This window comes from Bubalus kerabau, chromosome 6, assembly GCF_029407905.1.
Source record: "Bubalus kerabau isolate K-KA32 ecotype Philippines breed swamp buffalo chromosome 6, PCC_UOA_SB_1v2, whole genome shotgun sequence".
Lineage (NCBI taxonomy): Eukaryota > Metazoa > Chordata > Mammalia > Artiodactyla > Bovidae > Bubalus > Bubalus kerabau.
Genome location: NC_073629.1, coordinates 33369723 through 33441811, shown reverse-complemented (window position 1 = coordinate 33441811; position 72089 = coordinate 33369723). Strand labels below are relative to the sequence as shown.

The window sequence follows — 72089 nt, the reverse complement described above, 5'->3', positions numbered from 1 at the left end:
ACTTTTGAACTGTGGTGTTGGAGAAGACTCTTGAGAGTCCCTTGGACTACAAAGAGATCAAACCAGTCCATCCTAAAGGAAATCAGTTCTGAATATTCATTGGGAGGACTGCTGCTGAAGCTGAAACTCCAAAACTTTGGCCACTTGATGGGAAGAACTGACTCATTGGAAAAGACCCTGATGCTGGGAAAGAACGAAGGTGGGAGGAGAAGGGGATGACAGAGGATGAGATGGTTGGATGACAGCACCAACTCGATGGACTTGAGTTTGAGTAAGCTCCAGGAGTTGGTGATGGACAGGGAACCCTGGCGTGCTGTAGTCCATGGTGTTGCAAAAAGTCAGACATAACTGAGCGGCTAAACTGAACTGAATTGATGGTTGATTCATGCTATTGTATGGCAGAAACTAGCACAACAGTGTAAAGCAAGTACCCTCCAATTAAAAATAAAAGCTTTTTTAAAAGAATCATAATTAAAGTAGAAGTTTAACACAAAGCAATGGGAAAGAGATTTCCTCTGAGTTAACTTGGTTTCATGTAATTTTCAAAACAGCACCAATTCCCCACCAATGTTACTTGGGAAATGCCCATGAGCACCAATGTCAGGGGACATTATGGCTTTGCCCATGGAGGAAGTAAAGTTTACACAGAGTCAAGAAGTCAAAAGATGGAGTCCAACTTGACTGGCCTCTAAAGGTTCATATGGAAAGACAGCTCCAACTTTGGTTTTGTCAATTTCACAGGGAGGTGTATTTTTGTATAAAAGCAGGATTCCAAATGTCTATGCCAGTTCTATGAATCAAAGGGAGATGGACATTCATTGTGTCTGTAGCCTGGCTCCCCCAAAGTTGAGGTGGAACCCTCTCAGGCGCTGACTGGTAAGCTTATCTCTTCTACTGCTGTATACTTTAGTTTTCTCTGTTTTGAATCTGTCATTTGCTAGATGAAGTCAGAGATAATAATCATCTAGCATACTAAATCAGTTATCCCATCAAATTTTTGTCTGTCTGGTTGACCAACTGTTCATCTGAATTAATCAGTAGCTGGCAAGAGGCAACAGGTCTTATCAATAAACTAAATGTTGGCTGAATTGTTTGGTTAATTCATTGGCTACCAAATTCCCTTTCAGACAGTGCCTGAATCATTATGTCTTCCTTTGCTTTTTGGTTAGTGGAAACTACAGAACCTCTGATTATTTACTGAATATTTGTGTTTTTACTTTGGTTTGTGATAAGCCTCTTCTCTTTCCCACAAGCTTGTGTCATATATGTCCTGGGGGAATGGAATGCTTTCCAATTAGGAAAAATATTCAGTGATTTTAGTCTCCTTTAATTGTCTCTATAAGTTGTTTTCATTGAACGTCTCCAAATGAAGATGTCTTCCTAAGAGAGCACAGTAACTGGGCTGGAATAATTGAGAGGAAGGAGGGTGTGGAGGAGAAAGAGAGAAGAGGAGAGGAGGGAGAGAAAGTGTCACCATTTATTAAGCACTTACTTTGGACCCAGCTCTGGGCCAGTGTGAATTATAGACGTATTTTGTGAGTTGGGCTTGTGGCTCTCAGGTCCAGCAGCAAGCATGAGCAGAGTTAATGTAGGAGCATGTTAGCAGAGTCCACAATATTTCCAATAATATTCTTTTTAGATTTCTCCACTTCTGCTGAGGTGATAGAGGGAGAGATAGTAGTTGCATGTTAGGGTTGGGGGCAGGGATTTAGTATCATCTCTCTACTGCCCTTAACAGCCTCATCTGCACAGACCTGGAGGCAACAGGGTGGCTCTTTCCTGAAAGGTTATAAAGTGTTTTTGCTCACATATACCTGTAGTTGATATGTGGCTTCCCAGATGGCCCTAGTGGTAAAGAGCCTGCCTGCCAATGCAGGAGACATTAGAGACCCGGAAGAGGGCATGGCAATACATTCTGGTATTCTTGCCTGGAGAATCCCATGGACAGAGGAACCTGGTGGGCTATGGTCCATAGGGTCTCAAGGAGTTGGACATGACTGAAGCGACTTAACATGCACAGTGCATCTGTGGTTGAGCAGGAATTTGAATCCAGACCTGTTTAGTTCTAAAATCTGTGCTCTTAACCAGGGTTCATTCACTGCCTTTCTAGCCAATTCTCTCATATGTTTCACCTGCTTTCTGTTTTCTCTCAAGCCTTCCTGCAATGCAATAAGATATAGCAGCAGCCCTATAATTGCCTGGTAGTGGGAAAGTAGTAATTCCCTGTGCACATATCCAAAAAATGTTAATTTTTTAAAAGATAATAGGTTAACCTGATTTTTTAAAAAGATTATAAAGAAAAGACATAAAGGTAGCAATGCAAAAGCAAGTCCAGGAAACAGGTAGAGAAGGTTATCAGAGTCTGTGACCCCTTGAGGGATTGTTCCTTCACCAACCAAAAAAGCAAGCCTCACCTTCCCAGAAGTTAAAACTTGGATGGGAGGCTTCCTTGTAGGACTGTTTCTTTTCCCACCTCAGTGAGATAATGTAAACTTGCCTGTGTGCCCAAGCCCTGTGAGAGGCAGTGTTCATGGTTAGGAGTGGGGAATCCAGAGCAAGTCTGAATCTCATCTCTGCCATTTTCTAGCTGATGACCATGGTTAACTTATTTAATTTCCCTGTGATACCATCTGGAAAGTAAAGATAATATGAGTACTCACAACACAGGGTTGCTGTGATGATTAAGTGGGTTACATATTTTCAGCATTTAGGACAGTGTCTGGGATCAAGCCCTATCAACATCATTAGCAACAGCATTCAGGAGTTTGCCTGTATTCTCTCAGAGCCAAAGTCCTCTCTCTGAGATCTCAGGTTGTTATTTATGCTTTTCAGAGAGTCGAGTAGTTTTCTCTCATGCTCTACTCAGTGATTGGGCTCAGCCTGAGTTGCCAGTTACTGGGCATCCTCTGGGTACCAGGACTTTCTGTTGGTGCAGATTCCAAGTTAGTTCTATGAGCCCTTTGAAAAGCTGGAACCAGATCTTCAAAAAGTGGTGAAGACACCAAGACACCAAGACAGATCCTAGGACACTGGATCAATTTTAAAGTGGGATTCCCTGGTGGCTCAGAGGGTAAAGCATCTGCCTGCAATGTGGGAGACCTGGGTTCGATCCCTGGGTTGGGAAGATCCCCTGGAGAAGGAAATGGCAACCCACTCCAGTATTCTTGCCTGGAGAATCCCATAGGCAGAGAAGCCTGGTAGTCTACAGTCCATGGGGTCGCAAAGAGTCAGACACGACTGAGCAACTTCACTCACTCAAAGTATTGAAGGCTTTTGTATGATAAGAATTAGCAGGACGATCTTAACTACTCACACAATTACAGGCACACACACTGCAGGATGTGGCAAAAGAAATGGTTGTATTGTCAATGCTCCCTTCAAAGTAAGGGCAATTCTTTGGAATAGTTAAATAATGTTGAATTTATTGGGAAGTGTCTTTTGAATTTATTGGGAAGTCCTGAATACCAGACACTTCCCAATCTTTGTACAGGTATTCTTTTTGCACATTCTAGGCACATGTTAAGGGCTTCCCAGGTGGCCCAGGGGTAAACAATGTGCCTGCAAAGCAGGAGACATGGGTTTGATCCCTGGGTCAGGAAGATTCCCTGCAGAAGGAAATGGTGACCCACTCCAGTATTCCTGCCTGGAGAATTCCATGGACAGAGAAGCCTGGAGGGCTACAGTCCATGGGGTCACAAAATAGTCAGATACAACTTAGTGACTAAGCACAAACAAAATAGGCACGTGTTAAGTTATTCTACCACTCTGTATCCCTTTTTACAGATGCTAAACTAGGTCTCAGAGAAGTTTAACAGCTTGTTCAAAGTCTGACTCATAAAGCAGAGCTCCAGGCTTTGTTTAGGACTCTGGTTACTCATGATACCTACCTCATTATTAAGCTCACCCAGTGCTTTTTGTATTTGCATGCATGTTAAGAATAGTAAAGTGGCTTCAGTCTTAGACCTCGTCTGTGGACAGCAGTGCTTGGGGAGGGGGGCAGGTTCTGTGTCTGTCTTGAACTTTGTGGTGAAGTGTATTGTTTGGACAAAGACAGAAATGAGGAGCAAAATTAGGCTACTATCTCACTCAAAAGAACTTGAGGGTATTATATTGTTGGTTGGTTGCACAAAGTGCCTTAGGCTACCTGGTTCTGAAACTTCTTTTCCCATTTACTGCAGCCCCATATTTTTTTAAATGTCAGTGGTTTAATTTTTATTTTGTCTATTTAAAATTGTGAAAGAAAGCACTCTTGCCTTTGTGTTACATCAGCATCGGCATTAACCCCAGCATCAAAGAACCTGAAACCTCACATTCACATGCTTTTCTCTTCCTAGTACTGTGGAAATCAAAACAGAAATAAGAGATTTAACTTTCAATTCACTAAGAAGTTAAAAGGAGGGGAATATATGGTAGATATGATGAGTCTTCTCTCCCTAAAGATAAACAGTGCTTGAGGAGGAAGGAGAGGGTTCTTTATCCCAGGCTCTTGATTCTCTACATTCTGTCCAAGAGTTCACAGATCTGAAATGTACCCACCTTCCTTTTAAATCTTTCTTTTTTCCATAACTCTCCAGGCTAACATAGTATATTCAAGATAAGCACAGAGCAGGAAACTTTCCTTTCTTTCTTTCTTTTTTTTTCTCCCTCCTCTTTGTACTTTTCTTTCCCTTTCTCCTGGTTTCTGCTTTCATGAAAGCCTGAGGTTGCTCCTGATGAGGTAAAGATACAGGTAGGAGAAGGGGACACAAATTCTTATTGAAGATTCTTTTCTTTCCCATTTCAGGTCTTGGAAAAAAAAGAAAACACTCCTTCACCCAGATAAAAAAAAATCTTCCAAAAACCTGAGTGGCAAATGAAAAGCATCCACTGTCCATCCATGCTCTATGTGTAAGTTACAACTTTCTGCATTTTGAATGATTTATCACTCATTCAGGGAGGCCATGCCATGGTGACCCTCCTTTGGGAAAACCAAACTGTAGTGGAATTTGTGCTTAAAGGATTCTCTTCCATCCAAGAGCTAAATATTTTTCTCTTTATGATGTTTTTAGTTTTATATATCTTAATTATTTCTGGAAATACCCTCATTGTCCTGCTAGTTTTATTCAGCCATCCCCTCCACACCTTCATGTACTTCTTTGTGGTGAACTTGTCCTTTCTAGAGATGTGGTATACATCCAATATTGTCCCCAAGATGTTGCTGATTATCCTAGCCAGACAGAAGACTATCTCCGTGGCTGGCTGCCTGGCACAGTTCTACTTCTTTGGCTCCCTGGCTGCAACAGAGTGTCTCTTGCTTGCTGTGATGGCCTATGACCACTACCTGGCCATCTGCCAACCTCTCCACTATCCCATTCTCATGACTGGCCCCTTTTGCATTAGGCTGGCTGCCAGCTCTTGGCTTTGCTGCTTCCTTCTCACAACAATCACGATGGTTCTACTGTCTAGACTAACCTTCTGCAGACCCAACGAAATTGATCACTTCTTTTGTGACTTTGCCCCTCTGGCCCATCTCTCCTGCATGGACACCTCACTGACTGAGACAATTGCCTATGCCACCTCTTCTGCAGTGACTCTGATCCCATTTCTCTTCATCACAGCCTCCTACTCCTGCATTCTTGCTGCTATCCTAAGAATTCCATCTGGCACCGGCCGGCAAAAGGTCTTTTCCACTTGCTCCTCCCACCTCACCATGGTCATGGTGTTTTACTGGACACTGATTGCCACATACCTTTTACCCTCAGCCAACTCTTCCCAACTCTTGCACAAAGGATTTTCTCTGCTCTATACCATCTTAACACCAATGTTCAACCCCATCATCTATAGCCTGAGAAACAGAGACATCCATGAAGCCCTGAAGAAGTGCTTGAGGAAGAAGCCAGGTTTCCTTAGATGATGCAAAAAGGAAAATAGCTATATTTGTATAATGGTTTATTAACTGGACTGAGTAATTTGATTTCTACATGAACAGCAACAGTCTAAATCAATAACTACAAAAGACTAATAATCAGACACCTGTGAATATAGCTGAGGCCACTGCTAAATTCTGAAAGCCTCAGGTGAGCTGGTATCCTAGGAATGGTTTAAACAGGTCAGATTCTTCTTCATTATCTTCAGTAGACCTGGATCCTTGTGTAAAAACTTATCTCCAAGATGAGCTGATAAGACTGGTCACAATTCATTCAAATATTCACTGAGGGTCTACTATATTCAAGGTATTGTATGAAATGTAAGTACAAAATAAACAAAAATAGAATCAGTCCCTGCTCTAACTAAACTCACAGTCTCTAGGGGAAAGGCAAACATTAATCAAATAACCAATGTAAAACTACATATATAAATATAAAATTACACTTATGATTCAAAATTTTAAATAAAATAAATGATTTTTTATAAGGGACTTCTCTGTGCCTAAGACTCTGAGCTATCAATGCAGGGGGCCAAGATTTGATTCCTAGTTAGGGAACTATATCCTTCATGCCACAAATAAAGATTGAAGATCTCATGTACCACAATTCAGACCTGGGGCAGCCTAAATAAATAAAATCCTTAAAATAATAATAAAATGACTACTACTTATCTATTAGAATGACCAATGTCCAGAACATGGACAACACCAATGAAGATATGGAGCAATAAGAACTCTCATTCCTTGCTGGTGGGAATACAAAATAGTACAAATGCTTTGAAAGACAGTTTGGAAGTTTCTTACAAAACTGAACGTACATTTGATATGATTCAGCAATCATACTCCTTGGTATTTACCCAAATGAGTTGAAAGCTTGTATTCACACACAAAAAACTGCATGTTTATGGCAATTTTATTTATAATTGTCAAAACTTGGAAGCATCCAAGATGTCCTTCAACAGATGAATGGAAAAATGAACTGTGGTATATAGACAATGGAATATTATTTAGTGCTAAAAAGAAATGAGTTATCAAGCCATAAAAATATAATACATGGAGGAAACTTAAATGCATATTTCTAAGTAAAAGAAGTCAATCTGAAAAGGCTATATGGCATTTTATCCCAATTGTACAATGTTGTGAAAAAGGCACAACTTTGGATACAGTAAAAAAAAAAATCAGAGGCTGCCAGAGCTTAGGGTTTGAGGGAGGAATAAATAGGCACAGCACAGAGGATTTTTAGGGTAGTGGAACTGTTCTTTGTGCTACTTCAATGGTGGATATATGTCATTATATGTTTGTCAAAACCAGTAGAATGTACAATACCAAGAATGAATCCTAATGTAAATTATAGACCTTGAGTGATCGTGATGTACTGATGTATATTCATTGATTGTGGTACATGTACCACGCTGTTGTGGGATGTTGACAGTGGGGGTGGCTATGAAAGTGTGGGAGAAGGGGGTGAATGAGAAATCTCTTATTTTCCACTCAATTTTGCTCAGAACCTAAAATTACTCTAAAAATACACTTAATAAAAATAATAACAATAATAATTATAAGGTGTTAATTATATATCAAGAATATGGAACTTTAATTCCTTTCTCTGGAATAATTTGGCGTAAGCAAAGCATTTTCTAATCCTTTGCACTCAAGATTTAGAAGTGGGAAATAAAGATTTGGGGAAATGAGGGCTCTGTAGAAGACCCATGATGAATCTGTGGTGCTCCATCTCCTCTGCTATTATGGTGGCAGACTCAGTTGGAGCTGGAGCTTTGTATTTGAGTTCCAACTCTTCCTGTCATGCTCCTGTCTGTACTTGCTCCTCCTCTTGCTGACACATGTTCTCAGTAGTTAGAAACATAGGGTGTGGTGGGTATGTGTTCCTTGTCCTGTGCAACTCTAAAGAGCTGAGTTGACTTCAGAGTAGAAAAGCTGAGATCAGCGTTGCACGCTCAGTTGCTGCCTGCCTTCTTTTCTGGCTCCTGCAAATTAGGCTCCTCTAATTGAGGATTAGAGTACTGGAGTGGGTTGCCATTTCCTTCTCCAGGGTATCTTCTCAACCTAGGGATCAAACCCCGGTCTCCCACATTGTAGGCAGATGCTTTACCCTCTGAGCCACTAGGGAAGCCCAATTGAGGATAGGATTATCTCTTGTCTAAACTTTCTTTTTAAGAGTTCTTCTATTTTTAAGCAAAGAGATTATGTTCACTATGCATGGGAGTTACTCAAAACCATGGTTGGGAAACAACAGATACAAGACTGGGTATCTCCAAACATTCTCAAAACGTGATCCCCCAGTGGATTAAGTGGACTTTCCCTGGGCAACACAGACTAGAATCCAGACTAGAATCCATTCTATATCTGATTCCAGGCCTCTCTCCCCAGTACCATACTACCTACTGACTCAGTGACTTTTCTTCTTGCCTGGGGACACATAAGGAGCACTCCTGTATACGCCAGCATCACTGTTTAGTTATATTCAGCCAGAAGAGCATGTAGTGTATCACAGCACATGCCAGAGCCATGGAACTCCTCCAGCTCCCATGCACCTACCATAAGCCTGCAACTCCAATCAGGTAACAAAACCTCAGGATGTTTGTGGCCAGCACTATTGCCCTCGGCTGGGAGAAACTTCCCCACCATTCCTTCTGCAGGAAGCCATAGCTCCCAACCTCTCAGATGGGGAAGGGGAGATATTGACGGCAGAACTGGCTTCTTTTTTCCACTGAGACATGGCAATGAAACATGAAACCTGAGGAGTCTCCAAGTTAGTGAGGACTGCAGGACTCAAGCAGCCACAGTCCTGGTCCCTCAGCTGAAAATAAGCCCCTACACTGGTGAGGAACCCAGAGGTCTGATCTCACTTGGACCAGTGGTTTTCTGACCTTAGAGTTGGACAAAGGTGCCTGAGAAGCCACAATAGGAAGGAAGAAGATGAGCAGTCTCTGAGACCCACCCTTGTGCTTACTGAGCAGCTCTGTTTTTATGTATCTTATTTATTGCTGTTCCATTTAAAGCTTCATTTGAATAAAGGCCTCTGCTGCTAAATATGTGTTCACACATACACACACAATTTTTTTTTTTTAACAAGACCTTTCCTATCTTATAGCTTCCCTTATTTTCCCTGCTGGAAAAAATTTACAAAAAGATGAAGGTCATATTTGGATTAGTTTTATGTCCTGTAAAGTCAAGGACACTTGGTATGCACTGACTGAGAGGACAAGATGGAGAATATATTTAGAGGAGACTACACCTTCTAGGATGGTGGGCTTCTGCAGGAAATTTTATGTGTCAGTTACTTGCACTGTATTTTTAAGCCTCTGAATCTTCATAACTGCCTCTTACAAGGCTGAGTCTCAAAGCAACTCTTGCCAGTGACTTTCCTAGGTTTATGAGGGAGGCCCATATTTGTGGGACACTGGAAACCTCCAGGTAGCATGACCACACCCTGTCATATTTGTACCTTTAGACTCAGGAGTGGGCTGTTCTGCAAAAAGAGCCTCTTTCACCCGCAGACTTAGATTCCTTCTGAGAATAAATGAAGGGAAGGCTACACAATGAACTTTAAGTTTCTTATTCTTGTCCCAGGGCTGTGCAGGCCTTTACTGATGGATAGGAGGGATATAGATGTACAGCCAAGACCAGATGGAATTAGGAGAAGATAGCTACTCTTGCAATCACAGGGAATAACTGTTTTCACAGAGTCCTATCACCTTGCTCTCTCTGAGCTCAGGCAGGAGGACAAGTCCATCTAGCATGGTTTACAGTCATATAATCTTGGTGGTTTATCCCTGGTCCATATTTGCATGAGCTTAAAGAAGATGGGACCTTAATAAGAGAGAGTCACAACTTTCAGGCAGAAATCAAGAGTCTTTAGCACACATGGTCCACTTTTGTGCATCCTTCTGGGGTCTGACCATCCCCCTAATGACTAAAGGAGTGGATGATTGTGGTATCTGCTGAGCTCTTCCCTAGCTGAGAGACCTGAGGAAGTCTCTTCAGCACATTAGGTCTTATGCTCTAAATCTGAAATATCTGGAAGATAGACCAGGAGTGGTCTAAGGAATATGCTGAGGATAGCAACTAACATTCATATCATACTTTAAATTTTATAAAGCTCTTACACATTGTTTCTTATTTGGTTCTCAATTGGCCATGAAGTAGAAATGATCCCCACAGCATAGATGAAGAAAGTAAGATTCAAAGATGTTAAATGACTTAAAGTCTCTCTCTGAGTGCCTTCTAGTTTCCAACCCTATTATTTCCTTTACTGCTATAAACTGAAAGTGTTCCCCAAATTCATACATTGAAACATAATCCCCAATGTGATGGTATTAGTAGATGGGGACTTTGGGAAGTAATTAGGTCATGAGGGTGGGGCACTCATGAATGGGATTAGTGCCCTTATGAAAGAGACCCCAGGGCTCTCCATCTCTCCCTTGAGCCCTGTAAGGACACAGAGAGGAAATGAGCACCTATCAATCAGGAAGTAGGTTCTCACCAGACACCAAACCTACTAGTGCCTTGATCTTAGACTTCCCAGACTCTAGAATCATGAGAATTTAATTTCTGTTGCTAATAAGCTACTGAATCTATGGTATTTTTGTTATAGCATACTGAATGTACTAAGACAGTTTTTTTTTAATTTTTAAATTTATTTTTTATTGAGTTAACATTGGTTTATGTGCTAAGTCATTTTAGTCCTGTCTGACTCTTTGTAATCCTATGGACTATAGCCCACCAGGTTCCTCTGTCCCTGGGATTTTTCAGGTAGGAATAGTAGAGTGGGTTGCCATGCCCTCCTCCAGGGAATCTTCCTGACCCAGAGATCGAACCAGCATCTCATTATGTCTTCTGCATTGGCAGGCGGGTTCTTTATCACTAATGCCACCTAGGAAGCACCAACACTGGTTTATAATACTATATAATTTTTGTGTGTACAACAATGTATTTCTACTTCTACAGCCCCTATTTTTCTTAGGGCCTAAATCAAGTAGCCACAATATATCACAGACATTATGTTAAAAAGTGTCAAACTTTTTGGCAGTGTAGTATCTGGGACAATGATGCCAGTAGGGGGCTGCTGTAGATGAAAGTTTGCCAATCCAGGCCACAATGGATTAAGTCTCAAAGGAAAGGCATATAACTGTTGGTTATTGTAGCCATAAAAAAAAAAATACTGTCTACCCTCAGCTTGAGGATTCTATCTGTATTCACCTCATATCTCAATAGTATTTATTTTCTAATAATAAAAACAGACTAACTCATTTAAAAAAAAAGCCTAAATGACAACTTAATGATTTCTCCATGTTTATGTGAGGCTTTGTTCACTCAGGAGGCATTTTGACAGGCACTACTGCTTGATAACAAAGCATCCATATTTTGTATTCCAACTCCTTGTCTGGCCAACTGTAAATTGGCCTGGAAACTGTAAATTCCTGGATTCCATTATCACCTATGATACTTGATCAATATCATGCACTGAGAAAACCAAGCCATGAGTCTGACCTTCTGCCAAATCCCTTCTCTAATTTAGTGTTTTTTTTTGTTTTGTTTTAAGTTTTTGAGCATTATTTGGATTATTTAACAACATGGTCTGCCCTGACATTGTTTTGTTCTCCAATTTTTCCCGTGTTTCTCCAAATGGATAATAAACATCTAATGGTTGGAAACAACATTAGTTCTCAATGAAATCTTGTAGGTTTGGGTCTGAGTGGGTTTACAATTCTCTATCCTTTTCTGACTACCAGGGACAGTTGCCTCTGGTGGTGGAACACTTGGATCAGCCTTTCGCAGTAGGATAACAGAGAGGAGTACATTAAAGAAAATGTTTTCTCAATTAAAATGATCATTATTTCTGCTATGCAGAACTCTAGTCTTGACTAGACTCTATGTTCTAGTCTCCTGATATTCCTAAAGTTCTATCTTTTTTTCTGCTGCATAATCCTTTTTTATGGGGTATTTTTTTGGCTTCCCTCATTTCTCAGTGGTAAAGAATCCACCTGCAATGCAGGAGACATGGGTTCAGTTCCTGGGTTGGAAAGATCCCTGGGGGAAGGAAATGAAAACCCTTTCCTGTATTCTTGCCTGGGAAATCCCATGGACAGAGGAGCCTGGTGGGTTATAGTCCATGGAGTCACAAAAGAGTTGGATACAACTTAGTGACTAAACAACAAAAACAATAATTTAAAAGACTGAGTGGTTGATAATTCTGACATAGTTCTTAAAGCCCAGGATAGAGCTGCTCTTGCTCCAAGCACCACATCAGCACACTGAAGTTTTTTATAACTTTGTATTCTTGTAAATGCTTTGCTTGAGCAGTCAACACATCAACTGTAGGCACTATAATTATTTCCTTGTTCCTTCTCACTACAATCAAGTTGACTATGTGGCCACGGTCAATCAGACATTTTCTCTTTTTATCTTCCTTCCTTTTAATTTTCTGTTCTATAAAAACTTCCTGCCTTCTGTCCCACTTTGCAGTTCTCTGAATGGAGACAGTCTACTTTATGAAGTGTTAGGTAAAGTTTGTCCTTGTCACCGAAATTGTCTTCCTTAATCATTAACAATAACATGTGGCAGTATGTGACAGACAGTAACCTAAAAGGATGCCTTGTTTCTGACTTGGGCAACTGAGAGTTTAGTCAAGCTTTCCATGAGATGGTAATTGGGGTGGTGGGGGTGTAGAGCAGGCTGAGTGGGGAGGTTGCTGAGTTTACTAAGCTGAGTTTTGGATCTGTACTTGAGGTGCCTATGTGGCACTCAAATGAGAGACCAGGTTGTACATAGGGATGTGCATCTTTGACACAGAGAGGTACTAATGAAAGCCATCAAGAGGTCTTTCCTCAATTACTCCACTACAGTGGCCTGTCAGTATGACAGCAGTCCCAGGTGAGGGGCAGTGATTTCTCAGAGCGATGCCAGCTGAAGAGAGGAGAGTTTGTATCAGCATTCCCTGAAGTATAGTTACACTGAAAAACAGTTTCCTGAGAAATCTCTCTCTCCCTCTCTCTCTCTCCCACATACACACACACTGTTATATGATTAAGCAAATTTGGGGAAATCTACATATTTAGAGAATGTTAAGAGAATATTGGGCTTCCATGGTAGCTCAGCTGGTAAAGAATCTGCCTACAACGGAGGAGACCCCAGTTTGATTCCTGGGTCAGGGAGATCCCCTGGAGAATGGATAGGCTACCAACTCCAGCATTCTTGGGCTTCCCTGGTGGCTCAGATGGTAAAGAATCCACCTGCAGTGCAGGAGACCTGGGCTCAATCCCTGGATTGGGAAGATCCCCTGAAGGAGGGTATAGCAACCCAGTCCATTGTTCTTTCCTGGAGAATCCCTATGGACAGAGGAGGCTGGTGGGCTACAGTCCTTGGGGTCACAAAGAATCAGACACACGAGTCTAAGCACACGTACACACACAAGAGAATATTAAAGACTGACAAGACACAGTCTGCAGTAAAGAATCTTTTCTTCTTTTCTTCTAACTCAGTTTTCCCCATAAGCCAACCCCGCTCAGAGGTTATACTAGAATTTTAAAGTCTTAGGGTGAAGGAAGACAGTAATTATTGGATGTTACTGTTAATAAGCTGAAGTTGAGAGGTTAACTCACAGTTAACACAAATAAAGCTGGGACTGAAACCCAGATCTTGGGACTCTGAATCTGGGGCTCTCTCTACTAATCAAATCAATTCTACTAGTGCCCTTGGACTGTGCCTTGGAGTCTGCCCCTGACAATACACTTCCATAAGGGCAGTCTAGCTTCTGAGACATGGAAGTCTGAAAGTTGTGAATCAAACTGGAGACTACAAAGCTTCTGGAAGGTGGCCAGAGGGAGAATGGGGAGAAGGTGAAGTGGCTTAGGTGACATTCCTAATTTTCATTCCTAGAAACTTCTCAAAATATTGATTCTTGGGTTCCATTCCTGTCTATCTACCTAACTGGGACTGAATCAGTATGGTGGGGTCAGGTGTATTTATTCTTGATCAGATCCACAGGTAATTCTGAGATGTCATTTTGATTGAGAAACGCTGTCCTTTTCTAGACAAAAATCAATGTCAGATCACTCCAAAACCCACCAATTTTCACAGATTCCTGCCTGAATCAACTTGGTCTTCGAGTTTTCCTGTTTTTCATGGAAACTGGTGTAGATATTTGGGTGGGCTGTGAGATAGGCGTCTGAAAAGCCACAGGGGAAGGATTGCATTTCTGAGGTTAAAGAGGGTGGGCCCAGCCTCACTTCCTCCCTCTCCTTATCTGGGCTTCCTGTCGTAGAGGGTGGGCCCAGCCTCACTTCCTCCCTCTCCTTATCTGGGCTTCCTGTCGTAGAGGGTGGGCCCAGCCTCACTTCCTCCCTCTCCTTATCTGGGCTTCCTGTCATCACAGTGTGATCACATGTATTCCCCCTTCACTTCTCCTTTTACACAAATAGCCCTGATATCCGTGTTACCAGTCTTGTCTTGGGGCTTCATTGATAATCACCAGTTCTGTCTAAAGGAGAGAGGAAAAGTGCCTGTTTAAAGGTAAGATTGGTGACATTTTAATTTGGCTTGAAAGCAGAGAACTGAACCATATTATGTGGGCTAAGGTATCTTCTTAGGAGTCTCTGTGTATCTCTCTAGTAGACTGTAAACTTTCCTGAAGCTTTTGCAAATGTTTACTGCAGGTAGTAAAATTATCAGCAAGATCCTAGGGGCCCTCAAAAGGCAATCCGGCCAGAAAGAGTTTCAGTTAACTGGGTTCCAATTATTTGATGGGTCATGGTTTTCATGTGCTTAAATTGCTTCAGAACTTGAACTTCTCTGTCTGGCCATTACCAATGACCAGAGCCATTTATGTGAAATGAAACTGGAAGATTTCCTACTTGATCTGGTCTTTAGAAGATTGGTCTTGTAATTTTAAAGTGAGCAGAGAACCAACAGCTAGAACTATTCTAAAAGGCAACTGGGAGATGCAGATCTTCTTAATTTGAGAAATTTTCAAAAGTAAAGTTAGTGACTCCTCAGAGACACTAAACAGAAGGACTGTGATTAATCTTAACACCCAGCTCAGAGTCAAGGACAGAGGACATGTTCAGAACCTGTGTTTCAAGAGGTAAAAGATAGACATTGCTAAGAGCTGCTCAGATTAGTTGTTTTAAAAGAGCAGGAAGAGCACTGTGATCCTCAGGATTCCCCCAAATAAACTTATCCTTAGTATTCAATGGGCTTCCCTGGTGACTCAGACAGTAAAGAATCTACCTGCAGTGTGAGAAACCTGGGTTTGATCCCTTTGTCAGGAAGATCCCCTGGAGAAGGGAATGGCTACCAACTCCAGTATTCTTGCCTGGAGAATTCCATGGACAGAGGAGCCTGGCGGGCTACAATCCACAGGGTCACAAAGAGTCGGACACGACTGAGCAACTAACGCTTTCCCTTAGTATTTAAAACAAGAATATTGATAAATATAATATGACATGTACCAAATCTGGATGACTTGGAAAACAAAACAATATTGCAAGGATTTCTAATTCGGGGCCCATAACTAATGATTGCGGTATTATGGACTCAGAAAGTGATAGCCAAGCTTTGGTCCTGGCTTTCTGTAACGACTGTAGTCATTGGGGGTCAGATTACCACAAGGAACTCTAGATGAAAGCTTTCTCCTTCCAAGATCTGCAAGAATCATATAGGGAATGGAAAGGAAAGTTCTGTAGAACCACACTCATCCACCTAATAATGAGGCATGGGAATGGGGCAGAGGGCTATAGATTCTATAAGCATCTCAGGGGCTATTGACCTTTGAATTTCAAAATAAAGACCAGACTTTGTAATGAATTCATTTAATAATCAGATGTTAAGCACATCCTAGGGCCTGGAAAGTCCCATGGACGGAGGTAGGCTGCGGTCCATGGGGTCACGGAGTGTCGGACACGACTGAGCGACTTCACTTTCACTTTTTGTTTTCATGCATTGGAGAAGGAAATGGCAACCCACTCCAGTGTTCTTGCCTGGAGAATCCCAGGGACGGCAGAGCCTGGTGGGCTGCCGTCTATGGGGTTGCACAGAGTCGGACATGACTGAAGCGACTTAGCAGCAGCAGCAGGGCCAGGTACTATGCCTGGTAAGGGTGGGAGGTGGGGGCGTGGGGGGATAATAGAAGGAATGTATTTGTCCTGCAAACAGTCTTGCCCTTAAGGAACTCCCTTGGGAGATAAGAAATATCAGATATGCTTGCCACAGAACAGAACTGAACAAAACAGAATCTTAACCGCTGGCTAAAATAAGTTTTGTTTTCTCAATCTCCACTAGAATCTGCACTGTTTTGAAACTGTGGTTAAATTAGAGCAGAGGCTGAACTGTAGCATGATTTCCTGTGATGTTTCCTGTGTGGGCCAATTAAGAGTATTTAGCCTTGAAATAAGAGGATTCGACACCTTTAAACCAGCAAGGAATTAGTCAAAGTCCAGCCTTTCACCTTTCACATCTACTACTACCTAAGTGACCTCACACTTGGTAATGGACAAGAGGCACACACTGGAAACCTCAAACTCTGTTGGTCTTTAGCTTCTTACGACTTCAGATTGATTTTTGACTGTCCAGGGGCCTTCAGACTAGCATGTGAAGTCTGTTCACCTTCCTCAATCCTACCTTGCAACAGACCAGGAGCTAGGCATGTGCTAAGCACAGGAGACACAGGGATAACTGATGTGGTATTTGTAGAGTAGCATGAGGACAGTCACAGCAATATACACAGCAACACAATATAATCTTTTCTATAATGGAACAATCCTGTGCACAAAATGGAGGAGGAGTTTAGGAGCGTGCCCAACTCCCTGGGAGAGATGATTGCTCAGGTTCATTTTCAAGGAAGGATGAATTTGGTATGGGGACTAGGGGTAACAGCATTTCAAACAGAATATGCAAACTTAAAGAAATGTGAACACCCAGGCACGTTAGAAATGAGAGTAAGCAAATGAGACTGGAGTATAACAAGCCATGGTTGCAGGACCACAAGAAGTAGGAAATTTTTTCTACTTGGCTCTAGAACTCCAGAACCTAAAATGGAAGGCAAGCTCACTAACCAGGTGAGTTCCAAGCTAGCCATGGACAGAGCTATGCCTGAAATATCCACTTGACAGACTTGATGGAATATGGGTTGAAATGAGAATGAGAGGCAGATTTCTTTCTCCTTGACCTAGGTTTCCCCCTTAGATTTTAGTGAAGGCTGGAGCTTTTCTGCAAGGTTACAGCCATTTTCTTTCAGCTTGTTTCCGGAAATGCTGTGTTGATTTTCTTACAGTGGTTTGGTTTACTTTCCTAAATTAGTCAGCACACAGTACTTCCTGTACCGCATGAGCGTTCAGTGTGAGCAGATCACCTTGGGCCTAGAGGTTGGATACCTGGCTTCAGGAAGGTCCAGGACCCAGCTGCCACATCAGGTGCAGAGCACTGAAACAAATGCAGAGATATTAGACAGAATGGGCCTCCAGGGTGGTCTCTGGGGCACAGAATGAAAGGATTGCAACTGGAGGCTGGGTGGTCAGTTTGGGAAAGTTGTCTGGAAGTAGGCTTTCAGAAAGAGGAAGACAATGCATTTACAAAGTGAGTGTGTGGGCACTCAGAGGGGAGGCCATGCATCTCTGTGTTGGAATACAGAGGCAAGTCTTCTCTTCATTTCCTACTTCACGGTAGAGTTCCCACTGCAGCAGTAGCATCAGTACATCATAGCTATGGCCAAAAGTTGTTTCGCCACAGCGATACATTTCTATAACAATTTAAAATAAATGTGATATATTCTAAGTGTTAGAATGTTGATACTTAAAGGGAACTTAGAGATTATATAAATGTTCAAATAAAATGTCAAGTCATAGTGAGAGCCCAGTTTTGCTACCATAACACTCCAATCTGCATATTTTTTAGGTCAGGCAACTTGTTCAAAATCACAAAATTACTTAACTAGTTATCTAGAATGTTTCTTGATTCTCTAAGAAATGTTTTTTTCTCCATACTACATCCTTTTCTTTCAGACCTATTAAATAGGCATCACTGAACTGTGTTATTTGTTCACGTAAAGAAATTTCCAGTGTGTTTTAACATAAGCAGACATGAGAATACAACTTAACTATAAACCCTAAATATCTGAAATCAATAGGCTGCTGCTGCTACTGCTGCTAAGTTGCTTCAGTTGTGTCCGACTCTGTGCGACCCCATAGACGGCAGCCCACCAGGCTCCCCTGTCCCTGGGATTCTCCAGGCAAGAACACTGGAGTGGGTTGCCATTTCCTTCTCCAGTGCATGAAAGTGAAAAGTGAAAGTGAAGTTGCTCAGTCGTGTCCGACTCTTTGCAACCCCATGGACTGCAGCCTACCAGGCTCCTCCGTCCATGGGATTTTCCAGGCAAGAGTACTGGAGTGGGGTGCCATTGCCTTCTCCGAATCAATAGGCTAGCAAGTCAAATATTTAATTTGCCAAACTTTTTTGACATTTTATATTTCAGAACTTGATGGAGAAATAAAGGTGAGAAATGATTTTGATATTGTGTATGTTTTAAAATTTGCTCAGGTAAATTTGATCTCATAGCTTCATATTTATTCTATATAGGAACAACCCATGGTTTATTCTTCTGAAATTAACTATTGTAGAATCTCAATATTTATACCATGAGGGGCTTAAATTATAATGATTTCAAGATGAGAATTCCTTAGATCATTTACTTACATTCAATTTTTTTCACTTTTTATTTTGACAAAAATTTGTACTTACAGAAAGTTTACAAAAACAATACCCAAAATTTCTGAACCCCCTTCATTCAGATTTCTCAAATATTAACATTTTATCATATTTTCTTTATGTTTTCCCAGTTTTCTCATTTGAGAGCAATTGCTGACATGATATCTTTCCCCCTTAAGTGTTTAGGGTGTATAAGAACAAAATCCTTTTCTTATATATCCACTTTACAAAGATCAAAATCAGGATTTTAACACTGATATAATACTATTACCACTCCATAGATTTTATTAGATTCCCCCAATTGCCCCACTAATACTCTTTCTTTCTTTCTTCTTATTTTTTCCTGTTGGAGTTCAATTGTTTTACAATGATGTGTTAGCTTCTGCTGTACGATGAAGTGAATCAGCTATATGTATACATTTATCCTCTCCCTTTTGGCCCACTAATATTCTATATTGTTGTTTGGTTGCTAAGTTGTGTCCAACTCTTTATGAGAGTTGCAGCCTTAAGCTGCAGCACACCAGGCTTCCCTGTCCTTCACTATCTCCCAGAGTTTGCTCAAACTCATGTCCATTGAGCTGGTGATGCCATCCAACTATTTTATCCTCTGTCGCCCTCTTCTCCTCCTGCCCTCAATCTTTCCCAGCATCAGGGTCTTTTCCAATGAAAAAATATATAGTTATGGCCAAAAGTTGTTGGTCAAGGTTGGAACTTCAGCTTCAGCATCAGTCCTTCCAGTGAATATTCAGGGTTGATTTCCTGTAAGATTGACTGGTTCGATCTCCTTGCAGTCCAAAGCACTCTCCAGAGTCTTCTCCAGCAATGCAATTTGAAAGCATCAGTTCTTCTGTGCTCAACCTTCTTTATGATCCAACTCTCACATCTGTACATGACTATTAGAAAAACCATAGCTTTGACTATATGGAACTTTGTTGGCAAAGTGGTATCTCTGCTTCTTAATATGCTGTCTAGGTTTGTCACAGCTTTCCTTCCAAGGAGCAAGAGTCTTTTAATTTCATGGCTGCAATCACCATCCACAGTGATTTTGGAGTCTAAGAAAAAAATCTGTAACTGCTTCCACTTTTCCCCCATCTATTTGCCATTAAGTGATGGGGCTAGATACCGTGATCTTGGTTTTTTGAATGTTGAGTTTTAAGCTAGATTTTTTGCTCTCCTTTCACGTTCATAAAGAAGCTCTTTAGTTCCTCTTTGATTTCTGCCATAAGGGTGGTGTCATCTGCGTATCTGAGGTTATTGATATTTCTCCCGGCAATCTTGATTCCAGCATGTGCTTCATCCAGCTTGGCATTTTGCATGATTTACTCTGCACATAAGTTAAATAAGTAGGGTGACAATACACAGCCTTGACGTACTCCTTTCCCAATTTGGAACCAGTCTATTGTTCCATGTCCTGTTCTAACTGTTGCTTCTTGAGCTGCTTACAGATTTCTCAGGAGACAGGTCAGGTGGTCTTTAAGAATTTTCCACAGTTGGTTGTGATCCACACAGTCAAAGGCTTTAGCATAGTCAGGGAAGCAGAAGTAGAGCTTTTCTGGAATTCCTTTGCTTTCTCTATGATCCGATAAATGTGAGCAATTTGATCTCTGGTTCCTCTGCCTTTTCTAAATCCAGCTTGTACGTCTGGAAATTCTTGGTTCATGTACTGCTGAAGCTTAACTTGAAGAATTTTGAGCATTATCTTGCTAGCACATGAAATGAGTGCAATTGTGCAGTAGTTTGAACATTCTTTGGCATTGCTGTTCTTGGCTATTAGAATCTCTGACCATATATTGCTTTTAAGTGTTGTCTCTGTAATTTTCTCCTATCTGGAATGGTTCCTGAGTCTTTCTTTGTTTCATGACATTGATATTCTTGAAGACTGCTGCTGCTAAGTCACTTCAGTCATGTCCGACTCTGTGTGACCCCATAGATGGCAGCCCACCAGGCTCCCCCATCCCTGGGATTCTCCAGGCAAGAACACTGGAGTGGGTTACCATTTCCTTCTCCCATGCAGGAAAGTGAAAAGTAAAAGTGAAGTTGCTCAGTCGTGTCCGACTCTTAGTGACCCCATGGACTGCAGCCTACCAGGCTCCTCTGTCCATGGGATTTTCCAGGCAAGAGTAAAGACTACTGGCAAATATTTTCTAGATTGTCTCTCTATTTTGGTTTGTCTCATGTTTCCTCATGACTAGATTCAGGCTATTCCAACTTTTTACAGGAATACTTATAGAAATAGCTTTCATTATTTCACAGAGAGTCTTGCCCACTGTGGACATAGCTTGCTGAACACACCATGGACAAGTCTCTAGGACAGGGACCTTCTGCATCAAAATTCTACATATTTTATGCTAAGGAAAGAGAATTATTAGTCCATTGACTCTGGAGCAGTTGTAGCTGTTTTATGTAACTGTTCCGGTTTTGAGAGCCACCTTGTTATATAGGTCCCGTCTCAGCCCAGCCACTAGGATCATCTGTAGGTTTTCTGTTGAGTGATGACCTTGCTAAGCTCCCAAATGGAGGAAAATGAGACCCCAGGATCATCTGGATTTGTGTTCTTCATTTGTTTCTCTTCTCTTTGCTTCTTCCTTCTTTCTCTCTTTTATAAATCACTGATTCCTCTCCCTGGAGAGCAGCCTTGAAAGGAAATTTTCACCAGAACACGATTTAAGGAAAGAATAAACTGACAGACACATTCTTTTGATGAAGTGATGTAGACATGAGAAGAAATTAATGCATAAAGTTGATGGTTTTATTTGATTTTAGTAACACCCCTCCACCTATAACTGCTTATTACTCCATAAATAGATATACTTGCAAACCCACATCCTACCTCAGCCACTGTTCACAGGGGTTCAAACTGTGAAAAATGAAAAGAGTCCTCCTGGAGGTTCATCACATTGCAGGGAGGGAGTTGAATGATGAAGTGGGAGATGAGTACCCAGGCCGTGGGACAATGGAAGGAACGTAGGCTTGGGAGGATGAAAGACCTTGGCCTATGCCCTGTCTTTGTTGATTATTAGTTGGGTGATCTTATGCTGGTTACATAGGCTGTCTGAGCCTTGGACTTCCTGTTTGAAAAGTGGGGCTAAATTTATAGATAAAATTTATTTATGAAGAGCTCGGCTTTTTGCAGAGTTTGATGAGCTATATCATTTATCTAAATTTATTTTGTCATGAGGGCCATAATTTGGGAGCACTTATAGAGAACAGATTTCTTCTCTTATTTAGAAAAAAAAAAAAACTTGTGTTAGTTATGGCCCCAGTGATGAATCAAAGACCTCCACAGACTCTGTGTAGGAATAAATGGGAAACCAATAACTACTTGCTGGATACCATATTCTTCTATGTAAATTGTCAAATAGATCTGGATATTAAAAAATGTCTGGGAAGATGTTCACCAAAAATGTTAAAGGTGGTTATCTCTGGGATGTGGGGTTGCAGAGATTTTATGTTTCCTTTTTTGTATTCTCTATATTGTTTGAATTTTTTTTTTAACAAGAGCACACAAAACTTAAAGCTATTACAAAAAATGAAATGGGCAAAGGATTACTAAAAGGACTTCTGGCACCTAATGTATTTTATTCCTCAAGATCTAGCAGAATATACAATGGAGAAAAGACAATCTCTTTAACAAGTGGTGCTGGGAAAACTGGTCAACCACTTGTAAAAGAATGAAACTAGAACACTTTCTAACACCATACACAAAAATAAACCCAAAATGGATTAAATATCTAAATGTAACACCAAAAACTATTAAACTCCTAGAGGAGAACATAGGCAAAACACTCTCCGACATAAATCACAGCAGAATCCTCTATGACCCACCTCCCAGAATATTGGAAATAAAAGCAAGAAACCAACACAACATTGTAAAGCAATTATCCTCTAATTAAAAATAAATTAAAAAAATAAACAAATGGGACCTAATTAAAATTAAAAGCTTCTGCACAACAAAGGAAACTCTAAGCAAGGTGAAAAGACAGCCTTCAGAATGGGAGAAAATAATAGCAAATGAAGCAACAGACAAAGAATTAATCTCAAAAATATACAGGCAACTCCTGCAGTTGAATTCCAGAAAAATAAACAACCCAATCAAAAATTGGGCCAAAGAACTAAACAGACATTTCTCCAAAGAATACATACAGATGGCTAACAAACACATGAAAAGATGCTCAACATCACTCATTATCAGAGAGATGCAACTCAAAATCACAATGAGGTACCATTTCACACCAGTCAGAATGGCTGCGATCCAAAAGTCTACAAACAATAAATGCTGGAGAGGGTGTGGAGAAAAGGGAACCCCCTTACACTGTTGATGGGAATCCAAACTAGTACAGTCACTATGGAGAACAGTGTGGAGATTCCTTTAAAAACTAGAAATAGAACTGCCATATGACCCAGAAATCCCACTGTTGGGCATACACACTGAGGAAACCAGAAGGGAAAGAGATATGTGTACCTAAATGTTCATTGCAGCACTGTTTATAATAGCCAGGACATGGAAGCAACCTAGATGTCCATCAGCAGATGAATGGATAAGAAATCTGTGGTACATATCCACAATGGAATATTACTCAGCCATTAAAAAGAATACATTTGAATCAGTTCTAATGAGGTGGATGAAACTGGAGCCTATTATACAGAGTGAAGTAAGCCAGAAAGAAAAACACCAATACAATATACTAACGCATATATATGGAATTTAGGAAGAAGGTAATGATAACCCTGTATGTGGGACAGCAAAAGAGACACAGACGTATTGAACAGTCTTTTGGACTGTGTGGGAGAGGGCAAGGGTGGGATGATATGGGAGAATGGCATTGAAACATATAAAATATCATATGTGAAATGAATCACCAGTCCAGGTTTGATGCATGATACAGGGTGCTTTGGACTGGTGCACTGGGATGACCCAGAGGGATGGTATGGGGAGGGAGGTGGGAGGGGGTTCAGTATGGGGAACACATGTATACTCATGGTGGATTCATGTCAATGTATGGCAAAACCAATACAATATTGTAAAGTAAAATTAATTAATTAATTAATTTTTTAAAAAATTAAAATAAAAAAAAAAGATCTAGCAGAAATTTCAGAGTCACCCTTAAGAATAGACTGTTGGGGAAGTTCTAGATTTGATCTTTCAGTTTTTGCTGAACCCGGCAGTCTGATACTGAGCCACCCAGGAAATATTATGTCCTTTAGCTAAAAAGGTTTGAATTATTGTATCACCATTTTAAAGAAGAAGAAATTGGGAAAGTCAGAGAGGTTAAGGAAATTGCCCAGGGCCATACTTCTGGTAAGCACAAATGTTAGAATTCAAAACTAAACCTACCCAAGTCCAGTACTAGAGTTTGCCAAACTATGTTCCATGGAATGCAATATTCTCTGAGCTATGAAATACTATAAGCTGTTAATAAGTAATCTGTAATACATGAATAGGTTTGTAGTTATACAAGTAGACGTTTCTTTTAGAGACTCACAATGTACATTAGTATATAACAGTTTTCTCAGGAGTTGATCAGAAAAAAAAAACTTCATTGTTTATGTTTTATTTTATTTTATCTCACTTCTGAAATGATTAACCATAGATTCCTCTCACTCCCTATGGTTTTGCTAGTTTTTGTTTTAGGAATACTTACTAACATCTCATAAATATAGTAGTCTAACACCAAAGCTGTTTAGGGTGTATCCAAAGTTCTGATTGAACTTGAATCAGATAAGGCTGGAGAGCAAGAAGTGATACTTTCTTGGGACTCCTGTCTGACCTTAGCCACTTCTAGGCTTGATTAGATTCAAGACTATATTCGATGACCCATAAGTATGGGTCAGAGAAAAAGAGATTGAACTAGAAATTAATGGGACAGTTTATCAGCCCAAGAGCTCTTTTCTTGGAGAAAACTAAAGGGTGAACTTCCTTTCTGGCCTCCACAGTGGGGTGTGGGAGGTATCACACCTAATGGCAGTTCAGTCACAGAGGTTTCCTGGAAGCCGACGTCAGGGATTTTTTTCACAGGACCACAAGAGCCACAGATTTTGACTGCAGAAGGGTGTCAGTTTTTCCAGTGGTGTCGGCAGGGGTGGTAACTTCATAACTGACTAGCCACAGTGAAAAAAGGAAAGAGGGAAGAGGTGGCACTCTCTCTGTGAAAACTGGGATCATCATTGAATACAGTAAAAGTATTAAAAATCTTCACAAAATGGGCAGTTTTTCTCCTTTAATTCAGTGCAAGACTACGTGGAAAATCAGGGAAGGAGAAAGAGACTCTCTTTCCTGTCTGTGAAGGAAAGGATCAGTGGGGACATCCCCCGGTTTGTGGGCACCTCATTAGTGGGTGCTCTGTGGACAATTAGATTACAGGGCCTGAAGCAGTTGTCACAGGCTCTGAGGATATTGGACATGAGGTGACTCTAAGAGGCACCTGGCCCAACCTCCTTCTGGGTCAATTATTTTCTCACGTCCAGAAGATTAGTTTAGTGGCACAGTAAATCTCAAGTCCAAAGCTCCTCACTCTATAGTGTCATGTTCATTCCACTCCATCAGATTATTCAGAATTAACGAGCAAAGTTCCAGTCATTTGTTCTTTCAACAATCTCACTTTTTTAGTGTAATCAGTTACTGTGTTAAGACTCAAGGATTCAAGGATGAATAAACTGCCTCCTACCCTCAAGGAGCTGACATTCTAGTCACCCGAGTCTTGGAATGATGAGTAACTAATCAAATTATGGGGTCAGAGGAAAATAAAAGGACAAATTCCAGGGAAGTGCCACTGAACAATTGAAAGAAAGGAAGCACAGAGAAAAGTATCCAACATTACTTGCTAGCTTTTAAAGTATAAGCCTCGGAATGTTGCTATGAATTTGGAGAGATGGAGAGGAGAGAATTAGGAAGGGCCTTTTGACATGCGTATACACACAGAGGATGAGATGGCTGGATGGCATCACTGACTCAATGGACGTGAGTCTGGGTGAACTCCGGGAGTTGGTGATGGACAGGGAGGCCTGGCGTGCTGCAATTCATGGTGTCGCGAAGAGTCGGACACGACTTAGCGACTGAACTGAATTGAACTGAATACACACATAAGACCATGACTACAAACATTGTAAAGCAAATATATTTCAATAAAAAAAAAACCCAAACAGATAGAGAAAAATGAAGTTGTAAGTTTTCCTCAAAATTAAAAAAAAAACAAACCATCACTACAATCAAAGTAACAAATATGTTCACCACTCACAAAAGATTGTGCATGGTCTTTTGTGATCCCTGCCTCTTGTTCTTCCCTACTCTATTTACCCCCACTCTCATACTCCTCTACCCTAGGGAATCACTCATCTGCTTTCTGCTCTTATAGTTTTCATTTTCTAAAATTTTATATAGTCTAATCACACATTAGGTACTCTTTTTTGGCTAACTTCTTTCACTCACCTTAATCATTTGGAGATTCACCTACATTTTAACATGTAGCAACAGTTCCTTCTTTTTATTCCCAAGAAGTATACATTATATAGTTTTACCACCATTTATTCATCCATTCACCTATTGTTAGAGCTTTAGGCTGTAGATTAGCTTCCTGGACCTGATTCCAATATATAGGTGGGTGGCAGCTTTTCCAAACCAGCAAGCAATTCTTGGATACCAGCAGAGTGTCCAATAATTCAACTCAATTCTAACACTGTCTACCCAGAAATAGAATCAGATTCCACAAGCAAAGGGCTTAGTCCCACAAGGCTGCTGTCCATTTAAAATACCAGCCCCAAGTCCAAGTGTTACCCAAGCTTCTGACCCACCTATTTCCTATAAGTCAGAGGTTCCCATAACCCCATCCTTGGGTGCAACTTATTTACCAAAAAGGCTCACAGAACTCAGGAGAATCCATTTACTCACTAGACTACTGCTTTAATACAAACAATATGTAATGTCAGATGAAGAGATACATGGGATGAAGTCCTAACAAAAGGACTTTCTGTCCATATGAAGCTTGGAACCAGAATGATAGCACATAAAAATGTTCTGGTTCTCCCCCAATGGAAGCTTTCTGAACTCCTCCTTTTTTTTTTTTTTTTTTGTGGAGGCATGATTGACTCACTTGGTGATTGATTCAACCTCTATTCCCCTCTCCCCTCCTTGAAAATCAAGGAATGAGACTAAGTTTCGATCCTCTATTCACAGTTGGTTCTCCTGGCAACTAGGTTCTATCCTTTGGTGCTTTGCAAAGTTCATCTTCATAAAAGATACATGCTCCTCAATGATCTTAGCAGTACTATTTAGGATAGTCAGGACATGGAAGCAACCTAAATGTTCATCAACAGATGAATGGATAAAGAAGATGTGGCACATGGATACAATGGAATATTACTCAGCCACAAAAAAGAATGAAATAATGCCATTTGTGGCAACTTGAATGGACCTCAGTTCAGTTCAGTCACTCAGTCATGTCCGACTCTTTGCAACCCCATGGACTACAGCATGCTAGGCTTCCATGTCCATCACCAACTCCTGGAGCTCGCTCAAACTCATGTCCATCTCCAACCATATCATCCTCTGTTGTCCCCTTCTCCTCCCACCTTTAATCTTTCCCAGCATCAGGTCTCTTCCAATGAGTCAGTTCTTTGCATCAGGTGGTCAAAGTATTGGAGTTTCAGGTTTAGCATCAGTTTTTCCAATGAATATTCAGTACTGATTTCCTTGAGGATGGATTGGTTTGATCTCCATGCAGTCCAAGGGACTCTCAAGAGTCTTCTCCAACACCACAGTTCAAAAGCATCAATTCTTCAGTGTTCCACTTTCTTTATAGTCCAATTCTCACATCCATACATGACTACTGGAAAAACCATAGCTTTGACTAGACAGACCTTTGTTGGTAAAGTCTCTGCTTTTTCATATGCTCATAGTTTCATATGGTCATAGCTTTTCTTCCAAGGAGCAAGCATCTTTTAATTTCATGACTGCAGTCACGATATGCAGTGATTTTGGAGCTCAAGAAAATAAAGTCTTTCACTGTTTCCATTGTTTCCCATCTATTTGCCATGAAGTGATAGGACTGGATGCCATGATCTTAGTTTTCTGAATGTTGAGCTTTAAGCCAACTTTTTTCACTCTCCTCCTTCACTTTCATCAATAGGCTCTTTAGTTCTTTTTTGCTTTCTGCCATATAGACAATGTCATCTGCATATCTGAGGTTATTGATATTTCTCCCAGCAATCTTGATTCCAGCTTGTGCTTCATTCAGCCTGGCATTTTGCATGATATACTCTGCATATAAGTTAAATAAGCAGGGTGACAATATACAGCCTTGATGTACTCCTTTCCCTATTTGGAACCAGTCTCTTGTTCCATGTCCAGTTCTAACTGTTGCTTTTTGACCTGCATATAGATTTCTCAGGAGGCAGGTAAGGTGGTCTGGTATTCTCATCTCTTTCAGAATTTTCCACAGTTTATTGTGATCCATACAGTCAAAGGCTTTGGCATAGTCAATAAAGCAAAAGTAAATGTTTTTCTGGAACTCTCTTGCTTTTTCAATGATCCAACAGATGTTAGCATCTGTTGATCTCTGGTTCCTCTGCCTTTTCTAAATCCAGCCTGAAAGTCTGGAAGTTCACAGTTCACATACTGTTAAAGCCTGGCGTGGAGAATTTTGAGCATTACTTTGCTAGCATGTGAGATGAGTGCAATTGTGTGGTAGTTTGAACATCCTTTGGAAAGTTTGTTTTCTCTGTCTATGAATCTGTTTCTCCTTTGTAAATAAGTTAGTTTATGTCATTGTTTTTTATATTTCACATAAGAGTGATATCTATGTTATTTGTCTTTGTCTTAATTACTTCACTTAATATGATACAGTCAGGGAAAGGAGAGAGATAAATTAGTAGTTTGGGATTAACATATATACACTACTATATATAGACTAGGTAAACAACAAGAACTTACTATTAGCATAGGAAACTCTACTCAATATCTTATAATAATGGAAAAGAAACTGAAAAAAATATATATATCATAACTGAATCAGTTTGCTGTAGATGTAAAACTAAAACAATGTTGTAAATTAACTATACATCAATAAAAAATAAGTCACCTTCATTAACATTAACCCAATTGTGGTGGTAAGGGCTTGTTATGAATAACAAGATACCTTTATGGTTCTGAATTATTTTCAGGAGTTGAGGATGAGAGACCAAATATTATATATCAAAAAATGTTCTGATTGTTCTTATTGCTCAGTGTATTCCCAAGAGTTTTGGGAGCTGTGAGCCAGAAACTGTGGATGAAGACCAAATGTTTCTGAGAAATATATTTTAGTCATCATAATATGTTTCTTATAAATCACAATATCACAGGTTGTTTTCAGTTTGTGGCTATCAAATCCCAAAGAACAGCACTAAATGCTATGGAAATTCAAAAATTTTTCAGCTGGATTGATAAAGGAGGTAACATTTCAATGGACACATTCAAATGAGTGTAGTCCTTTTGGGCAGCTAACCCTTGATTATGAGGCCTGGAAAACACTCAAATCCATGTTAATAAGCATGGATTCCATTTACCAAGTACTGGTTGTATATCAGTCTCTGTGATAAGATGATTTAATCTTCACTTCTACCCTAAGAGGTATAAGTATTATCCCATTTTACATAGAAATAAATTGTGACTAGAAATATTAAGCAGGTTTCCAAATCTCACATACCTGTTTGGTGGTATATGTGAGAGTTGAAATCAAATTTGACTTCAAAGTCTGTGTAGTAAATCATCACACTTCTTTAAAATTAATTTTTATTGTAATATAGTTACTTTAAAATGTTGTATTAGTTTCTACTGTACAGCAAGATGAATGAGCTATACCTGTATATATATGTGTGTGTGTGTGTGTATAGCTTTTCTTTTTTGGATTTCCTTCCCATTTAGGTTACCACAAGGCTCTGAGCAGAGTTATCCAAGGTATACAGTAGGTTCTCATTAGTTGTCTATTTTATACATAGTATTAATAGTGTATATATATTAAAAAATAAATTTAAAAAAAGGCCAAAAAATAGTGTTTATATGTCAGTCCCAATCTCCCAATTCATCCCACCCTCACCTTTCCCCTCTTGGTGCCCATATGTTTGCCCCCTACATCTGTGTCTCTGTTTCTGCTTTGCAAATAAGATAGTCTATACCATTTTTCTAGATTCCACATATATGCATTAATATACAATATTTGTCTTTCTGACTTAGTTCATTCTGTTTGACAGTCTCTAGATCCATCCACGTCTCTACAAATGGCCTGGTTTTATTCCTTTTTATGGCTGAGTAATATTCTGTTGTATATATGTACTACAACTTTTTTATTCATTCCTGTTGATGGACATTTAGATTGCTACCATGCTCTGACTATTGTAATACTGAAGCAGTGAATACTGGGGTACATGCATCTTTTGGAATTATGATTTTTTCTGGGTATATGCCAGTAGCGGGCTTGCTGGGTTATATGGCAGTTCTATTTTGGTTTTTAAAGGAATCTCCGTACTCCCTAACACCACACACAAAAATAAGCGCAAAATCAATTACAGGCCTGAATATAAGGAAAAAAGTGGAAGTTGCTCAGTCTTATCCAACTCTTTACGACCCCATGGACTGTAGTCCATGAAATTCTCCAGGCCAGAATACTGGAGAGGGTAACCTTTCCCTTCTCCAGGGGATCTTCCCAACCCAGGGATCATACCCAGGTCTCCTGCATTGCAGGCTGATTCTTTACCAGCTGAGCCCCAAGGGAAGCCCTGAATGTGAGACCAGGTAATATAAAATCCTTAGGCTTATTTACAGCCTAAATAAACTATCCCTTAAGATCATCTCATTTCTGGGCATCTTGACACTGCAAGGACAGTATAATGGATTATAAAAGCAATCCATGAACTAGAAAAGGTATAGTTATATTGGGAGGAAAAACAACAAATTGACATTCTGCTTTATATATCAGTCTTATGTGCAGTTTTAAAATATGAGTCCCTCTATGCAACCTCATTAATTCTGAAAGAAAATTAAAAATTGTGTATCTGGATCTCGAGAATTGAGGACCAGACTTTGAATATTGATGTCCTCTACTGAAAAATGAAATTCTATTTAAAAAAAATTCAAGCTCTCATTGTTAATCTCTTTTAATTTCTTCATTGGGTATTTGTTGGTCAGTTTTATCTCTGCTGTAAGACTGATATTCTCTGGAAGATAGTTATTGCTTAGTAATAGTTGTATCTCCCACAGCACCTAGAACAGAAAACACCATATATGTTTCTTTGGTAAAAGAATGACTGAGGCATAGGCATGCTCCCTCCACTTTCATGTAGAGAAGTTCATAGACCAAATGTAGAGTGTATACGCATCTCAGGGTATTTAAGAAACTGGTGGATCAAGTCACTGACCTCCCCAGATGATTGACCAGATTATCCCTTATCCCCCAGATGCCTGCTTTGTGTCACTGTAATTCACCCTCCTCTAAGAATGGCTTTACTACTTACTTCTACAGTGCTTAATTAAATGTTAAGCACCCTGGCTTGCTTAACTGAAGCAAAAGTGAATGTCCAAGATGAGCTAATTGGTACCTCAATTCAGAGACTAAAAGAGCAAGAAGTTTGGGGAAACTTTCCAGAGAAGATTCACAGCTAAAACTCACAGTGATGCTGGAGACCCTTGAGCCCTGAACATTTGTGTCCTCTGATCTCTGGTGCCACTTTGCAGAGTCAGGTCACTCACATCCTCTCTTCTTCCTTCTACTTTTTAGGGCAAGAATATCTCAAGCATGGGCATGAGTAGCTTGAAATTGCTGAAGTTTGTCCTGTTTTTCTTCAATTTGATCTTTTGGGTAAGTGTGTCTTTTCTGAGCATGGTTAAGCTCACCTCTTCCTAGCTACACTCTACTTCTCTCCTTTCCTGAAGAGCCTGATGTGGAGTGCAATTCATGCATGCAAAGGTAATGTGCAGTACACCCAGCCTAAGAAGAAGGGAATGATAATTTTCTCCCCTATTCCCATCCTGCCATAAGAAAAGCCTGCAAAATTGAAAGACACCAGTGTGATTGGTGAGGCTGTTTCTCTGGGAGCTTTAGGCTATTACTGCTCACTGCTGACATCTATGGGTGAGAAACCTAAGATTCTACACTCCCTGTATTGAATGCCTCTTTTTTTTCTTGCTCCCCTGACCCCAACCCTGAATCCTTAGAAAAAATAGCTGATCAAAAAGGAAGTCCCCTTTTCTGGGGAGGTTTCACTATATTAAGGCTTCCCTGGTGATGCAGACAGTAAAGAATCTGCCTGCAATGCAGGAGACCAGGGTTCAATCCTTGTGTCGTGAAGATCCTCTGGAGAAGGGAATGACAACCCACTCCAGTATTCTTGTCTGGAGAATTCTGTGGATAGATAGAGGAGCCTGGGGGAGGTTGAGGGGAGCAGTGTATAATCCATGGGGTCACAAAAAGCTGGACAGGACTGAGAGGCTAACACTTTCATTGTATCAAATTTAGCAATTGAATTTCAGACATAGGATGAGTTGTTGCTCATGTTTCTATGAGAAGATTCTTAAAAGTTTGGCTTCTCTAATTTTCTGCCAAGAAAGATGAACTTTTCAACCAGTGTATTCCCTTTGCAAAATGAAGACCACATATAAGCAGCTGAGCCAGTAAGGAGTAGGGATCTGAATCATGAAGATCTAGAAAAAGGAGTAGGAATCTGAATCATGAAAATACCGTGTTATCCATAGGAATGACCTTTTTGATATCTGATATGAATAGGATGAGGTATGCGTGGGACATCACAGGAGATGATACCTTTTTTTTTAGGCACTTGGAGAAATCTGGGTAAAGAGTTTTTTGACCAGAGCCAATGGGGAAAAATGATTCTAATGTCAAGTAAGGGGGTATGAGGAGATATTTAAGAACCACCTTGCATTTCAGAATGTTACGTGATTCTTCTTTTCAGTTCTGTGGCTGCTGCATTTTGGGCCTTGGGATCTACCTCCTGATCCACAGCAAGTTCGGAGTACTCTTCCATAACCTCCCTTCTCTCACACTGGGCAATGTGCTTGTCATAGTGGGTTCCGTCATCATGGTGGTTGCCTTCCTGGGCTGCATGGGATCCATCAAGGAGAATAAGTGCCTGCTTATGTCAGTGAGTGACTCTCACAGCTGATGTGCCTAAGTGGGGGAGGTGGGCATGATGCCTTAAACCACAGGCAAGACGTTTTCTGGTAGCTTATCTATTAGTGCAAAGAAATTGTTGGAACATGAAGTTGGCACCTCAGCTCAGTCCAATGTGTCGAGGCCCATAGTATTTTGTTTCTGAGAGGGATAAATAAGAGAAGATATCACTGTCCTCCCTAGTATCCATTTTACACTGTTAATGATGACCCTTTTCATTATAATTTGCATTCATAGCTTTTTATTTATTCTTTATATATGGTTGAAATCAAGCATCATCCATCTACCTAAATCTTCCTCACATTAGTATATATTTCCAGGATCTGACTCAGAGTCACTCACTGGTGGAAAATCTAGTCTCTAGATTCTTCTGAGTATTGTGACCCTCCTAAGATGGCAGAGGATATGTATGTGTCTCAGATCTATACTAGCTGCACCACAGTGTGAGTGGCCTAGCTGGGTGAGAGCCTAGGCTGAGGCCATTGAGGTCTAACATGAGAGATACTAGAGCTTTTCACTTTCTCCCTGTCGGCTAACTAGCCTCAGGAGCACCTTTAGACTTAGGCTTTGCCTATAAGCTCTATGAAAGAAGAGTTTCTCATTTCTCTGGTGTGCCCACACAGAGCTCGATAATAAAGCACCACTCTATCCATAAATATAGGTTCCCAATCACTTTTCTTCTTCCTCAAGTCATGTGGTTAATCTTCTTTCCTTTACGTGTTAAACTGAAGCCGAAAGATAGAATAAGAAAGTCCTTGTTCTCAGATAGTTCCCAGACTATTAGCAAAAGATGGAAGATAATAGACTTGGGAAAAAGGTTTTAAATAATCAAAGTTTGTGTTGGGGTAAAACAATGAAAGAAAGTGAAAAAGTGAAAATGTGTTTGCTGTTAAGTGTGATTAGCACAAACATCTAAAATTGGAGATGAATATGAGTGAAGATCATGATTAGAGCACCTCTTCTCCCTGTCTGTACAGGGCTCCTCTCAATCTCTATTATCACCTTCCTCCACCCCAAAATAGCCCTCTGCTTGCAGAAAGAGCCAGGCCCCATGTGCAGAAGACACAGGATTTAGTTTACTAGTCTTTTGCTCAACTGTTTCAGTTAGCTAATGTCAAAACTGCTTCACTGATTCAACAAATGGTAATCCATATTCACTATGCACCTGGAACTCAATAGGTGCAATGGGAAGAAGAGAGAAAAGCTGGAAGACAGCTGATCTGCCCTCTAGAGTCTTGAAGTCTGGTTGTAGGAAAAGAACAGCTATTCCTCACAAAACATGAAAAAGCCTATGAAAGCTCGAGTAGGTGGGAACTTCTGCCCATGTACAGAGATCCGCCTTTATGCTCCCCGGGTAGAGTGGGAGTGGGGGAGTAGCTGGGCTCAGTACTGTGAGCATCTCTTTGCTTTGCCCCAGTTCTTTGTCCTGCTGCTGATTATCCTCCTTGCTGAGGTGACCTTGGCCATCCTGCTGTTTGTGTACGAACAGAAGGTAAGTTATAGAAAACACAATTCATTGTTGGATTGCTAAGAGTGGACGGGGGGTGTGGGGAGGAGAAGTTGGCACAAGTAAGTCCTATAATAGAGCTAGAGTCAAAGTGGAAGGATGAAGGAAAAAGAGATTGACTGTAATTGGGGAGAAAAAAAATTATGAAGGTGATTGTATTTGAGTGGTGCTTTGAAGGATGAATGGGAAGAACAGTAAAAATCAAGTTTATCTTCCCCCTATTTACCTATTTCCTTTTCTCGATCTATCTGGAAGTAAAGTCTCCAGTGCCTCAGTGTCTAAGTGTCTAAAGTGTCTCAGTGCCTAAGAGAATCCATGTTTGGTTTGCCCCTTTGCATCCTTTGTAAACCCAGGGTTTTGGAAGGTCAAGAAAATGCTGTGTGTTTCTCCCTTCATTGCCATCCCGTCCTCAGCATTTCTTCCTATATATAAGCTCCCTCCCCTGACTTAGTTCTGAAGAGATCATTTGGAAGGGAGGAGCAAATGGAACTATTTTATTAGCCTACATTAGAAATTCCCTGTTCCTTGAACTCACCTGCTTTTTACAACGCCTCCTCTGCTGGAATGTGCCCCATACAGTTGAAAGAATATGTGGCTGAGGGTTTGACCGAGAGCATCCAGCGATACAACTCAGACAACAGCACCAAGGCAGCGTGGGACTCCATCCAGTCATTTGTGAGTACAAAATCCTCCTTAGCTCAGCCCAGGTATAATTTTCCAGCCTCAGTCCCTGGATACTGGAAGGGTCTCTCTTTCATGAAAGCTTCAAAATCTAAGGTCCACAGCCCCTAAGTTCAGAATAATGCTTGGCTGTCAGAAACAGGAGAGCATGAGAATCAGCCTGATTGGTACAAAGGTGTCTATTAATACATTCTCTCTTTTACACTTTACCCACTCTGGCTCATTGTTTCAGCCCTAGTAAGATGTAAGAAAGACCCAAACATGTCATACTGGATTAGTTTATGTATTTTCCAATTTTTTTCTGAAAACAGAAATTGTTTAATATAGAAAATCTCTTTTGAATTCCTGAGTAGCCCAACTCATTCTTTTTACCTAGCTCACCAGAACCCCATTTCTCATGCCCCTCCCCACCACAAACATATATTTTAACTCAGCATTCCTTCCTTGGTGTGCTGGGGTCAGGGAGCCAGTCTGACAATGGCATAGTTTGTGTCTCAGACAATACCATTATGACCATTTGGAGCCACCTGTGGCCCTGCCATGCCTGCTTAGCGTGGGGTAAAAGAAATAGCACAGGAATTAAAGTCCAGAGACCAGGATTGGGTGGCTTTGGGAAAGTCACTTAACTTTCTGAATCCCTATTCTTCTTTCTTTTAAAAATCCAGTTTATAAACCTTTTATTATAGAATTTCTAGGTTGATATAAAAGAAAAGCAAATAATAGCAAAATGAATCTGTGGGTACATATCACCCAGCTTCAACAGTTAACATTTTGGCAATATTGTTTTAGCTAATCCTCTGTGCATTTTTTGCTAGAACTTTTTGAAGCAAATAATAGATATTATATAATTTCAAAATTAAATATGAAGATAATAACTTTGTTTAAAAAAACAATTTGTGTGTGTGTGTGTGTGTTTAAGCTCTGAGAAACCATAAAGTGATGCAAAATCACCTAGGTGATTCCATATAGGGAAAGAGTAACTTTGGCATTCTAGTCAAAGTAATCAAAATCAATTTTTTTCAAGAAGGTGAGAATTTGAAACTGTGTTGAAATAAGACAGAACATTTTGTTATCTTAAACTCACATTTCTCCTTGCATTTTAAAAATGTTTTCCCTTTTCTCTGGTTTAATAAAAGTTACATAGCATTTAAGTACACATTTAGCAAATGGAATTTAACAAACATATGTATATCCATTTTAAAAATAATATAATAACAAGTAAGCTCTTTACTGATCATTTTTGGTCAAAAGACAAATTTCCAATAGTGACTTAAGTTTTTGAAACCGTAAATAATGGTAAAGATTTAATTCTTAACTAATGAGATTTGTGGCTTAGTTAGCAGCTTTATTTGCATGCATGTACACCCGTGGCAGATTCATGTGAATGTATGGCAAAACCAATACAATATTGTAAGGTAGTTAGCCTCCAATTAAAATAAATAAATTAAAAAAATAAAAAACAATTTTTTAAGAGCAGTCTTGTTGTTGTTCAGTTGCTCAGTTGTGTCCAACTCTTTGCAACCCCATGGACTGCAGCATGCCAGACCTCTCTGTCCTTCAACATCTCCTGGAGCCTGCTCAAACTCATGTCCATTGTCCAAGAGCAGTCTTAGGTTTACAACAAATCTGAAAGGGAGGTACAGAGATATCCCATATACTCCCACACTTATATAGTCTCCCCCATTATCCACATCACTCACCAGAATGGTACTTTTTTAAAATAAAGGCTGAGCCTACATTGACACATAATTATCACCCAAGGTCCATAGTTTACATTAGGGTTCACTCTTGGTGTTACACATTCTATGCATTTGAAAAAATTTATAATGACATATATGCATCATTATAATATCATGCAGAATAGCTTTGCCCTCCTGAAAACCCTCTGTGTTCCCTCCTCCTCCTCCCCTCATCCTTCACAGCCACTGATCTTGTTATTTTTCAATAGTTTTGCCTTTTTCAGAATGTCATATAGTTGAAGTCATACTGTTTATAAGCTTTTCAAATTGGCTTCTTCCACTTAGTAATATGCATTTAATATTCCTCCTTGTCTTTTCATGACTTGAGAGCTCAATTCTTTTTAGTGTTAATATTCCATTGTCTGGATATACCACAGCTTACTTACTCATTCACTTATTGAAGGACATCTTGATCGTGTCCAAGTTTTGGCAATTAAGAATAAAGCTTCCATAATCATTAATGAGCAGCATTTTTGTTTGTGGACATAAGTTTTATACTTCTTTGCATAAATACCAGAGTGTTGTTGATGGATCATTTAGTAAAAGTATGCATAATTTGTAAGAAACCTCCAAATGGTCTTCTGAAGCATCTGTACCATTTCTCATTCCCACCAGCAATGTATGAAAGTTCCTGTTGCTCCACATCCTCACCAGTATTTAGCGTCAGTGTTCCAGATTTTGACCATCCTCATAAGTGTGTACTGGTAGCTCTTTACTTTAATTTTCATTTCCTTGATGACATATGATGTAGATTTTCATATGTTTATTTTGCATTTATATATCTTCTTTGGTGAGGTGTCTGTTAAGTTTGTTAGTGCATTTTTTAATCAGGCTAGTTGTTATCTTACTGCTCAGTTTTAAGAGGTTTGTCTCTCTCTTTTATATATAGATTTTTAGGTAACAGTCATTTATCAGATGTGTCTTTTGCAAATATTTTCTCCAAGTCTGTGGCTTGTCTTCTATTTCTCCAGATACTGTCTCTTGCAGAATAGAAGTTTTTAATTTTAGCCAAGTCCAACTTATCTATTATTTCTTTCATGAATCATACTTCTGGTGTGATTTCTAAAAAGATATCATCATAACCAAGGTCATGTAGGTTTTCTCCCATATTATCTTCTAAGATTTTTGTAGTGTTGTATTTTACTCTTAGATCTATAATCTATTTTGAGTTAACTTTTGTGAGTGGTTTGGGTTCTCTGTCTCTGTCTATTTTTGTTTGTTCGTTTTTGTGTTTTTGTTTTTGGTATATGAATGTCTGATTTTTCCAGCACCATTTGTTGAGCTATCTTTTTTGCATTGTATTGCTTCTTTGTCAAAGATCAGTTGACTGTATTTACGCAGGCCTGCTTCTGGGCTCTCTATATCTATTTGTCTGTTCTTTCACCAATACCTGCTGCCCCACCCAGGCCCTGGGTCACCTTTGTATTCTAAGGTTTGAATCATTTCTTTGGTCATGGCCACCCCAGATCACTTGCTGCACTGTGACATGGAATGAGTGGGGAAAGAGCATTTGCTCGACTCGGGTTGGGGCACGCCCACAGGTAGTTGCAAGCAACCTGGCACCCACTAAAGCAGACCTCTCTCCACCTTGCCTTAGAGGAAAGCCAGCATGCCTGTGCTCCTCATGGTGGAGTCCAGGTTTCTACAGCTCTCTTGTTAATTCAAACAGTCCACCAATCAACAAAGGGACCTTGTCTCCCCAGTGTAGGACCCCAGGACTGGGGCTCCAGATTTGTGGCTCTCAACTTCTCATTCCCCAGAGTGGGTGGTGTCCCACCCATGTACACTCCTTTTTACTCTGAGTCCCCTCCCAGGGTCACAGGTCCTGACCTCCTGATTACATGTGTATCTTTCTAACAGCCTTAGTTGTACAGGAGTCCTTCTGCCCTTTTTTAGTTAGTTTTCAGTGAGAATTGTTCCACATGTAGATGTAATTTTGATGTGTTCCTGAGGGGAGGTGAGGTATGCTAACTCCTGGATTTCTAGTTTAGCACTTATACCTACGTTTTAGGGAAGGAAAATAAATGTTGACCATTCCCACCATGACATACTACCACAGGCCTACCACCTGAACTTAATAGCAAGAAGGTTATGGGGAACTTCCAGTAAAGGGGTATATATACCAGCCCAGAGGGAAAGAAATCTCAAGGTGCATCAACCTGTCCACTCATAGGGCAGAAAAGCCCACAGAGACTCCACATATTCAGATCTCTTGTTTGGGAACCAGAGAAGCACCTGCTTTGTAGGGAGCTTCTTCTTTTCCTGTCCATTTAGAATGTAATATTTTGTGAGTTACTTGACAGACAGTAGGGAAGTTGCCCACTCCCGCCACCTCCATGTGTCTATGATTTGTTTGGTTATGAAAGTTTGAAAGTGAAAGTCACTCAGTTGTGTCCAGTTCTTTGTGACCCCATGGCCCATGGCCCACCAGGCTCCTCTGTCCATGGGATTCTCCAGGCAAGAATACTGGAGTGGGTTGCTATTCTCTTCTCCAGGGGATCTTCCTAATCCAGAGATTGAACCCAGGTCTCCTGCATTGTAGGCAGACTCTTTGCCATCTGAGCCACTAGGGAAGCCCTTGTTTGGGTATGATTGCTCCTTTCTATATAGATGGGGGCTATGGACATCAAGACTCCATACTCACCTCCCATCTACCCTAAGCCATCCCAAATATGACAAACCATGGGAATCTGGAGATTATTTGATCTACTTCACAGCAGGGGAAAAACATACTATTTAGAGTCACTATAGTTAAACATAGAGGTTCCATAAACAGGAGTCACATAGCAAGGGGATTTTTGGTCACAAGTCCAAGCCACTGTATACATTTGGTGCAGATGAGTGGCTGAAGTTTTCACAGAATCCCCTTGGTACTGGAGATAGGCCACAGACCCAGAAGTAAGGATAATTGTGGACCTCTTCATATGTTTGGGCCACAGGAGAGGAACATTTTTCCAGTGACTAGAGCCAAATAGTCCATGAGGCAAACACTGTGGGTGACAACAGAGATGTTTTAGGGGTAAAAGATAAGGCAAAATCTCATTCATGAGTAGCATTGGAGAAAACTATCCCCAATTTTGGCTTTTTCCACAGTGGGTGATACTGTCAGGGGAGTGTGTAATTTCCTTGGTTCTGTCTCGTTGCAGCAAAGATTTGAAACAATGGACAAGTGTTACAGCGCTGTTACAGTTCAGTTTTATTTGGCAAGTGAAGGATAGCACATCCTTGAGGCATGAGGGGGGGCCAACCCAAAAAGGGAGGATCAATCTTGGCTCCTCTTTTTACATGTTTTGTCTCCTCCCCATGAACCTGCCCTGTGTAAACTGAGATAGCCAGGAAGGCTGTTTGTTTCACCTGAGGTTCTCATGCCAGTCCTCAGATTTTCTTTTGTTCCATTTTCTCAGGCTTCTTCCTTTCTTTGTCTTTTAGCTACTGCCATTTTGGACTCTTTTTTCCTATTCTAACTACCTAACAACACTACACAATTTGTCCTTTAATATTTCCAGGTTCAGTTCAGTAGCTCAGTCGTGTCCAACTCTTTGCAACCCCATGATCGCAGCACGCCAGGCCTCCCTGTCCATCACTAACTCCCGGAGTTCACTCAGACTCATGTCCATTGAGTCAGTGATGCCATCCAGCCATCTCATTCTCTGTCATCCCCTTCTTCTCCTGACCCAATCCCTCCCAGCATCAGAGTCTTTTCCAATGAGTCAACTCTTCGCATGAGGTGGCCAAAGTACTGGAGTTTCAGCTTTAGCATCATTCCTTCCAAGGATATCCCAGGGCTGATCTCCTTCAGAATGGACTGGTTGGATCTCCTTGCAGTCCAAGGGACTCTCAACAGTCTTCTCCAACACCACAGTTCAAAAGCATCAAGTCTTCGGCGCTCAGCCTTCTTCACAGTCCAACTCTCACATCCATACATGACCACAGGAAAAACCATAGCCTTGACTAGACGAACCTTTGTTGGCAAAGTAATGTCTCTGCTTTTGAATATGCTATCTAGGTTGGTCATAACTTTCCTTCCAAGGAGTAAGAGTCTTTTAGTTTCCTGGCTGCAGGCACCATCTGCAGTGATTTTGGAGCCCAAAAAAATAAAGTCTGACACTGTTTCCACTGTTTCCCTATCTATTTCCCATGAAGTGATGGGACCAGAGGCCATGATCTTCATTTTCTGAATGTTGAGCTTTAAGCCAACTTTTTCACTCTCCACTTTCACTTTCATCAAGAGGCTTTTTAGTTCCTCTTCACTTTCTGCCATAAGGGTGGTGTCATCTGCATATCTGAGGTTATTGATATTTCTCCCGGCAATCTTGATTTCAGCTTGTGTTTCTTCCAGTCCAGCGTTTCTCATGATGTACTCTGCATAGAACTTAAATAAGCAGGGTGACAATATACAGCCTTGACGTACTCCTTTTCCTATTTGGAACCAGTCTGTTGTTCCATGTCCAGTTCTAACTGTTGCTTCCTGACCTGCATGCAGATTTCTCAGGAGGCAGGTCAGGTGGTCTGGTATTCCCATCTTTTGAAGAATTTTCCACAGTTTATTGTGATCCACACGGTCAAAGGCTTTGGCATAGTCAATAAAGCAGAAATAGATGTTTTTTCTAGAACTCTCTTGCTTTTTCCATGATCCAGTGAATGTTAGCAATTTGATCTCTGGTTCCTCTGCCTTTTCTAAAACCAGCTTGAACATCAGGAAGTTCATGGTTCACGAGTTGGTGAAGCCTGGCTTGGAGAATTTTGAGCATTCTTTTACTAGCGTGTGAGATGAGTGCAATTGTGTGGTAGTTTGAGCATTCTTTGGCATTGCCTTTCTTTAGGATTGGAATGAAAACTGACCTTTTCCAGTCCTGTGGCCACTGCTGAGTTTTCCAAATTTGCTGGCATATTGAGGGCAGCACTTTCACAGCATCATCTTTCAGGATTTGAAACAGCTCCACTGGAATTCCATCACCTCCACTAGCTTTGTTCATAGTGATGCTTTCTAAGGCCCCCTGGACTTCACATTCCAGGATGTCTGGCTCTAGATCAGTGATCACACCTTCGTGATTATCTGGGTCGTGAAGATCTTTTTTGTACAGTTCTTCTGTGTATTCTTGCCATCTCTTCTTAATATCTTCTGCTTCTGTTAGGTCCATACCATTTCTGTCCTTTATCGAGCCCATCTTTGCATGAAATGTTCCCTTGGTATCTCTAATTTTCTTGAAGAGATCTCTAGTCTTTCCCATTCTGTTGTTTTCCTCTATTTCTTTGCATTGATCCCTGAGGAAGGCTTTCTTATCTCTTCTTGCTATTCTTTGTAACTCTGCATTCAGATGCTTATATCTTTCCTTTTCTCCTTTGCTTTTCGCTTCTCTTCTTTTCACAGCTATTTGTAAGGCCTCCCCAGACAGCCATTATGCTTTTTTGCATTTCTTTTCCATGGGGATGGTCTTGATCCCTATATCCTGTACAATGTCACGAACCTCATTCCATAGTTCATCAGGCACTCTGTCTATCAGATCTAGGCCCTTAAATCTATTTCTCACTTCCACTGTATAATCATAAGGGATTTGATCTAGGTCATACCTGAATGGTCTAGTGGGTTTCCCTACTTTCTTCAATTTAAGTCTGAATTTGGCAATAAGGAGTTCATGGTCTGAGCCACAGTCAGCTCCTGGTCTTGTTTTTGTTGACTGTATAGAGCTTCTCCATCTTTGGCTGCAAAGAATATACCAATATGATTTCGGTGTTGACCATCTGGTGATGTCCATGTGTAGAGTCTTCTCTTATGTTGTTGGAAGAGAGTTTTGCTATGACCAGTGCATTTTCTTGGCAAAACTCTGTTAGTCTTTGCCCTGCTTCATTCTGTATTCCAAGGCCAAATTTGCCTGTTACTCCAGGTGTTTCTTGACTTCCTACTTTTGCATTCCAGTCCCCTATAATGAAAAGGACATCTTTTTTGGGTGTTAGTTCTAAAAGGTCTTGTAGGTCTTCATAGAACTGTTCAACTTCAGCTTCTTCAGCGTTACTGGTTGGGGCATAGACTTGGATTACTGTGATATTGAATGGTTTGCCTTGGAAACAAACAGAGATCATTCTGTCGTTTTTGAGATTGCATCCAAGTACTGCATTACAGACTCTTTTGTTGACCATGATGGCTACTCCATTTCTTCTGAGGGATTCCTGCCCACAGTAGTAAATATAATGGTCATCTGAGTTAAATTCACCCATTCCAGTCCATATTAGTTCTCTGATTCTTAGAATGTCAACATTCACTCTTGCCATCTCTTGTTTGACCACTTCCAATTTGCCTTGATTCATGGACCTGACATTCCAGGTTCCTATGCAATATTGCTCTTTACAGCATCAGACCTTGCTTCTATCACCAGTCACACCCACAGCTGGGTATTGTTTTTGCTTTGGTTCCATCCCTTCATTCTTTCTGGAGTTATTTCTCCACTGATCTTCAGTAGCATATTGGGCACCTACTGACCTGGGAAGTTCCTCTTTCAGTATACTATCATTTTGCCTTTTCATACTGTTCATGGGGTTCTCAAGGCAAGAATACTAAAGTGGTTTGCCATTCCCTTCTCCAGTGGACCACATTCTGTCAGATCTCTCCACTATGACCCGCCTGTCTTAGGTTGCCCCATGGCCATGGCTTAGTTTCATTGAGTTAGACAAGGCTGTGGTCTTAGTGTGATCAGATTGACTAGTTTTCTGTGAGTATGGTTTCAGTGTGTCTGCCCTCTGATGCCCTCTTGCAACATCTACCATCTTACTAGGGTTTCTCTTACCTTGGATGAGGGGTATCTCCTCACTGCCACCCTTTCTGACCTTCAACGTGGGATAGCTCCTCTAGGCCCTCCTGCACCCGCGCAGCCACTGCTCCTTGGACGTGGGGGTTGTTCCTCCCGGCCTCCGCCCCTGGCCTCGGGCAGGGTGTTGCTCCTCCCGGCCGCCATGCCTGGCCTTGGGCGTGGGGGCGTGGGGTAGCTCCTCTGGCCACCGCCATTTGCAGATAGGGGCTCAGTGGGAATCCACCTGAGTAAACCTACTTCTTGTGGGTTTAGCTCACTGTGCTAATGCTTCTGGAGAGGTGATTTGGGCCCAAAGGGGTCCCATTTCTATATAAACTTTCTATATAAAAATTTTCTATAAAACTTTTTTATTGTCCATCTGGACTGAAGGTGATACTGGAAGCAAATCCTATCTCCCAAGGGGTTAGGATACCAAGCCACTTGGAATGGAGAGAACAATTTAAACACCAATGAATTTTAGTAACACCAGGTGGGATGTCCCGTGGCTTCCCCCTAAAAAGCAAACAAACAAACAAAAAAACCCACAAGATCTTCATCCCACCTGATAGGCCCAAGGCTTCCTTTTTTTTTAAACTTTTAAATTTATTTTGGGGTGTATACTCTGATGTTGGGAAAGATTGAAGGCAAAAGAGAAGGGGATGGCAGAGGATGAAATTGTTAGATAGCATCACTGACTCAAATGAACATGAATTCAAGCAAACTCCAGGAGACAGTGGAAGACAGAGAAGTCTGGCATGCTGCAGTCCAAGGGGTTGCAAAGAGTCAGATATGCCTTAATGACTGAATAACAACATGGCTGATTAACAATGTTGTGATAATTTCAGGTGAACAGCAAAGAGATTCAACCATACATATACACATATTCAATCTCTCCCAAACTCCCCTCGTACCCAGGCTGCCACATAATATTGAGCAGAGTTCCTGTGCTATATGTTAGGACAAGACCTCCCTTTTGAACCTGTACTCTCAGCCTCCGTTTTATTGTCCATCCAGACAGCCATTCATATGCAGATTGTTGGCCCGAGGCATTTAATAGTCTGATAGCTTCAGACAGCCCTCAGGACCAAACTTTTAATGTGCCCTCAGGAAATAGGAGAAGGAAACGGCAACCCACTCCAGTGTTCTTGCCTGGAGAATCCCAGGGATGACGGAGCCTGGTGGGCTGCCATCTATGGGGTCGCACAGAGTCGGACACGACTGAAGCGGCTTAGCAGCAGCAGCAGGAAATAAGGCTTTTAACATCTATCTGGTTGACACATTTTATAAAGCCAGCTACAGTGACTGCAGCCATGAAATTAAAAGACTCTTGCTCCTTGGAAGAAAAGCTGTGACAAACTTGGCATATTAAGAAGCAGAGACATCATTCTGCAGACAAAGCTATAGTCAAAGCTATGATTTTTCTGGTAGTCATGTACAAATATGAGAGTTGTACTATAAGATGGCTGAGTGACAAAGAATTGATGCTTTTGAACTAAGGTGTTGGAGAAGATTCTTGAGAGTCCCTTGGACAGCAAAGAGATCAAACCAGTCAATCCTAAAGGAAATCAATCCTGAATATTCATTGGAAGGACTGATGCTGAAGCTGAAACTCCAAAACTTCGGCCACCTGCTGTGAAGAGCTGACTCATTTGAAAATATTCTGATGCTGGGAAAGATTTAGGGCAGGCAGAGAAGGGGATGACAGAGGATGAGATGGCTGGATGACATCATCAATTCAATGGACATGAGTTTGAGCAAACCCTCAGAGATAGTGAAGGACAGGGAAGCCTGGCATGCTGCAGTCTATGGGGTCACAAAGAGTCAGACACAACTGAGTGACTGAACAATGGTGGGGTTATATGGTAGATTGAAAGTCCAGGGAATTTCTTGGGCTTCTGCTCACTCTTATCTTTCATGTCCAGTCACCTGATCACTGCCAATTTGGGCTGGTGTTCCACACATAACTTCCACTTTTGGTAGTTTGACAATTTTGCCTTTGATTGTAATAATAGCAGTCTGATTGGCTTTCCTACTAGCAAAGGCTAGCACCAACCCAGAGGCTGTGTCAGCACAGGTAAGGGCATATTTATACCCTTCTGACACAGGCAAAAGCCTATGTGGTCCACTTGCCATCTCATAACCAGAGGAGAGCACCACCTCAAATGATGCATAATGCAGTCCTTATCTGTAACTTGGAGGCCCATAGATTTGAGAGGCAAATGAAGCCTTTTTACTATTTCCCAAGTTGTTTTGGGAATTCTATGTCTGACTTTCGGTGGAGTCATTCTGCTGCATTGGAGGAGGTCTGTAATTCTTGCAGACACAAACCTCTTGTCCCTGCTAGTGTATCTGCTTTGCAATTTCCTGGCAGAGTTGAGGGTGAGTGAGCGAAAGCATGCCATATGGTCACATTGGCACCAGGTTATGTGCAAGCAGTTCAGATATCAGCCCATAACTCAGACTCCCACAGAGGTTCATTTACTGTTTCCAGTTATCTTGATGCCATTGAGACATCCATATTGTCAAGCCTTTCCATACTGCCCAAATGTCAGTGGCAAGGTTGAGGGGCATGGGATTGTAAGCAATCACCAGCCATCCTGCTCTGAGTTCTGCCCAATGGCTATTATGTCCAGTCCCTTCCTTGAATCAGATGACATGTGAATCCAGAAGAACAGCTATGGTGTATCACCAAGGTAGATCACCCTTACAGCTGTCCTTGGGGTACCATATATCCACAAGGGGCATCCAGGTACCTTCCTGTACTTGAAGTAAATCGGGTCCAACAGGTGATGTCACTGGGGTCTTTGGTGGGTAGATATAGGTCACTATATGCAACTCCTGCGTAAGTGGACCAGTGTCATAAGTGCTTCTCTCTTGAAGGTATGCGCGCCACTTTTGTAAGGTACTCAGTTGTGCACAGGCATTCATAGGCTTTAAAAACACATCTTTAATCCATCCTAAGCAAATGGCAACCCACTCTAGTATTCCTGCCTGGAGAATCCCATGGACAGAGGAGCCTGGCAGGCTACTGTCTGTGGAGTCGCAAGAGTCAGACACAACTTGGCGACTTAACTACTACTACTACTACTACTTAATCCATCCCCCCACAGGCAGGGATGTCTGTACACTGACAGGTAAGTCAGTGGCTAGACACTCAGTTTGTTGTAAGTCTAGATATATTGCTGACAATTGTTTTTCCATAGTACTATATCAATTCTTTGCCCCTTCCCAAAACTGAGACCAAAATCCTAGTAGGACTCATTTCCCATTTTGTTGCTACCATAGTCCTTATTCAAACCCCCTGGGTATAGACTTACATCCAACTCACAACTTGTGTCTGACATTAACACCTCAAGTCCTTGGACTTATTTGACAATCAGTTTTGCCTTTTCAAAAGCCTCTTGTGGGCTTGTGGGGTGGGGTATTCCTAACCCAGGTATTTCCCTTTTTCACTAAATCATATGTGCTGTGTGCTCAGTAGTGTTTTGACTCTGCAACCCTGTGGATGGCAGCCTGCCAGGCTCCTCTGTCCATTGGGATTTTCCCAGGAAGAATACTGGAGTGGATTGCCATTTCTTCCTCAAAGAGATCTTCCCAAAGCAGGGATCAAACCCAAGTTCGCAACTCGCATGGCTCCTATACAGCAGGCAAAGTCTTTGCTGCTGAGTCACCTGGGAAGCCCCAAAGAATATAGGGGTCTCAATATTTGGACAAGGTGGAGAATAAAAGGCCGCCCATACCCTAGCACACCTATAAGGGATTGTAGTTCTTTTCTATTGTAGGGCATGGTTTATCTATATTCTATCAATAGCAGCTTTGGGCATCCCTTCAGTCTTGGCAGACTAGATAACTCCTAGCAACTTTACTGACTGTCCAGGTCCTTGTAGCTTATTGGTGTTGAATTCCCATCTTTATGCTTAAATGTTCCAGAAGAGGCTTGGGAAAGAGAAAACAAGTCATTACAGGTTAACCTAGTATCATCAGATCAGATCAGATCAGATCAGTCGCTCAGTCGTGTCCGACTCTTTGCGACCCCATGAATCGCAGCACGCCAGGCCTCCCTGTCCATCACCAACTCCCGGAGTTCACCCAGACTCACGTCCATCGAGTCAGTGATGCCATCCAGCCATCTCGTCCTCTGTCGTCCCCTTCTCCTCCTGCCCCCAATCCCTCCCAGCATCAAGGTCTTTTCCAATGAATCAACTCTTCGCATGAGGTAGCCAAAGTACTGGAGTTTCAGCTTTAGCATCATTCCTTCCAAAGAAATCCCAGGGTTGATCTCCTTTAGAATGGACTGGTTGGATCTCCTTGCAGTCCAAGGGACTCTCAAGAGTCTTCTCCAACACCACAGTTCAAAAGCATCAAGTCTTCGGCACTCAGCCTTCTTCACAGTCCAACTCTCACATCCATACATGACCACAGGAAAAACCATAGCCTTGACTAGGTGGACCTTTGTTGGCAAAGTAATGTCTCTGCTTTTGAATATGCTATCTAGGTTGGTCATAACTTTCCGTCCAAGGAGTAAGCGTCTTTTAATTTCATGGCTGCAGTCACCATCTGCAGTGATTTTGGAGTCCAAAAAAATAAAGTCTGACACTGTTTCCACTGTTTCCCCATCTATTTCCCATGAAGTGGTGGGACCAGATGCCATGATCTTCATTTTCTGAATGTTGAGCTTTAAGCCAACTTTTTCACTCTCCTCTTTCACTTTCATCAAGAGGCTTTTTAGTTCCTCTTCACTTTCTGCCATAAGGGTGTTGTCATCTGCATATCTGAGGTTATTGATATTTCTCCCGGAAATCTTGATTTCAGCTTGTGTTTCTTCCAGTCCAGCATTTCTCATGATGTACTCTGCATATAAGTTAAATATCATCAGTGTGATGTAATGATAGAGAACTACAGAAAGAAAGATAGTCCATTTCTTCAAATCCAGGGCCACCATCCTATGACATATAGTGAGATGACATTGGGGTAAGATGGTAAAAGACCATTGTCCCCCCTTCCCACATGAAGGTGCACTGGTCCTGGGACCCCTTATCTAAGTGTTTGCTAAGAAAAGGCATTAGACAAATCTAAGACACTGTCTTGAGAAGAGGCTATGCCTTGAGAGAAGTGGCAATTTTATCCAAGAGTTTTTGTAACTGCTGCATAGATAGAGGGTATTACCTTGATTAATTCTCTACAGTCTACTGCCATACACCACGTACCATTTGGTTTTTTTCACTGGCTTCATGGGGTTACTGAACAGGCTTTGTGCTAGTATTATAACCACCACTTTCTCTAATTCCTTAATGGTAGAAGTTATTTTTTCTTATCCCTCAGGTACCCATTATTGTTTTTTATTGCTACTACTCTCTGGGGAGATAGGCAACTTTACAACTCCCATTTAGCATGACTAACCATTATAAGCCTGAGTGTCTGATCCATAAGTCGAACTCACCCATGGTGGTTTGAGGTCCAGGTCCTATAGGACATACACACCCAAAATATACTCAGATATGGGTGAAGATAAACCAGAAAAGGAGGGGGAGGCAATCTTCTGATTTGTAAATACAAGCTCACTTGTTTCACCTTAGAATGTTTGACCTCATATCCCATCAATGGTTGCTACTTCCCTTTGGAACTTAGATGGATTTCCATAAATCATGGTGCATTTGTACAGTATTTGCTAGAACAATCCGTTTATTGGTGCAGGTCCAATAAATAGGCTGTTCAACCTGGGACCTGCATACCAAGGAGCACCCTTGACCCCACCCCTAATCCTTAGGAATCCAGGGTATACCTGCAAATATCCTTTTAATTAAGTTGGCTGGGTGCCCTCATTTTTCTCCCACCCCAGCCCCATACAAACATTGCCAGAAGGCAGTTGGTTCTGTAACAGAAGACATTTTACACATTTGTGGCCCATTTAACACAATGCCATTGTCCCCAGTATCCCACAAATGGAGAACGTAGGCTGCAATGCCCTTTCTACTTTTTGTTTAAATATTCTGGTTATTTCTACTAGTTCAGGGAGGAAAAATCTCATGGGGTTGTTTTTCAGCTCTTGCGGTGGTTTAATTGCTAAGTCATATCCGACTCTTATGACCCCATGGACTGTAGCTTGCTAGGCTCCTCTGTCCATGGGATTCTCCAGGCAAGAATACTGGAGTGGGTTGCCATTTTCTTCCTATTATCTCTCGGTTCTCTAGTATCCTGTGCTTTAGTTTGAATCAGAGGTTGTGACTGCAGGTCCTCTTCTTCTTCTATAATTATGTCCTCATCTTCTGAGGAGTCATGAGCCCAAGAATTCCACCTCTTGGGGTCCCAGTTATCCTGTGAAATAATAGTCCTCACCTTTGAATGAGGTAGCCTAGGGCCCTACATTTAGCCATCTTACATTCTATCATTTCAGTAGGTTCTTCCTGTTGTACTTTCTTTGACATAATGTCCTAAGTTGCAGAACACGCCATCCATACATCTCTCTCTAGTTCCCAACTGAGCTGTAATTCCTTTTCTGTGCTAAATTTTAGAGTGCATAACAAAGGCCATGCAACAGCTGCAATAGATCGCTCACTTTTGCCCCCCACCCACCCCGCCCTTTTGCCTTGCTACCTCTTTGGTTAATGTATTTAGTAAGTCCTTTGGTGTTTCCATTGTGTCCCTGTACACTTGCATCAGCCTGAGTTGTTCCATAAATTTAGCCAGATCACCCCACATGGAAATGGCTGGCCAACCTGGGATTTCTCCCACAACAGCAAGCTTTTCCCTGCTTGGCCCTTCACCCATTCTTGCATCATTTTCAGTCTCCTGCCTAGCTTGCCAATTGTCTAAGGATGGAAGGAACAGAAAATGCCCAGTGAACTGAGAAGGCATCTTGAGACAAAAACAAGCTGGGTAGCTCCATATAATCACTGAGTCAGTTTATTAAACAGTAGCTTACTCACAGGGTGGTATCAGGATCAGGTGGACAACAATCTGGAAGCATTCACATCTACACTCCACATTGCCAAGGGGCTATGAGGAGGATTTGATAGTTAACTTAGGGTATGGAGGTAGATGCTTGGAAACAGGACATGCACTCCTAGTCAAGATGAATGGTAACTAGTTGTCTGGGTGCCAAAAATACATCAGCAAAAGTTTTCATCATTGTTTGGGGGAGCATAAAGGCCACAATACCTATTATTTATAAAGCCTTTAATGACATAGAGGTGATTCACTGCACAGGGATAGGGTCAGTGTAGGACAGGAGAAACTGTAAGGGCCCAAGATGGCATCAGCTATGCTAACAGACATATAGTGGGTCTAGGTGTGGTCAGCCTGATCCCTCCATTATAAAGTCCCCTGTGTGCCTAATTTTTGATCTATAAAATGTGAATAAGTTAAATATGCCCTCTCCACTTCAAGAAGTTTTATGTGAATAAAATGGTATAACAGGTTTGTGAGTAAAATGGTATAACAGGTTTGAAAGTACTCAGTTCTATGGAGCCATAGTAAACAAGTCAGTTCTGTATTTTCTGCTATAGAGTCAACTTAGAAAGGTTCACCTTTTCTCCAAGGCCCATGTTTTCTTTCTGTTATCTGACTAACCATTGCTTTTTGGGGCTTTGGCTTTCAGCTGCAATGTTGTGGTGTAAATGGCACGAGTGACTGGACATCTGGACCACCAGCATCTTGCCCCAAAGGCTCAGCTGTTAAGGTAATTTATTTTTGGAAACGTTTCTGCTATTGGCCACTGTGATTAAACCTTTAATTCCCTTAGAAATCCAGTCATACAGGACTGGATCCCATCCATAAACAGGAAACCTCAAACAAAAGAGAGACTAGGGAAACATATAACTAGAAAATAAGAAAAACAAAAAAGAAAAATAAGCAAAAAAAGAACAAGTTTATCTAGACTAGAGATGCCATTAAGAATCTTGCTACTCTGAACTATTATATTAGAGGGGAAAAGTTTATGTGATAGTGGCAGAAGACTATGTCTAGATTTTTCTTGATTAATAATTAGGTCTTCTTATGGTTGAAAGTGAGGTTTGCAAGGTAGAAGCAGAAAAGCTTCTTTTTCTATTTATTTCCCTGCTCTCCTTTCTTGGAGATGGCAGCATCCAATCCCTTGGCAGAATTAATTATAAGTGAAGAGTGAGGAGCTGAGGGTGAAAAAGTTGATGGAACTTCTGACTAGACCCAGAGAAGAAGCCCAAATCATCTTCCAACTAGACCAAGTCCCTAAGGTCCCGTTACCCATGTCACCCACTTGATATTGTTTGGAAATCTCTGGAATTTGGGTGGGTGGGCAGTCTGTGAAGAAAGACTGGGACACCCACCAACCAGCAACTGCCCTGCAGCTTGGTAGGGCTATGATATGATTACTGGCTTTTGAAGCAGAAGCTGAAATGCAACCAGTCATAAGATTGCATAGCCTATATTCCTATTTGTCAATACCAAGACAGTAGTGAATGTTCAAAAAATACAAGGGCATATGTTGTTGACCTGCCTCTTGGGAGTGAGTTAGTTTAATGCACTGTGTAAATATATAAGACTTCTACTTTATTTACTTCCACTGTAATGATAACAATACTGGAAAAGTCTCTAGTTTAATGTTCTCTACTTCATGCTCATTTCTTCATCCATAATATATATATATATATATATATATATATATATATATATATATATATAATGCCTGTCCTAAGTGTCTTGGCAAGAGACAAACTATCATTCCAAATAAGCCTCTTGATAAAGTTGAGTAATATAGTAGTGTCATTTGTACATGTAATTTTTTCTAGGGTTGCTATATACAAGCAAAACAATGGTTTCACTCTAATTTCCTGTATATTGGAATCACCACTATCTGTGTATGTGTAATCCAGGTAAGAGCCTAATCAGAGGACTATTTTGAGAATTAAATGAGTTAAGTCATGTAATTTTTAAAGTATGTTGTTGGTAAATATGAGCTCCCCTATTCAAGTAGAAAATTATGTTATTACCAGTTTAAGGCATACAGAAAATAATGTTGTAAGATCTATCTGGTCAATTTATCCCTAATAGAAATGAGTGTATCATGGTCAAATTAAAAGCCACTAAGTGGAACCTTACTTTTGTTCCTCATTCAGCTCATCTGGAAAAGCCTGTTAAATATAATATTTCACTTGAAAAATTGGCCTTGTGTGCTAAGGAGGAGCTGATGATGAAACTGTAATCAATTTCCTCATTGCTTCTCTGCTTATTTTGACAAGTCAGGGGTAAATGGGGATAATTTCTTGTTCTTTTTTATTATGTTATATTCCTACTATTTTTATACCCAAGTGTCTTGAGTGTATCACAGATTAGCTAAAATCTACTTAGGAAGCTCAAAGAGAAATGATTTTTCTCTGCTTGGAAACCAAGGAGGCTTAAGGCATGGGTAGAGAAGACTCATTGCACAAAGTATTGACCTGTGCAGAACTTGATTATACCAGCAGCAGGATTTCTGTGGTTTCTTAAAAAGACAAAAAGATGTCCCAGCTCTTAATATTCCACTATCTTGCCATCATCACCCTCACTTCTCTCTCCACTGCCATTCTAAAGCTAAAGGAGAAAACTCTTGAGAAGGAATTAGAAGTGATAGTAGGAAGGGTAGTTTCAGTGTGATGGACACTTTCTTTTCCTCTGGGACTCATCCTAGGGACTGTGGGTGAGATGTTTTACCTGTAAAGACCTCACTTTTTACCAACTCTTTCTTCAGGTATTAGGGATGTCCTTTGCACTGACCTTGAACTGCCAGATTGACAAAACCAGTCAGGTCCTAGGACTCTGACCTGCTGCTGCCATGTGCTGGAGAGACTTCTTTCATCGCTGGAAATCCAAAACAACTTGTATCATGAAGTCCTAAATGACCACCTCTTGAATTGGTGTCTTTGTTCTCCCTCCCATCTCTTCCTTATGGGGGTCCCTGTCTTACACAACCAGAGAAGAGGGTGTTGGTCAGGCACTTCCCTGACAGACAGCAAGACAATCCTTTACTCATTCATGGCGGTAGCCTTATCATTCTTTAATACCTGAGCATTTGTCAGACACGAAAGGGCAAGAGAACCTGTGGTACTAATGGCTCAAAATCAAAGGATGGGTCTATAGCTTGGCTTTCTGCATCTTTCCATTGCCAAAAAGTCTCTGGCCTCTAAATCACACACAGTCCACTCTCCAAAGTCAAACAAGAGATAAACTTAGGGAGCTCCGGGGGCAGATTCACTGGATCATTATCACAATCCTCTGTTTCCTTTTGACTAGGGGCCTTGGCTACAGGAATGACAAAAATACTCTTTCTCCAAAGGTTGGGTTTCATTTCAATTTCTTTATTGATTCATCTAAGTCTTCCTTTTTTTTTTTTTTTCATCCAAGTCTTCCTAAGAGGAACTGTCCAATGACTCACATCCTGATTTCAGCCAATTGCTTAGATTTTGATTTACATAACTATGAAGGAATTAATTCAGCAGGATTATTATTTCTGGTGGTTTAGGTAATAATCACATTCAAAAGAGTTCTGGTGTTAATTCTCTTTTAGATAAGTTTTTTCTTAATGTAATATTTTAATTCTTCAATAAATAAAATAGCTTATGATCTCTCAATCACTACATTCTCATTTCTTTGTCTCAAGTATGGTTTTCATGACCCAGCCTGATTGTCCTGCCTGCAAGTTAGGGATATTAGTTATCTATTGCTAAAAAATGAATTACTATAAAATTTGTCACTGACAACAATATTTATTATCTCACAGTTTTTGTGGATCATAAATCTGAGAGCAGCTTAACTAGCTGATTCTGGCTTGTGATCTCCCTCATGACTACAGTCAAGATGTCAGCTGCAGTCATCTCAAGTCTCAACTAGAAGAGGACACACTTCTAAGTTGTCATATTGAAACAGGAGGGAAGGGGGCAGGACACAGCCTTTAAAAGAATGACATAAACATAGGATATGACAAAAACTGGTTAGAACCAACTAGGTCCAAGATGGTGGAGTATTTGATTTCCAGTGGACTTTGAGCTTCATCATACATTTATTGTAATACATTAACATAAGCTAAGTGACACATTCAACAGTGCCATGACAGTTCTGAGCCTGAGTATCAAAGATCAAACAGTTAGAGGTGACCTGATTCCTGGAAATCTCTGCCCTTTCTCCAATATAATTGGAATAATCCTCCCACTCATCAGCCTATAAAATTTCCTATCCCATGAAAACTAACCACACAACATTGTGAGGCCACTCTTGCCTTCTGAGGTGGCCCACACTCTGTCTGTGGAGTGTGTTTCTATCTAAATAAATCCATTTCTTACCTATCACTTAATCTCTAACTGAGTTCTTTCTGTGATGAGACATCAAGAACCCAAACTTCATTAACTCCTGAAACCGGGTGTGGATTTCAGTTAAAATATTGATTTCAAATCTCAATCTGAGTTACACAATTTCAATATGGCTCCTGGTAGGCATCAGTTCTTTGCCACATGTACCTATCCACAGCACTGTCTTATGACATGGCAACTGATTCTCCCCAGAGCAAGACATTCAAGAGACAGCATGAAATACAGTACCCAAAACAAGCCATTAAATCCTTTTATAAGCTAACTCAGAAGTGCCATCACAACTGTCCTGCTGTACACTATTCCATAGAAGTAAGTTGAAAAGTTTACACTTGAAGGGAGGAAATTATACAGCATATAGAAACTATGGGGTAGAGACCACTGGGAGCTGTCTTAGAGGTGACCAGCCACACCATGATTTTTTGGGTTAGGAGAAGCTAAATTTAATTGTCTTTGTTGTTGCTGTTCAGTCACTAAGTCATATCCAACTCTTTGTGACCCAATGGACTGCAGCACACCAGGCTTCCCTGTCCTTCACTATCTCCCAGAGTTTGATAAACTCATTTCCTTTGAGTCAATGGTGCCATCCAACTATTTCATCCTCTGTCATCCCCTTCTCCTCCTGTCCTCAATCTTTCCCAGCATTAGGATCTTTTCCAATGAGTTGGCCCTTTGCATCAGGTGGCCAAAGTATTGGAGCTTGAGCTTTAGCTTTAGCATCAGTCCTTCCAATGAATATTCAGGGTTGATTTCCTTTAGCATTGACAGGTTTGATCTCCTTGCTGTCCAAGGAACTCTGCTTTGTAAATAGGCTCATCTGTACTATTTTTCTAGATTCCACATATATGTGTCAATATACGATATTTATTTTTCTCTTTCTGACTTCACTTTGTATGACAGCTTCTAGGTCCATCCACACCTTTGCAAATGGCACAATTTCATTCCTTTTACAACCACTATAGAGAACAGTGGGCTTCCCAGGTGGCACTAGTAGTAAAGAATCTGCCTGCCAATGCAGGAGACATGCAAGACACACACGGTTCAATCTCTGGGTCGGGAGGATCTCCTTGAGGGGGAAATGGCAGCCCACTCCAGTATTCTTGAAAAATCCCATGGGCAGATGAGCCTGGTAGACTACAGTCTATAGAGAACAGTACGGAGATTCCTTTAAACAACTAAAAATAGAAGTACTGTATGACACACCAATCCCACTACTGGCATATATCCAGAGAAAAACATAATTCCAAAAGATACATGCACCCTAATGTTTATTGCAGCACTTTTACAATAGCCAGGACATCGAAGCAACCTAAATGTCCATTAGCAGAGGAATGAATAAAGAAAATGTGGTATGTATGTACACACACACACACACACACACAATGGACTATTACTCATCCATAAAAAGGAACAAAATTGTCCCCATTTCTTGATTCCTGCCTCTATGGTCTTCCCTGAGTTCCCAAGTGTCACTCACTTGGACATGTCTGACTCTTTGTGACCCCATAGACTACAGCCCATCAGGCTTCTCTGTCCACAGGATTTCCCAGGCAAGAATACTGGAATGGGTTGCCATTTCTTTCTCGAGGGGATCTTCCCAATCCAAGAATCGAACCCAGGTCTACCACACGTCAGGCAGATTCTTTACCATCTAAGCCACCAGGGAAGCCCCTGAGTTCCAAAGGGAAGATTCAAAGAGTTGCTAATCTGGGAATAGTTGCTAATCTTAGGTATGGCATAAGCCCTCTTGGAGGAGGTTGCCATTAACCCCACCACAGAGCTGCCAGAACTTACACAGGACTGGGACACCGACTCTTGGAGGGCACAAACAGAACTTTGTGTGCACCATGACCCAAGAGAAAGGAGGAGAGACCCCACAAGAGACTGACCCAGACTTGCCTGTGAGTGTCCAGGAGTCTCCAGCAGAGGCATAGGTTGGTGGTGGCCTGCTGCAGGGTTGGGGGCACTGAGTGTAGTAGCACATACATGGGATCTTTTGAAGGAGGTCGCCATTATCTTCATTACCTCTACCATAGTTTCAGTTCAGTTCAGTTCAGTTCAGTTCAGTCGCTCAGTCGTGTCCGACTTTTTGCAACCCCATGAATCGCAGCATGCCAGCCCTCCCTGTCCATCACCATCTCCCGGAGTTCACTCAAACTCGCGTCCATCGAGTTGATGATGCCATCCAGCCATCTCATCCTCTGTCGTCCCCTTATCCTCCTGTCCCCAATCCCTCCCAGCATCAGAGTCTTTTCCAATGAGTCAGCTCTTCGTATGAGGCAGCCAAATTATTGGAGTTTCAGCTTTAGCATCAGTTCTTCCAAAGAACACCCAGGGTTGATCTCTCCTTTAGAATGGACTGGTTGGATCTCCTTGCAGTAAGGGACTCTCAAGAGTCTTCTCCAACACCACAGTTCAAAAGCATCAATTCTTCGGCGCTCATCTTTCGTCACAGTCCAACTCTCACATCCATGCATGACCAATGGAAAAACCATAGCCTTGACTAGGTGGACCTTTGTTGGCAAAGTAATGTCTCTGCTTTTCAATATGCTATCTAGGTTGGTCATAACTTTCCTTCCAAGGAGTAAGCATCTTTTAATTTCATGGCTGCACTCACCATCTGCAGTGATTTTGGAGCCCCAAAAATAAAGTCTGACATTGTTTCCACTGTTTCCTCATCTATTTCCCATGAAGTGATGGGACCAGATGCCACGATCTTCATTTTCTGAATGTTGAGCTTTAAGCCAACTTTTCCCATTCTCCTCTTTCACTCTCATCAGGAGGCTTTTTAGTTCTTCTTTACTTTTTGCCATAAGGGTGGTGTCATCTGCATATCTGAGGTTATTGATATTTCTCCCAGCAATCTTGATTCCAGCTTCTTCCAGCCCAGCGTTTCTCATGATGTACTCTGCATATAAGTTAAATAAGCAGGGTGACAATATACAGCCTTGAGGTACTCTTTTTCCTATTTGGAACCAGTCTGTTGTTCCATGTCCAGTTCTAACTGTTGCTTCCTGACCTGCATATAGGTTTCTCAAGAGGCAGGTCAGGTGGGCTGGTATTCCCATCTCTTTCAGAATTTTCCACCAGGTAAATAACAGGGAGGGAACACAGCTCCACCCATCAACAGAAAATTGGATTAAAGATTTACTAATCCTGGACCTGCCCATCAGAATAAGACCCAGTTTTCATCCCCAGTCAGTCTCTCCCATCAGGAAGTTTCCATAAGCCTCTTATCCTTCTCCATCAGAGGGCAGAAAGAATGAAAACCACAATCCCAGAAAACTAACCAATCTAATCGCATGGACCACAGCCTTGTCTAACTCAGTGAAACTATAAGCTATGCTATGTAGGGCCGCCCAATATGGATGGGTCATGGTGGAGAGTTCTGACAAAACGTGGTCACCTGGAGAAGGGAATGGAAAACCACTTCAGTACTCTTGCCTTGAGAACCCCATGAACAGTATGAAAAGGCAAAAAGATAGGACACAAAAAGATGAACTCCCCAGGTCAGTAGGTGCCCAATATGCTACTGGAGATCAGTGGAGAAATAACTCCAGAAAGAATGAAGAGATAGAGCCAAAGCAAAAACAACACCCAATTGTGGATGTGACTGGTGATGGAAGCAAGGTCCAATTGTAAAGAACAATATTGCATAGTAAAAAACAATACTGCATAAGAACCTGGAATGCTAAGTCCATGAATCAAGGCAAATTGAAAGTGGTCAAACAGGAGATGGCAAGAGTGAACGTCGACATTTAGGAATCAGTGAACTATAATGAACTGGAATGGGTGAATTTAACTCAGACGACCATTATATCTACTACTGTGGACAAGAATTCCTTAGAAGAAATGGAGTAGCCATCATAGTCAACAAAAGAGTCTGAAATGCAGTACTTGGGATATAATCTCAAAAAACAGAATGATCTCTGTTTGTTTCCAAGGCAAACCATTCAATATCACGGTCATCCAAGTCTATGCCTCAACCAGCAATGCTGAAGAAGCTGAAGTTGAATGGTTCTATGAAGACCTACAAGGCCTTCTAGAACTAACACCCCCCAAAGATGACCTTTTCATTATAGGGGACTGGAATGCAAAAGTAGGAAGTCAAGAGATGCCTGGAATAACAGGCAAATTTGGCCTTAGAGTACAGAATGAAGTAGGGAAAAGGCTAACAGAGTTTTGCCAAGAGACCGCATTGGTCATAGCAAACACTGTCTTCCAACATCACAAGAGAAGACTCTACACATGGACATCACCAGATGGTCAACACTGAAATCAGATTGATTATATTCTTTGCAGCCAAAGCTGGAGAAACTCTATACAGTCAGCACAAAACAAGATGGAGAGCTGACTGTGGCTCAGATCATGAACTCCTTATTGCCAAATTCAGAATTAAATTGAAGAACGTAGCGAAAACCACTAGACCATTCAGCTATGACCAAAGTCAAATCCCTTACAATTATACAGTGGAAGTGAGAAATAGATTTAACAAGCTAGATCTGATAGAGTGCCTGATGAATCATGGATGGTAGTTCATGACATTGTAAAGGAGGCAGTGATCAAGACCATCCCCAAGAAAAAGAAATGGAAAACAGCAAAATGGCTGTCTGAGGAGGACTTACAAATAGCTCTGAAAAGAAGAGAAGTGAAAAGCAAAGGAGAAAAGGAAAGATATACCCATTTGAATGCAGAGTTCCAAACAATAACAAGGAGAGATAAGAAAGCCTTCCATAGTGATCAGTGCAAAGAAATAGAGGAAAATAATAGAGTGGGAAAGACTAGAGATCTCTTCAAGAAAATTAGAGATACCAGGGGAACATTTCATGCAAAGATGGGCACAATAAAAGACAGAAATGGTATGGACCTAACAGAAGCAGAAAATATTAAGGAGAGGTGGCAAGAATACATAGAAGAACTAAACAAAAAAGATCTTCACGACCCAGATAACCATGATGGTGTGATCACTCACCTAGAGCCAGACATCCTGGAATGTGAAGGCAAGTGGGCCTTAGCAAGCATCACTACGAACAAAGCTAGTGGAGGTGATGGAATTCCAGTTGAGCTATTTCAAATTCTAAAATATGATGCTGTGGAAGTGCTGCACTCAATATGCCAGCAAATTTGGAAAACTTAGCAGTGGCCACAAGACTGGAAAAGGTCAGTTTTCATTCCAATCCCAAAGAAAGGCAATGCCAAAGAATGCTCAAACTACCACACAATTGCACTCATCTCACACACTAGCAAAGGAATGCTCAAAATTCTCCAAGCCAGGCTTCAACAATAGGTGAACTGTGAACTTCCAAATGTTCAAACTGGATTTAGAAAAGGCAAAGGAATCAGAGATCAAATTGCCAACATCTGTTGGATCATTGAAAAAGCAAGCGAGTTCCAGAAAAACATCTACCTCTGCTTTATTGACTATGTCAAAGCCTTTGACTGTGTGGATCACAACAAACTGAGGAAAATTCTGAAAGAGATGGGAATCCAGACCACCTGACCTGCCTCCTGAGAAATCTGTATGCAGGTCAGGAAGCAACAGTTAGAACTGGACATGGAACAACAGACTGGTTCCGAATCAGGAAATGAGTACGTCAAGGCTGTATATTGTCACCTTGCTTATTTAACTTATATGCGGAGTACATCAAGAGAAACTCTGGGCTGGAAGAAGCACAAGGTGGAATCAAAATTGCCCGGAGAAATATCAATAACCTCAGATATGCAGATGACACCACTCTTATGGCAGAAAGCACAGAACTAAAGAGCCTCATGATGAAAGTGAAAGAGGAGAGTGGAAAAGTTGGCTTATAGCTCAGCATTCAGAAAGCTAAGAACATAGCATCCTGTCCCATCACTTCATGGGAAATAGATGGGGAAACACTAGAAACAGTGTCAGACTTTATTTTTTGGGGCTCCAAAATCACTGCAGATGGTGACTTCAGCCATGAAATTAAAAGTCGCTTACTCCTTGAAAGAAAAGTTATGACCAACATAGACAGCATATTAAAAAGCAGAGACATTACTTTGTCAACAAAGGTCCACCTAGTCAAAGCTATGGTTTTTCCAGTAGTCATGTATGGATGTGAGAGTTAGACTGTAAAGAAAGCTGAGTCTGAAGAATTGATGCTTTTGAACTGTACTGTTGGAGAAGACTCTTGAGAGTCCCTTGGACTGCAAGGAGATCCAACCAGTCAATCCTAAAGGAAATCAGTCCTGAATATTCATCTGAAGGAGTGATGTTGAAGGTAAAACTCCAATACTTTGGCCACCTGATGTGAATAACTGACTCATTTGAAAAGACCCTGATGCTGGGAAAGATTGAAGGCAGCAGGAGAAGGAGATGACAGAGGATGAGATGGTTGAATGGCATCACCAACTCAAATAGACATGAGTTTGAGTAGGCTCTGGGAGTTGGTGATGGACAGGGAGGGCTGGCATGCTGCAGTCCGTGGGGTTGCAAAGAGTTGGACATGACTGAGCGACTGGACTGACTGACTGACTAAATCTGGGAAGGGAAGTGAGGCAAAGAAAAGGGAGGGGCAGCCAGGAAACAATAGTGCAGACTTAAGGCAGGGTTCTGATTCCACCTTAAAGTATACAGGTAACAATGTCTCTAAGCTCTTTTACATGTCAGCATTCTTCTTACCATAAAGAATGCTGAGCACCAAAGAATGATGCTTTTGAACTTTGGTGTTGGAGAAGACTCTTGAGAGTCCTTTGGACTGCAAGGAGATCAAATAAGTCAATCCTAAAGGAAATCAGTCCTGAATATTCATTGGAAGGACTTATGCTGAAGCTGAAGCTTTGGCCACCTGGTAGGCAGATCCCACTCATTGGAAAAGGCCCTGATGCTGGGAAAGATTGAAAGCAGGAGAAGGGGACAACTGTTGGGGATTTTCTCCCCAGGACTTGGAAGCGATGAACCTGAAAGAATGACACTTGGATAGTCTCTTGCAAGGACTGACAAGTTTATTTCTTCAGTCAAGCTTTTTTATAGAAGCAGGATCAAAGAGCTTAAAGTATACGGCCAGCAGAGCGCATAGGGAGTTAACACAGAATCAGTAAAAACATTTCAAGGACAGCGCGTTCTAAATGACTCATGGGCTTATCCCATAACCCGCTTTCACAAGTAACATCCCTATTAACTCTTGGTGCTGAGCATAACCAAAGGCAGGAGATGTTTTTCTGTCTTCAGTGCAAAGCCTGGTACTTCTGGCCCTTCGCCATTTTCCCAAGGACTTTCTCCTTTTAGGGCTATTTTGCACTACCCTTCCCAACAACAACAGAGGATGAGATGGCTGGATGGCATCACCGATGCAATAGACATAAGTTTGAGCAAGCTAAGGGAGTTGGGGATGGTCAGGAAAGTCTGACATACTGCAGTCCATGGGTTCTCAAAGAGTTGGATATCACTGAGTGACTGAACTGAACTGATTCTTCTTATCAGAGAAAGATCACCTGAGGTTATATTAAAAGAAGCAGAAAAGTTGATCAAGATTACCTGAGACCAGATTAGAGGAGTGGAGGCCCTGCACTCCCCTGCTCTTAGTTTATCAGCAGCCTTCAGTCTGCACCCTTGCTATAAAACTGCTCATCAAATCATCCCATGTTGGGGCATATAGTTTTTTTGGCAACAAAAACTATACCTTCTGTGTCCCCTTTTGCACCTTATTATGCTTATGAGGCCTTACATGATATGTATTTTCTACTTCATTCAAAGCTCTATCTTTGAGATTCTAGTTGACACTGATGGACAGAGGTTGAGCTTTTGGCATCACAGTCTATTTGAGGCTTTACCAAGCATGAGAGTTTTACATACATTTAAATTCTTCCCATTTAAATATTGCCAAAATGTCTCTTGTGTGTACCTCCATAACACACATAGAAATTTCATAGATCTTATCACATTTTCTTTTATCACCTATTTCTCTTTTTTAATCAATTATTTGTCTTTATTAATTATATTGGCCTGATCATGTTAGAAAAAGAGATGGAAAAGGTACAAATTAACTACACATAAAAATTGGGCCATAACCACAGATATAAAACCCTTGAGGGAATATGGTTAAAAAAAATAGGTCAAACAACTTTTAAAATGTAGGTGGTAGAGATGATTTTCTAAAATAGCAGAAATCATCCAAATCGATTCAAAAATAAAAAGAGGATTTCTGTTTCTGATAAGACAATAGCAATATTACTAAAATTTCCATTTTAAATAACTAAAATGCTAGATAAAAACTTTAAAATGTTTTATTAAGAGCATTTAGAGTGCTCTCTTCAGCAGCACAAATGCTAGAATTGGAATGATACAGAGAAGGTTAGCATGCCCTCTGTGTAAGGATGATATGAAAATTAATGAAGACTTCCATTTAAAAAAAAGAAAGAAAGACAGCAAACAAACACTGTTGAGCTGCAAAGAAAGCAAGAATTCTCAAGTCAGAGACATAGTGATGGTATGAATCAGAGAAATAAGAGGAATTTGGCAAAGGCCAAATTAGGTGAACTTGGGTATCAGTTTCATAGTCTCATGGCACATGGAGTACAGGAGGAAAACTTGGGGATCTGCTCATGGTGGAGAGTATAAGAAGAGATCTTTCCTCCTTTAAATCAAAGACCCCAAAGGGTTCCACTTTAGTGTGATAGAGAACTAGAAATACTGTTCACTTTCACCAAAATTTATATGAAATTTGCCTGAAACTTGGCAGTATAACAGAGGAAGGCAACAGCCCTAAAAAAACTGAATTCAGGGGCTTCCCTGGTGGCTCAGTGGTTAAAAAAATAATTCACCTGCCAATTCAGGAGATGTGGGTTTGATCTCAGATCCAGGAAAGATCCCACATGCCTTGGAGTGAATAAGCCTGAGCATCACAACTATTGAATCTGTTCTCTAGTGCCTCGGAGCCAAAACTATTGAAGCCCTTGCACCCTAGAGCCCAGGCTCCACAACAAGAGACTAGCTGCACTTGCAACAGTTAGAGAAAAGCCTGAGCATCAACAAAGACCCAGCACAGCCAAAAATAAATAAGTAAATAAAATTAAAAGAAAAGAAAGCAAAAAATCACACTCTAAATAAACAAACAACAAAAAAACCTGAATTCACAGTCTGGTTATCATATTGACTTAAGGTGCAAATTTATACTGTCCAAATCCAGACTCACAAACTAAAAATTTAGTTTAACATAGTTCCAAATGAAAAGTTATCTAGAGCCTTCACAGATGAAAAATGCGCACAATTTCTGGAGGAACACACATAATACCAGATCTCCATGAATCTAAAAGAGGAAATTTTCAATGCAAGTCAGCTATTTACAGTCAAAATTCACAAAACGCATGAAAAACAAGGCACTGTCAACCAAGAGAAGTAACAAGATAGGAAAGGGCTCATGAAACTTTGATACTGGAATAACTTAACACAAAATAAAAACAGCCATGTTTTCATATATTTATAAAAATTAAGGGCAATTAAAAAATAGGTGCAAATGAAGCAACTGACAAACAACTAATCTCGAGAATATACAAGCAACTCTTATAGCTCAACTCCAGAAAAATAAATGACCCAATCAAAAAAATGGGCCAAAGAACTAAATAGACATTTCTCCAAAGAAGACATACAGATGGCTAACAAACACATGAAAAGATGCTCAACATCACTCATTATCAGAGAAATGCAAATCAAAACCACTATGAGGTACCATTTCACACCAGTCAGAATGGCTGCGATCCAAAAGTCTACAAGTAATAAATGCTGGAGAGAGTGTGGAGAAAAGGGAACCCTCTTACACTGTTGGTGGGAATGCAAACTAGTACAGCCACTATGGAGAACAGTGTGGAGATTCCTTAAAAAACTGGAAATAGACCTGCCTTATGATCCAGCAATCCCACTGCTGGGCATACACACTGAGGAAACCAGAAGGGAAAGAGACACGTGTACCCCAATGTTCATCGCAGCACTGTTTATAATAGCCAGGACATGGAAGCAACCTAGATGTCCATCAGCAGATGAATGGATAAGAAAGCTATGGTACATATACACAATGGAGTATTATTCAGCCATTAAAAAGAATACATTTGAATCAGTTCTAATGAGGTGGATGAAACTGGAGTCTATTATACAGAGTGAAGCAAGCCAGAAAGAAAAACACCAATACAGTATACTAATGCATATATATGGAATTTAGAAAGATGGTAACAATAACCCTGTGTACGAGACAGCAAAAGAGACACTGATGTATAGAATAGTCTTATGGACTCTGTGGGAGAGGGAGAGGGTGGGAAGATTTGGGAGAATGGCATTGAAACATGTAAAATATTATGTATGAAACGAGTTGCCAGTCCAGGTTCGATGCACGATACTGGATGCTTGGGGCTGGTGCACTGGGACGACCCAGAGGGATGGTATGGGGAGGGAGGAGGGAGGAGGGTTCAGGATGTGGAATACATATATACCTGTGGTGGATTCATTTTAATATTTGGCAAAACTAATACAATTATGTAAAGTTTAAAAATAAAATAAAATTAAAAAAAAATAAAAATAAAAAATAGGTGCAGAGAAGACACTACAGAAAGACTAGGCATTTTTAAAATGAAAATTTAATATTTGAAATTTTTAAAAATATTAATTAAAAATGCAAAGAAAAACACAAATGAATATGTTTAACAGCAGATTTGATACAACTCAGTTCAGTTCAGTCGCTCAGTTGTGTCCGACTCTTTGTGACCCCATGAATCGCAGCACACCAGGCCTCCCTGTTCATCACCAACTCCCGGAGTTTACCCAAACTCATGTCCATCAAGTCGGTGATGCCACCCAGCCATCTCATCCTCTGTCATCCCCTTCTCCTCCTGCCCTCAATTCCTCCCAGCATCAGGATCTTTTCCAATGAGTCAGCTCTTCGCATGAGGTGGTCAAAGTACTGGAGTTTCAGCTTCAGCATCAGTTCTTCCAATGAACACCCAGGACTGATCTCCTTTAGGATGGACTGGTTGGATCTCCTTGCAGTCCAAGGGACTCTCAAGAATCTTCTCCAACACCACAGTTCAAAAGCATCAATTCTTTGGTGCTCAGCTTTTTTCACAGTCCAACTCTCACATCCATACATGACCACTAGAAAAACCATAGCCTTGACTAGGTGGACCTTTGTTGGCAAAGTAATGTCTCTGCTTTTCAATATGCTATCTAGGTTGGTCATAACTTTCCTTCCAAGGAGTAAGCGTCTTTAAATTTCATGGCTGCAATCATCATCTGCAGTAATTTTGGATCCCCCCAAAATAAAATCTGACACTATTTCCACTGTTTCTGCATCTATTTGCCATGAAGTGACGGGACCAGATGCCATGATCTTCGTTTTCTGAATGTTGAGCTTTAAGCCAACTTTTTCACTCTCTTTCACTTTCATCAAGAGGCTTTTGAGTTCCTCTTCACTTTCTGCCATAAGGGTGGTGTCATCTCCATATCTGAGGCTATTGATATTTCTCCTGGCAATCTTCATTCCAGCTTGTGCTTCTTCCAGCCCAGTGTTTCTCATATACTCTGCATAAAAGTTAAATGAGCAGGGTGACAATATACAGCCTTGATGTACCCCTTTTTCTATTTGGAACAAGTCTGTTGTTCCATGTCCAGTTCTTTTTCTTTTTTCTTTTTCATTTACTTAGATTTTATTTGATTTTTTCCCACACTGTTCCATAGTCTCCTGGACATAGATATGTACATATTTTGTTAGATTTATAATTAGGTATTTCATATTTTGGTGCTATTGTAAATGGTATTTTTAAAAAATTCAGTTCTAAATACCTGGAACCAATATAATATTGTGTTTCTTTTTTTTTTTTTAAACTTTACAATATTGTATTGGTTTTGCTATATACCAACGTGAATCTACCACGGGTGTACACGTGTTCCCCATCCTGAACCCCCCTCCCACCTCCTTCCCCATACCATCCCTCTGGATCATCCCAGTGCACCAGCCCCAAGCATCCTGTATCATGTATCAAACCTAACTGGCGATTCATTTCATATATAATATTATACGTGTTTCAATGGCATTCTCCCAAATCATCCCACCCTTGCCCTCTCCCACAGAGCCTGAAAGACTGTTTTATACATCTGTGTCTCTTTTGCTGGCTCGCATACAAGGTTGTTGTTACCATCTTTCTAAATTCCATATATATGCATTAGTATACTGTATTAGGTAGAAGGTAATGGCAACCCACTCCAGTACTCTTGCCTGGAAAATCCCATGGATGGAGGAGCCTGGTAGGCTGTAGTCCATGGGGTCACGAAGAGTCGGACACTTACTGAGTGACTTCACTTTCACTTTTCAGTTTCATGCATTGGAGAAGGAAATGGCAACCCACTCCAGTGTTCTTGCCTGGAGAATCCCAGGGAGAGGGGAGCCTGGTGGGCTCCCATCTGTGGGGTCGCACAGAGTCGGACATGACTGAAGCAACTTAGCAGCAGCAGCAGCATACTGTATTGGTGTTTTCCTTTCTGGCTTACTTCACTCTGTATAATAGACTCCAGTTTCATCCACCTCATTAGAACTGATTCAAATGTATTCTTTTTAATGGCTGAGTAATACTCCATTGTGTATATGTACCACAGCTTTCTTATCCATTCGTCTGCTGATGGACATCTAGGTTGCTTCCATGTCCTGGCTATTACAGACAGTGCTGCGATGAACATTGGGCTACACATGTCTCTTTCAATTCTGGTTTCCTTGGTGTGTATGACCAGCGGTGGGATCGCTGGGTTGTATGGCAGTTCTATTTCCAGTTTTTTAAGGAATCTCCACACTGTTCTCCATAGTGGCTGTGCTAGTTTGCATTCCCACCAACAGTGTAAGAGGGTTCCCTTTTCTCCACACCCTCTCCAGCATTTATTGCTTGTAGACTTTTGCATAGTAGCCATTCTAACTGGCATGAAATGGTACCTCATTGTGGTTTTGATTTGCATTTCTCTGATAACGAGTGATGTTGAGCATCTTTTCGTGTGTTTGTTAGCCATCTGTATGTCTTCTTTGGGGAAATGTCTGTTTAGTTCTTTGGCCCATTTTTTTGATTAGGTGGTTTGTTTTTCTGGAATTGAGCTGCAGGAGTTGCTTGTATATTTTTGAGATTAGTTACTTGTCAGTTGCTTCATTTGCCATTATTTTCTCCCATTCTGAAGGCTGTCTTTTCACCTTGATTAGAGTTTCCTTTGTTGTACAGAAGCTTTTAATTTTAATTAGGTCCCATTTGTTTATTTTTGCTTTTATTTCCAATATTCTCGGGGGTGGGTCATAGAGAATGCTGCTGTGATTTATGTCGGAGAGTGTTTTGCCTATGATCTCCTCTAGGAGTTTTATAGTTTCTGGTCTTACATTTAGAGTTTTCATCAATTTTGAGTTTATTTTTGTGTAGGGTGTTAGAAAGTGTTCTAGTTTGATTCTTTTACAACTGGTTCCCCAGTTTTCCCAGCACCACTTGTAAAAGAGATGTCTTTTCTCCATTGTATATTCTTGCCTCCTTTGTCAAAGATAAGGTGTCCATAGGTTTGTGGATTTATCTCTGGGCTTTCTATTTTGTTCCATTGATCTATATTTCTGTCTTTGTGCCAGTACCATACTGTCTTGATGACTGTGTCTTTGTAGTAGAGCCTGAAGTCAGGCAGGTTGATTCCTCCAGTTCCATTCTTATTTCTCAGTATTGCTTTGGCTATTCAAGGTTTTTTGTATTTCCATACAAATTGTGAAATTATTTGTTCTAGCTCTGTGAAAAATACCATTGGTAGTTTGATAGGGGTTGCATTGAATCTATAGATTGCTTTAGGTAGTATACTCATTTTCACTAAATTGATACTTCTAATCCAGAACATGGTATATTTCTCCATCTATTAATGTCCTCTTTGACTTCTTTCACCTTGTTTTATAGTTTTCTATATATAGGTCTTTTGTTTCTTTAGGTAGATATATTCCTAAGTATTTTATTCTTTTCATTGCAATGGTGAATGGAATTGTTTCCTTAATTTCTCTTTCTATTTTCTCATATTAGTGTATAGTAATGCAAGGGATTTTTGTGTGTTGATTTTATATCCTGCAACCTTACTATATTTATTGATTAGCTTTAGCAATTTTTTGGTGGAATCTTTAGGGTTTTCTATGTCATCTGCAAAAGGTGAGAGTTTTACTTCTTCTTTTCCAGTTTGGATTCTTTTTATTTCTTTTTCTGCTCTGATTGCTGTGGTCAAAACTTCCAAAACTATGTTGAACAGTAGTGGTGAGAGTGGGCACCCTTGTCTTGTTCCTGACTTTAGGGGAAATGCTTTCAATTTTTCACCATTGAGGATAATGTTTGCTGTGGATTTGTCATATATAGCTTTTCTTATGTTGAGGTATGTTCCTTCTACTCCTGCTTTCTGGAGAGTTTTTATCATAAATGGATGTTGAATTTTGTCAAAGGCTTTGTCTGCATCTATTGAGATAATCATATGGTTTTTATTTTTCAATTTGTTAATGTGGTGTATTACATTGATTGATTTGCGGATAGTGAAGAATCCTTGCATCTCTGGGATAAAGCCCACTTGGTCATGATGTACGATCTTTTTAACATGTTGGATTCTGTTTACTAGAATTTTGTTAAGGATTTTTGCAACTATGTTCATCAGTGATATTGACCTGTAGTTTTCTTTTTTTGTGGCATCTTTGTCAGGTTTTGGTATTAGGATGATGGTGGCCTCATAGAATGAGTTTGGAAGTTTACCTTCCTCTGCAATTTTCTGGAAGAGTTTGAGTAGGATAGGTGTTAGCTCTTCTCTAAATTTTTCATAGAATTCAAATGTGAAGCCGTCTGGACCTGGGCTTTTGCTTGCTGTAAGATTTCTGATTACGGTTTTAATTTCTGTGCTTGTGATGGGTCTGTTAAGATTTTCTATTTCTTCCTGGTTCAGTTTTGGAAAGTTGTACTTTTCTAAGAATTTGTCCATTTCTTCCAAGTTGTCCATTTTATTGACATATAATTGTTGATAGTAGTCTCTTATGATCCTTTGTATTTCTGTGTTGTCTGTTGTGATCTCTCCATTTTCATTTCTAATTTTATTGATTTGATTTTTCTCCCTTTGTTTCTTGATGAGTCTGGCTAATGGTTTGTCAATTTGATTTATCTTCTCAAAGAACCAGCTTTTGGCTTTGTTGATTTTTGCTATGGTCTCTTTTCTTTCTTTTGCATTTATTTCTGCCCTAATTTTCAAGATTTCTTTCCTTCTACTAACCCTGAGGTTCTTCATTTCTTCCTTTTCTAGTTGCTTTAGGTATAGAGTTAGGTTATTTTTTTGACTTTTTTCTTGTTCCTTGAGGTATGCCTGTATTGCTATGATCCTTCCCCTTAGCATTGCTTTTACAGTGTCCCACAGGTTTTGGGTTGTTGTGTTTTCATTTTCATTCATTTCTATGCATATTTTGATTGCGTTTTTTATTTCTTCTGTGATTTGTTGGTTATTCAGCAGCGTGTTGTTCAGCCTCCATATGTTGGAATTTTTAATAGTTTTTCTCCTGTAATTGAGATCTAATCTTACTGCATTGTGGTCAGAAAAGATGCTTGGAATTATTTCATTTTTTTTTAATTTACCTAGGATAAATTTATGGCCCCAGATGTGATCTATCCTGGAGAAGGTTCCGTGTGTGCTTGAGAAAAAGGTGAAATTCATTGTTTGGGGGTGAAATGTCCTATAGATATCAATTAGCTCTAACTGGTCTATTGTATCATTTACAGTTTGTGTTTCCTTGTTAATTTTCTGTTTAGTTGATCTATCCATAGGTGTGAGTGGGATATTAAAGCCTCCCACTATTATTGTGTTATTGTTAATTTCCCCTTTCATACTTGTTAGCATTTGTCTTACATATTGTGGTGCTCCTATGTTGGGTGCATATATATTTATCATTGCTATATCTTCTTCTTGGATTGATCCTTTGATCATTATGTAGTGTCTGTCTTTGTCTCTTTTCACAGCCCTTGTTTTCAAGTCTATTTTATCTGATATGAGTATCGCTACTCCTGCTTTCTTTTGGTCTCTATTTGTGTGGAATATCTTTTTCAAGCCCTTCACTTTCAGTCTGTATGTTTCCCTTGTTTTGAGGTGGGTCTCTTGTAGACAACATATATAGGGATCTTGTTTTTGTATCCGTTCTGCCAGTCTTTGTCTTTTGGTCAGGGCATTCAATCTATTTATGTTTAAGGTAATTATTTATAAGTAAGATCCCATTGCCATTTACTTTATTGTTTTGGGTTCGAGTTTATACAGCCTTTCTGTGTTTCCTGTCTAGAGAAGATCCTTTAGCATTTGTTGGAAAGTTGGTTTGGTGGTGTGGAATTCTCTCAGCTTTTGCTTGCCTGTAAAGCTTTTGATTTCTCCTTCATATTTGAATGAGATCCTTGCTGGGTACAGTAATCTGGGCTATAGGTTATTTTCTTTCATCACTTTAAGTATGTCCTGCCATTCCCTCCTGGCCTGAAAGGTTTCTATTGAAAAATCAGCTGTTATCCTTATGGGAATCCCCTTGTATGTTATTTGTTGTTTTTCCCTTGCTGCTTTAGTATTTGTTCTTTGTGTTTTATCTTTGTTAATTTGATTAATATATGTCTTGGGGGTGTTTTGCCTTGGGTTTATCCTGTTTGGGACTGTCTGGGTTTCTTGGACTTGGGTGATTATTTCTTTCTCCATTTTAGGGAAGTTTTCAACTATTATCTCCTCAAGTATTTTCTCATGGTCTTTCTTCTTGTCTTCTTCTTCTGGGACTCCTATGATTCGAATGTTGGGGCGTTTAACATTGTCCCAGAGGTCTCTGAGATTGTCCTCATTTCCTTTATTTCGTTTTTCTTTTTTCCTCTCTGATTCATCTGTTTCTACCATTCTATCTTCTACCTCACTAATCCTATCTTCTGCCTCTGTTATTCTACTATTTGTTCCCTCCAGAGTGTTTTTTATCTTATTTATTGCATTATTCATTATATATTGACTCTTTTTTATTTCTTCTAGGTCCTTGTAAAACCTTTCTTACATCTTCTCGATCCTTGTCTCCAGGGTACTTATCTGTGATTCCGTTTTGTTTTCAAGATTTTGGATCATTTTCACTATCATTATTCGGAATTCTTTATCAGGTAGATTCCCTATCTCTTCCTCTTTTATTTGTTTTGGTGGGCATTTATCCTGTTCCTTTACCTTCTGGGTATTTCTCTGTCTCTTCATCTTATTTATATTGCTGTGTTAGGGGTGGCCTTTCCGTATTCTGGCAGTTTATGGAGTTCTCTT

The 72089-nt window shown here is 40.6% G+C and overlaps 2 protein-coding genes and 1 non-coding gene across 7 annotated transcripts; all 3 read left to right on the top strand.

Annotated features, from left to right (window-relative positions):
* Positions 1-4945: 4945 nt before the first annotated feature.
* On the top strand, positions 4946-5893 carry LOC129656416 (olfactory receptor 11A1-like). The gene has a single exon (XM_055587095.1). The coding sequence runs from the start codon at positions 4946-4948 to the stop codon at positions 5891-5893; it is 948 nt and encodes a 315-aa protein (XP_055443070.1).
* Positions 5894-14220: 8327 nt separating this feature from the next.
* On the top strand, positions 14221-54076 carry CD53 (CD53 molecule). Of its 5 annotated transcripts, XM_055584782.1 has the most exons (9): positions 14221-14437; positions 29523-29555; positions 31372-31452; positions 32564-32752; positions 34199-34273; positions 34868-34963; positions 51091-51171; positions 52259-52342; positions 53197-54076. In XM_055584782.1, exons 3-9 carry the CDS (start codon positions 31390-31392, stop codon positions 53266-53268), a joined length of 660 nt encoding a protein of 219 aa, XP_055440757.1. In that variant the 5' UTR covers positions 14221-14437; positions 29523-29555; positions 31372-31389; the 3' UTR covers positions 53269-54076. The 5 variants fall into 5 exon arrangements, with proteins under 5 accessions (XP_055440757.1, XP_055440756.1, XP_055440760.1 ...); XM_055584781.1 differs by lacking the exon at positions 29523-29555; XM_055584785.1 differs by lacking the exon at positions 32564-32752.
* Positions 54077-63076: 9000 nt separating this feature from the next.
* On the top strand, positions 63077-63183 carry LOC129656657 (U6 spliceosomal RNA). The gene has a single exon (XR_008716447.1). It is a non-coding gene; the product is annotated as a U6 spliceosomal RNA (small nuclear RNA).
* The last annotated feature ends 8906 nt before the right edge of the window (positions 63184-72089 follow it).

Bases quoted from the DNA above. Each gene is read 5' to 3' on its own strand.
- LOC129656416 (XM_055587095.1), top strand. From the start codon at position 4,946: ATGGTGACCCTCCTTTGGGAAAACCAAACTGTAGTGGAATTTGTGCTT.
- CD53 (XM_055584781.1), top strand. From the start codon at position 31,390: ATGGGCATGAGTAGCTTGAAATTGCTGAAGTTTGTCCTGTTTTTCTTC. The intron at 34,964-51,090 runs GTGAGTACAAAA...TTTGGCTTTCAG, and splicing joins GGGACTCCATCCAGTCATTT to CTGCAATGTTGTGGTGTAAA. The intron at 51,172-52,258 runs GTAATTTATTTT...AATTTTTTCTAG, and splicing joins CCAAAGGCTCAGCTGTTAAG to GGTTGCTATATACAAGCAAA.